The 60,948-nt window shown below is 52.8% G+C and overlaps 1 protein-coding gene across 1 annotated transcript; it reads left to right on the top strand.

Annotated features, from left to right (window-relative positions):
• The first annotated feature begins 16,057 nt into the window (after positions 1 to 16,057).
• EDN3 (endothelin 3) lies at positions 16,058 to 36,214 on the top strand. The gene is made up of 5 exons (XM_008160526.3): positions 16,058 to 16,421; positions 17,040 to 17,286; positions 32,643 to 32,816; positions 33,020 to 33,100; positions 35,283 to 36,214. The coding sequence occupies exons 1-5, from the start codon at positions 16,370 to 16,372 to the stop codon at positions 35,317 to 35,319; spliced, it is 591 nt and encodes a 196-aa protein (XP_008158748.2). The 5' UTR covers positions 16,058 to 16,369; the 3' UTR covers positions 35,320 to 36,214.
• The last annotated feature ends 24,734 nt before the right edge of the window (positions 36,215 to 60,948 follow it).

Below are 60,948 nucleotides of genomic sequence, written 5' to 3'. Positions count from 1 at the left end.
GACCACTTTTTTTTTTTTCACTTGCAACTTTTATTATCTTTAAAACTCCTACCTCTGCCCCCCTGAAACAGCTTTTGGAAAAACGGCAGCTAACCAGCGCTTCCTGAGCACAGTCCAGGTGCCTCGCTCTGTGCTGGGTGTCACGCGGGAGCACTACAGGGGCCGCAGGACGAGGATCACACGTCAGGGGCCACTCGTGGGGCACACGCTTGGCTCCCCCCTCCGCCCCCCGTTTCAGGAGTGGGTGGGAGAAGGACCCAGAGTGGGTCCCTGCAGGACAGCTCTGCTCTGAGAGGAGCTAACAGAAGAAGGAAAGACTTGTCTCATTGACTTTTGCAAAGGCTGGCGGGTTTGCTCATCTTCCCGTCTGACCTGGGATTGAAGTGCTCTGAAAAGCCAGCTCACTGGCCACTATTGCCACAGTAACTTTTTTTTGGGGGGGGACAGGGACTTATTTTTCCTGTTTTTTATTTTAATTTATTTTTTAAAACTGTGGTAAAATAACATAAACTGTACCATTGTAACCATTTTTTAAAATATATTTTATTAATTTTTTACAGAGAGGAAGGGAGAGGGACAGAGAGTCAGAAACATCGATGAGAGAGAAACATTGATCAGATGCCTCATGCACACCTCCTACTGGGGATGTGCCCGAAACCAAGGTACACGCCCTTGACCGGAATCGAACCTGGGACCTTTCAGTCCGCAGGCTGATGCTCTATCCACTGAGCCAAACCAGCCAGGGCCATTGTAACCATTTTTAAGCGTATAGTTCAGTGGTGTGAAGCGCATTCATATTGCTGTGTGGCCATCACCACCATCCATCTCTGGAACTTTTTTCATCTTTCAAAACGGAAACTCTGTCACTGTAAACACTACTTTGCCATTCCTCTGGCCCTAGCCCCTGGCAGCCACTATTTTACTTTCTATCTCTAGAAACTTAGCTGCTCTAAGTACTTCATATGAATGGAATCATGCAGGGGTTTGTCCTTCTGTGGCTGGCTGATTTCACTAGCACAATGTCCTCCAGGTTCATGCATGTTGTAGCAGGTGTCAGAATTTCTCTCCTTCTTGAGGCTGAGTACTATTTCACTGTATGGATGGACCATGTTACGTATCCACCCATCCATCCATCCATCCATCCATCCATCCATCCATTCATTCATGCTCATTGAGTGGCTTCCACCTATTGGTTATTGTGAATAGTGCTGCTATGAACGAGAGTGTGCAAACATCTCTTTAAGGCCCTGCTTTCAATTCTTATTTTCTGTTTTTTTTGTTTGTTTGTTTTTTTAGTAGCCATCCTACTGGGTGTGATTTGGTATCTCATGGTTTTGATTTGCACTTCCCTAATGATCAGTGTTGAGCATTTTTTTTTAATGGACTTATTGATCATTTGTATATTTTCTTTGGAGAAATGTCTATTTAAGTCCTTTGCCACTTTTGAGTGTTTGTCTTTTTGTTGTGTTTAGGATTCTGTATATAATTTGAATATTAATCCCTTATCAGATGTATAATTTGCAAGTATTACTCACATTCTGTGTTGCCTTTTTACTCTATTGATCGTGTCCTTTGACACACAAAGTTTTTAATTTTGATGAAACCCTAATAGCCCTTTTTCTTTTGTTGCCTATGACTTTGGTGTCATTATCCAAGAAGTCATTGCCAAGACCACCCACGTCATGAAGCTTTCCCCCTATGTTTTCTACATTTTCACCCCAGCATTTCTCTATGAAAAACATGCTTTGAGTTTAAAGTAGAGATGAGAGTTGGAATAGGAGAGAGAAACTGGTTTTGGACTAGAGGGGAGGTCTTTGGGACATGACCTTCTAATTTTGGGAGTGAAACTGGGGGCTGCTCACCCTCTAGTTTTGGCTGCTGAAAGGGCGTGAAGGGTTCCCTTCACTCAGACAGAACTTCATCATATATTTCAAAACACTTCCATGTCCGTACCAAGTGCCAGGCTCAAATCCTAGAAGGCACTGAGTCTTTTCCAACACCCTCTTCCTGCCTCCCGGGTTTTGTATGTGGCCATTCGGAGGGTGGACGGCACTGCTCTTTTGTGCTCCTGCTCAGTATGGCTGGTGGGGCGGTGGGGGGGGGAATGGGGGGAGAGGCTGCTCCAGAGAGGCCCTGGGGGAGCAGGCAGCGTTCAGTTCATGGCTTTAAGATGGCCTGTCTCTGGAGCTGTCTCCCCACTGTCTCCTGCAGGACCCCTAGGTCTCCTTCAAGCAGCCATGACACATCAAAGTTGTCAATTTTGTATGCAACTCCTACCATTCACCAAAGGTGTGACTCCGGGGCTACTTCAGAGCAGATGTCTGGGAGCACCTGGCCTAAGGTCTGTTGCTGGGAGAAGCAAGGTTCACTGGGTGATGGGGATGGAGGGGTGTTGGTAGCATTTCACCAAGGCAACCGGGGTCACCACCCAGGCAGCCCTTTGGAATGAATGCAAGGCAGGCCTGCCTGGCCACACCCTCACTGATGATCAACCAGAGCCCGCCAGGGTGAGGCCAGCCTGGCCGTGGTCCAGAGGGACACTGTGGAAATCCCCAGGATTGATGTGGAGACATGCAGCAGCCAGGTGCTTGGAGCTGTTCTTCCATTGGCTACCCAGACCCACTAATTTGCATGGCAGGATGATCCCTTTACAGGGTCTTCTCTCTCTTTCAGGTCTCAGCACCAAGGGCCTTCTCCAATGCCCCAGCCAAGGATGCATTGTCCTGTTCTATCACCTTGGGCTCATTCTGGCAGCCATTGTCACAGTTGTCATTGTAAACAAAGCTCAACTGCACTCCACCCACAGGTGGGCTGTGGGTCTCCAGGGTTATCTTTCTCATTATTGTCATTACAACAAAAATAATGACAGATTATATTTGCTGAATTATGGTATGTATATCATTGTACATAAGTCATTTCACTTAAAATCCTCCCAACAACACTGAGCCAGCCAGGTGTCATTATTGTCACCATTTCCCAAGGAGGACACCGAGATTTGAGGAGTTAAGCATGTTGAGTGGCCCTGGGCCTGGGCTGTGATGCGAGTGCCCTCACCCATTGCCAGCCTGCAGGCATCCTTCGTGGGGTACGTGAGATGCACAGGCCCATGACGCCAACGCAGATAGAATAAGGACCAGGCCACTCCCTAGCTCTGTTTCAATCCCCATTGCCTCCAGGACAGTCTTTCTCTGCCAATAGCATATCTCGAACACCTCCCTAATGCCTGTGCACCTCCTTTTTTGCATAAAGAGAGGACCAGCCAAAAGCTGAGAGTCTGATGCACAATTCTACCTGGTTGAACATTTGATCCTTATGTTCTTGGCTTTCCTTATATTTAATTTTATAGTTACTTTTTCTGTATGGCACATGAGACTGGTTTCCATTTGTGTAACTGACCTCGGCTCTTTCTAAAGCAAAGAAATTGAGGAAAAAATTACAGGATAAAGGGAAGATATTAAGTGAATAATGGTAGGGAAGCACCCAGCTATGGCAAGAATCCTTTGGGTGGTGGGGTGTGTGACAGGCTCTCCAGACTTACGGCTGCTCCCCAGACTTAGCCTTGCCCGTTACCCATGCAGGCCCCAGGACACCCCAGGACACCGCTTAGACCTAATTGCATCTGTCTTGCATTGTGCTCTGCTCTGACAATTCCTTTATCTCCCTGGCAAATCTCAGGCTCTTAAGGAGCAAAAGCTCTGTCACACTTCTGCATGCCCCTGGACACCAACACAATGGACTCATCTCTTTCGGCTTATCTGCTATCATGTGACTGTATCTGACTTGAACATTTGGCACAAAATAATCATTTATCCAGGGTATTGAGGAAAAGGCAGATGTGGCTCAGAGTTTTCTTATTATAAGCATCTCTAGGCATCTTATTCCTTCTTGGGATATGTGACCACAGGAAAGAGGGGATGGCTGGTCTACCACGGGGAACTTTGAGCAGCTGAGAAGGTTGGAGAACATAGAAAGGGATGCAACCCATGGTGACCTTTCTAGAAAACTTGGTGTGTAACTAGGTCTGGATAAAATATATGCATATTTACTAGTATATCATAGTTTATTTCATAAAACAACAGCCCCTGTAATGATGGTGATGACTCTTGCCAGCAGGTTGAATCAATTAGAAAATATTGATGTTGCAAGTAAAAGACAGACTCACTCTGCCTTAGAACATAAAGACTGGTTGCTCAGATGCAGGTCTGATGGGGCGGGGGGTGGGCCTGGATCCCATGCCTCAAATGGCATCACCGTGGACCTGATTCTCTGTCTCTCTCTGTCTCTCCATTCTGTCTTCCATCGTGTGGCCTTCTCCTTAGGATCAACAGTGGGGAGATGGCTTCAGGAGTGGAGTGTGCTTGTTGGGTGTTGGAGCCAAACAGGCCCAGATTTAAATCCTGACCATCCTCCCCGCCCCCCATCACAGCTGTGTGACCTTTGGCAAGTCACTTCCCTTCTTTGTCTCAGTTTCCTCATCTGTGAAATGGGAATAATGGCAGTACCCACTTGGCAAGGTTACTGTGAGGATTAGATGGGAGGAAGCAAGAAGGCCTGGAATGTGTTTGCAGAGCATTTGCTAAGTGTCAGACCCTGATACAGGTACTGAAGCCACAGTGGTGAACACGAGGACATGGTCTGTGCCTTCTAGCAGCATTGTAGGGGAAAGCAGACAGCCACCAGGTCACCAGTAGAAATCAGAAGAAATAGGCATTTAGCCACAACTCTGAAGAACGCTCTATGGGAGAATTCAGGTGTTCCTAGGGTTAACGTGAGAAACATTCAAACTTGTAAAGAATTTTTTTGTGAGTTTATTTGAGCCAAACTGTCCACAATTGCCAAGAAGCAGAATCTCAACACATTGAGATAATGCTCTGGAGAATGGCGGTTTCATCTTGTTTTATACATTACAATCAAAGGAGGAGACTTAAGTGGGTTACAGGAAATCCATTGGTGATAGATTAGAGAGGTGGAAGAAAGCAAAGCGGGGAAACCTCTGGGATTCAATAAAAAGTAAAATGACAGACACATGCTTCTTTTACTGAGGTGGGTGTAGGACAGTTAATAGTCCACAATTAACAGATAACAATAATAATGAGGGAATCTGTGGTCTGTGCCCCGTGGCACCATTTGTTGTGCTACGAGGGGTCCGGAAAAAGGGAAGTTACAAGTTACCCTGACATTCCACAGGATGCAAGAAGACAATAGGCTCAGTAAAGATCGAGGTTGACCTTTGTCAGGGAAGATATTGGCCTAAGACAGGACTACCCACTATAAACTGCTTTCTAATTAAAAGGTTTTAATTTCAGACCTTCTTTTGTGGTTACTTTAGGTCTCTGACTTTGCGAGGTCGCCATGCAAGGCTTCCCTGAGCTGGTCAGGCTAGCATGTGGAGACCCTGGTGGCATTATTGTCAGATGATGCTGTGAAGAGTAACTCATAGACTGATCTTATCACCCTTCCCGGGAGATGCCAAGTTCTTCCCGCCTCGCAGTCCCCTCCATCTGGGATGCTCTCCCACATCTTTGTGTGGCTTAGCTCTGTCCTTCAGTTCTTTAGGTCTCTGCTCATATGGCATGTCCATCCACTCCATTCAACACAGGGCCCTCTCCCTGCTGCTTTATCACTCTACACTCCTTCCCTTCCTTCTTCATAGTGCTCGTCCCCACCCAAATCATGTTAATTCATGGTGTGTGTTTGTATTGTTCACTGTTGGCATCATGGAGGCCTCTGTCTTGTTCAAGGTCCTCATGTCAGCACTAGACTAGTTCTGGCTCCTGACAGGTGCTGGAATAGTTGTTGAATGAATAAAGGAACAAACTTAGAACCCCTTTAAGTGTAGGTTCATTGTGATACTAGTTGACATCTCTGGAAACTGAGAGTTTAATCCTAAGGTTAAAATAAAAGTACCACATATATCTATGCCCTCCCCTAACCCATCACTGCGTTTGGCAGGAGACTTTGCGACAGCTCAGAGCTCCATGTGTCTGAGAAGGTATTAGATCCAACCCCGCCCTCTCTGGATTTCTGAACTGGAGTTATGGCTCACAGATTCTACTGGATTGCTCTTTTGTTCCATGGGTGTCCTGCTGAGGTGGCTTCTCTTGTCTTTTAGAAGGAAATTGTTTTCACACGACAAAATGTGGAGCTCATTAAGAACTTGATTGCAAAATTTCTTTCAGAAGAAAACGCATCTGTGCCATAACTTGGCAAGCTCTGCGGAGTGCCTTCCCTATTCTAACTTTGGAAGTTCCAGAATCAAGCAGCCTCACTTAGCTTTCTGTCCTGCGTTCCCCTTCCCGGCCCCCCCAAAACTTCTCCTGCTCCATCCCTTTTGTTTTCATGTCTCTCATCCCTCATCTCCTTACTTCTCCTTGAAGTGTGGGTAGTTCCCCAGGTGTGAGGGAGACCCAGATGAGGAGAAAAGGTGGGCAACACTTAGGCAAATGCAACATATATTTTCTCTCTGACCCTGGGAACAAAAGTTTAAAATTTCCATGTAAGGAAATACAACTAGCTATTTTTTTTGGGGGGGAAACATGCAACCTCAATAACAATGAATCACTTGTACTCCATAAATTCCTCTATTTTTAATCTTTGATTCTGATATTTGCCATGTTGGCAACTTAGGTTTGGAGCCCAGATTTGTGTTCAACTCACCTAACATTTACAGATGTCTCAGGATGAAGACATCATTTTGGACAGGTTGTAGGACTGAAGTTCCTCCCTGTGGTAGATTCCAAATGAGCCTAATTCTTCACGCCTCCCTAACCACGCCCTTGACCATGTAGCCTTGTTGGGCCTTCCTGAGTCACAAGGGCTTGGCCATGGGAGTTGCTTTGGCCAATGGTATGTTCAACAGGAAACGGGCTATTCACTGGTCTTCTCTCTTTGGAGCCCTGTCCATTGCCATGAGGAGGACATGCCTGGGCTTGCCTGCTAGAGGATGAGGAACACACAGAGTAGGGCTGAGTCACATCTGTTGTCCTGGCCAAGGTCAACCTGGATCCTCCCATAGCCAGTTAATCCTTGGCTATATGAGTGAGCCCAGCAAGAACACAGAGCTGCCTAGCCAATACATGCTTTGTTGACCATTGTTCTGGTTTGGGGGATGTTTGTTAGTGTGGCAATAAATGATGGAAACACCACCCTCAAAGGTCTTCCATCTATTGGGAGAGATCATTCTTACAACTACTACCACTGGTGGATAACACTATTAAATGCTTATTCATTTTGTGCCAGGCCTATAGTCAACACATTCCTTACATTCTCTTATTTAATCCATAGAGTAACCCTACTAGGCAATTGCAACTATTATCCCCATTTCAAAGATGAGGAAATTGAGACTCAGAGAGTTGAAATGATTTGGCCAAGATCACACAGTTAAGCAAGATTAGGGGAAGTTGGGTTTCAATCCAAGTCTGTTTGAGTCCAATGCCCACAAGTGTCACTATCATGCTTTACCTCAAGTCTAAATGTTTTAGCAGCTATAAGAGGGTCAGAAGTTATTTCCTTTAAATAAGCAAATTAGATAGAACTTTCTAGAAAAGGCAGCAGTTGGGCTTTGAAGTGGCTCTGGGCAGGATCCATGCAATGAGGTGAAGGCATTGGAGAAGTGCTTTTGTGAATATCTTTGCTCTGCAAACAGATTAAAGCATTCGACAGCTGCTGGCATCGAGTTTCCCAAACCCAGCGACTGGTTGCAATGGGACACATGAACGATCCAGTTGGCAAAAAATTCCTCTGATAAAAGTCAAGGCTACTTCAAGGTGGGTGAAGCGGGCAGGTGTGTTTGTGGCATGTTGACTTAACTTGCTCAAAAGTATCTCCCCCATTAATCCGCCAGGATGCCTGAAATTCCCACCTTTGGGTAAGGCATTGACGGCGCCAGTCAGCACGCACACGTGTTGTTGGAGATAAGTTGAGAGGGTGTGTGTATGAGAGTGGTCTGGGCGGGGGCCCTGGGAGGGGATGGGGAAGGTATGAGTTGGAGGCATTGCTGAGGAAAACAGGCAGAGAAATGTGAGGCAGAGATTTTCAAACAAAGTTGGCTTCTGCGAGGGCAGATGCTGTTGAAGATGCTGCCCTGGGCCCTGCTGTCAGGAGGCAACCCATCTATGCCAGGCAGCATGAGGCTCTGGGCGGCATGGCATTGATGTTTGTATAACATGCTGCCTCAGGTTTGGATAGCCCCCTCTTCTGCTTTCTCTGTGTTGGCTCCATTCTTAAACAGACTTTTCTCCTCCTGGTGACAAGATGGCTGCCAACACCTGCAAGCTTTCATCTGACCTCTCAGCAACTCCTTGGAAAACCAGAAGGGCCTCACATATCCCATTGGCATGGGTAGGGCTGGGCTCAGCTTACAGGCCTGTCCCTGAACCCGTCACTGTATTCAAAGTTGTGCTCATTTTCTCCAGCTGCTGTAACAAATTACCACAAACTTCTCAGCTTAAAACAACACTAATGTGTTGTTTTATAATCCTGGTCTGCCTATCTCATTGGGCATGCAATGCTCTGATTGGTTAATCCAGAGACACAATCCTGGAAAGGCTCTTCCCCAGGGCAACAGGATGCTGAAGGGCCAACAGCAGCCAAAGTCCACAACGGATACCATGGAGCTCTCAAACAATGCTTGCTAGACTCACTGTCAGATTTCTTTTTAGAACTGGCCAATTTCTTTGAGCCCCAAGCACATGTAACTGGCAGGGCTGAAGTGTGGGATGCATTGTGATCATTTTATTTCATTGGGAACTTTATATATGGTTTATGCTGCTTTTATTTTTATTTTTTAATATATATATATTTATTGATTTCAGAGATGAAGGGAGAGAGAGAGAGAGAGAGAGAGAGAGAGAGAGAGAGAGAGAGAAACATCAATGATGACAGAGAATCATTGATTAATCAGCTGCCTCCTGCACGCCCCTCACTGGGGATTAAGCCTGCAATGCGGGCATATGCCCTGACCCTGAATGGAACCATGATCTCCTGGGTCATAGGTCAACACTCAACTCTGAGCCACACAGGCTGGGCTACGTTGCTTTTAAAGCCATGAATTTGGAGCCTGGTCCCTCCTTCAGGTGCGTCTTACAATGAACCACGTGACAATGGGGAGGCACACAGCTAAGACCTGGAAAACATGGAAAAACACTTAATTTTCTGGTTTCTGAGTTGGTTCCGGGTTTCCACTGGGTATGTTAGGCAGGAGGAAGAAACTCCAGGATAATGGAAAACTACATACTGTATTATGTTACTCTCACTTAAATCCCCTAAATTTTAAGGAAAACAATCTTCAAAGGAGTCATAAAGCACATTGAGAGCCACTTGAGGAGATGCTTACCCAAATACATCTCTGTGTTCTTAAGGGCTGGATTTTGAATCAAAGTTGGAGCGAGAGGTACCGTCTCAAAGATACAGCTGCACATCTGCCAGCTTGGAAAAAGTTGATGAAAAATAAACAGAATGACCTAGCCATGCACTTGGCTAAGGCCCAGAGTGTCTTGATCTGTGGCTTCTCTTAGGGGCACGGTTGATGACAGAGAGAGTGAAGAGCCATTAAGAGTGTTGGCCTACTTTAGAAGAGGAAGGAGAAGGACCATTCATTAGTGTCCTCTGCACAGAAAGCACTGGGCCATCGTTCCTCCACATGACCTTTCATCAGAGATTACGTGACTAACGAAACTAGACCAGTGGAGAGGAATGACTTGTCACTGATACACAGAAAAAGCCAAGTGTGATTATAAACCCAGGGTACCAGCTCAAGAACCAGAGCTGGCTAATGGCTGTGAACTCTGACCCTGGAATTGGATAGGACTGAATTTGAATCCTGACTTTGTCACTTACTAGCTGCTGACCATAGGCCAGTCACTTGAACCTCGTGAATCTCATTGGGGTTTTTCTTCATCTATAAAATGGGGATAATGATAGTTTGAATTTTGTTGAGTAGCCATGAGGGCAAAACAGTCATTAAAACCCTCACTACCAGCCTGTCCTTGAATCAAGTGAATTGTATGTTTCTTTTGCACACTGCTTAGCCTGGAGCCCAGGAGGACTGGGATTGTTCACTTGAAAGTGATAGAATCCCATATATGCTCACACAAAAGAGAAATGATGAGCTATTACAAACGAAAAGTATATGGATAGTGTGGATTTCAGGCCCAGCTGAATCCAGGGGCTAAATCAGGACATCAACCCAGTCTCCTGACCCCATTTTCTTCTGTGTTGAGTCCATGTTTAGGCTGGTCTTGCTTCATAGTGGGATGGTGGCACATTTCCCTTCTTCTCTACAATTCCAGTGAACAGGGAACTTCTTTCTCAAGTTCCAGCAAAAGTCCTGAGGTTGACTCTGATCTCATCCAACCTGCCCCTGCCTGAACCAATAGTGTGGCCAAGTGGCGTGGATCTACCGATTGGCTGGATCTCAGTCACAGACCTACCTTGGAGTACCACCCACCTGACCACATGGGCCAAGGGTGGGTGAGTCCCCAAAGAAGAATCAAAGTGCTCTGACCAGAAGGCAGAGAGCAGGTGCTGGGTGGGCAAAAATAGCCAGCGTCTTTGACAGCGGCCTTAAGGTTACCGAATCAATCAATGTGGCATTAAGTGGACAAATGGGTGCTGACGATATTGACTCCCAGTGTGATTCCCCCAATCCCCCCTTCCTCCCACATCCAACCAGGTGGCTCCAATTGCAAGAGGACAGAACCAAGCCCTGGGGTTCCCAGTGCCAACGGCGTGGAGAGGTGTCCTCCTGTCTGTTGGCCCTTTTCTCCACGACAGTAAGTTATCAGAAATCATCACTGATTTGGATATTTGAAGTTCCTCTGTACCTTCGACTTGCCCAAATATATAGTATGTTTTATTAATTTCCACAGATTCTTTCCAAAAGCTCTTTTCAAGAATGATGAGCACTCTCTGGTGCTGTCCACTGTCCTCTGCCTTAGGGACCTATAATCAAAATGCTCTGCTCCTCATCCTCCTTCCCGTGTCCTCCCTCTATCTCCCTCCTCTCTCTCTCTCATCCCCTTCTCCTTTCCCCTCCCCCTCCTCCTTACCTAGTTTCTTTTACATCCGAGCTTTCCAGATTTCGGTTGTGGGCAAACCAGCTTTGTGATTTTTGCCAAGTTTCCACACCACCTTTACAATGACTACTTCATATTTCAATTCAGGTTACTTTTACTTTACTTCAATAAACCCATGTGATTTATTTTATTTAACACACATGAAAAACCAGCATCACTTGTCACAAATGAAAGGTAAATATAAAGGTAAGCAGAATGAAAATAAACAATGTTACAGAAGTAGAACAACAACAAAAAACAACTCTATTCAACAATGGTCAAGGGGCTTGAATAGACATTTCTCCAATGGCCAATGACAAGATGTTCAACATCACTGGTCATCAGGGATCTGCAAACCAAAGCTACAATTAGATATCACCTCACATCTGTTAGGATGACTACTACCAAAAAAACCTTCAAAATAACAAGTGTAGTGAGGATGTGGAGAAATTGAAACCCTGATACACTGTTGGTGGGAATGTAAAATGGTGCAGCCTCTATGAAAAACAGTATAGGGTTTCTAAAAGAAATTAAAAATAGAATTATCGTATGATTCAGCTATTCCACTTATGAGTACGTACCCAAAAGATTTAAGCGCAGAGTGTCAAAGAGATAGTTACACACTTATGTTGATAGCAACATTCACACTAGCTAAAGTGTGGAAGCAACCCAAGTGCCCATCAGTGGATGAATGGATAAATAAATGTGGTCTATTCATACAATGGAATATTATTCAGCCCTAAAAAGGAGGGGCATTCTGACACATGCTACAGCATGGATGAACCTTGAGGACATTAGCTAAGTGAAATAAGCCAGACACAAAAAGACAAATACTAGATGATTCCACATATATGAAGTAGTTAGAGTAGTCAAAATTATAGAGACTGATGCAAAGTAGAATGGTTCCAAGGAGCTGGGAGGAGGGGAGAATGGGGAGTCACTGTGTAACAACTGTTCCTTTAGGTACAGTTTCAGTTGTACAAAATGAAAATATAAGGAAATGGATGGCGGTGATGGTTTAACAACATTATGAATGTATTTAAAACTGCTGAACACTTAAAATGGCTAAGATGGTCAATTTTATGTTTCAGGTATTTTGCCACAATAAAATAAAATGGGGGACAGAAGTTTAGCTAGATTCTGTGGTCTGCCCAAGGCTCTAAGCCTGTGGCCTGTTCTCTCTTAGCACAAAAAGGGATTCTGTGGGAGGTTGTTAAAGACACAGCCAGCCGAGGTGTCCTCCTGGGCACAGTCAGAAGGAATGGACAGGAGAGAAGGAAAGAACTTTGTCACTGTGCGTGGGTGTTGGTGACTGTCATGGCGGGCGCCACCTCCAAGCATGGCACTCAGGTTGCTGTGAGGACCGATGAAAAGTCTGCCTCCTTGGACGATCTCGTGGACCATGTTCTCTTCTCTGGACTTCCTGCTCTCAACTGGGTTAGAAGACTCTGAGGAAATGGATGGTGGTGATGGTTTAACAAGGCCAGCGCCATCCCGACCCTGCAGCCACCTGCCTCCCAGGCTCATTCAAGGGGCATCAGTGTCAGTTCAAGCTGCTGGAGGCAGTGGACACAGCGCGTGGCCTAGCAGCTCTGACATCTCACGGTCTGAACACACCAGGAAATGTCTTCTAGCCATTTCCCCCTTTTAGCTGATTAGTGTATTTTCTCTTTTTCCAGCCATCCTCCAATCTAATACTATTTTATACTGTGTGTGATGGATATTTTAATTCCAAAGAAATCCTACCTAATAATAGACAAATATGCAAATTGACCATACCTCTGACACACCCAAAAGCCACGCCCACAAGCCACGCCCACCATCTAATCAGAGCGAGCATGCAAATTAACCCAAACCAAGATGGCTACAGCCACAGAGAGCAAGGTTTCCTAGGTAACAGAGGAAGCCAAGCTTTCCGCCTGCCCTTGCCAGGCCTAAGCCTCCACTCAAGCTACAAAGTTTCAATTATAGAAGATAAACAAATTCAAACAAATGGCGGCAGAATGGAGCTTGAGAGAGCAGGCCAGGGTTGCTGCCGGCAACAGGGGAAGCAAAGCTTTCCACACACCCTGGCAGGGCCCACCCGCTTAAGGCAACAAAGTTTCAATTATAACCCCAACAGAAATGGCTGCCGGCCTCAGAGGGAGCCCCAGGCTTGGCTCCTCTCCAGGCTACAAAGTTTCAATTGTAGAAGGAAAATAAATTCCAGATACCAGGGCCTCCCCTTGGGTTTCCAGGGGGCGTGGCCGGCCTGCAAACCATCACAGGCCCCTCGCTCAGGCTGCCCCACACCCCAAGGGAACCCCCACCCTGATCTGGGACACCCTTCAGGGCAAACCAGCTGGCCCCCACCCCTGTACCAGGCCTCTATCCTATCTAATAAAAGAGTAATATACAGATTGATCATCACTGCAACACACAATATAGCTGCCCCCATGTGGTCAAAGATCCTGCCCCCATGTGGACACAGGATGGCCACCACAAGATGTCCAGCAGGAGAGGGCAGTTGGGAGGCACCCAGCCTGCAAGGGAGGGCAGTTGAGAAGGACCAGGCCTGCAAGGGAGGGCAGTTGGAGGTGACCAACCCTGCAGGAGAGGGCAGTTAGGGGTGACCAGGCTGGCAGAGGAGGGAAGTTGGGGGCAAACAGGCTGGCAGCAGAGTGGTTAGGGGGTGATCAGGCTGGCAGGCAGAAGCCGTTAGGGGCAATCAGGAAAGCAGGCAGGCAAGCAGTTGGGAGCCAGCAGTCCTGGATTGTGAGAGGGATGTCTGACTGCCCGTTTAGGCCCGATCAGATCGGGCCTAAACGGGCAGTCGGACATCCCTTGAGGGGTCCCAGATTGGAGAGGGTACAGGCTGGGCTGAGGGACAGGCTGAATTTCATGCACCGGGCCTCTAGTCTATATAATAAAAACCTAAGCGACCGTTACAGCAGAACTACCAGAACGACCGTTCGCTATGATGCACACTGACCACCAAAGGGCAGATGCTCAGCAGGGGGAGCGCCGCTCAGCCAGAAGCTGGGCTCATGGTTGGTGAGCACAGCACCGGTTGGGGTAGCCTCTTCCACCTCTGTGGCAGCTCTAAGGAGCCGCAGGCCGAGCAGTAAGGAGCAGTGAGTAGGCGTGCAGTAAGGAGCAAGGGATCCTGGAATTCGAGAGGGTGCAGGCCGGGCTGAGGGACCCCCCCACCCCCAGTGCATGAATTTCGTGTACCCAGGCCTCTAGTAGATAATAATGAAGTGATCCAAATCCTAGCTCAGTGGAGCAGAAGTTACTCCTAGAAGAAACACTTTTGTGTTTTTCTAATTTTCAAAATATGGAGCACAGAAAATAAAGCAGAAGCCCCTACAGAGCCCTGTCCTTGTGGGCAGCAAGTGACCCTCAAAGAGGTGTCTATCACTCTCCACTCCTTGACTTGGACTCAAGGACTGGAAGATTGGGAGGGGCCTGGGCAGGGGACCGAGCTGATGCTTGACTACTATTTTAGTTACAATGGCTCTGCAACAAGTCACCCAAAATTGAGCAGTCCAAAACAACCATTCATCATGCCCATGGGTTTTGTGGGACAGAATTCAGACAGGGCACGGTTGGGGCAGCTAGTCCTCAGTTGGAAGCTTTGAAGGCTGGGGCCTCCAGTCATCTGAGGCTCATTCATTTACATATTAGTGGTTGGCGTTGGCTGTTGGCTGGGAGACCTCAGTGTCTCTCCCTGTAGGTTTCTCCATCTCCATGTGAATGCTCCACGTGCAGGCTTGTTTGAGCTTCCTCCCAGCATGGTGGCTGAATCCAGAGGACAAATGTCCCAAGAGAGAGAGCCAGGTGAAAACTGTAGCACCTTTTATGACATTCGCCCAGAAGTCATTCTTATCACTTTCGTTGCACTGTTGTTTAGAAGTGGGTCATTCAAGCTAAAGAGGATGGGGGTGGTATTCAACACCACATTTTATGGGAGGAGTGTCAAAGGATTTCAGACATGTTTGGAGTCGAAAATGGCCTGAGACAGGACGAGCAACTGCAGGGCCTCAGACCTGCTTCTCTTCCTCCCCGTGGCCCGTGACTCCCTGCTGTGTCCTGGGTTCCCCCGGGAGGCCCCCTCCAATCCAATCCAAGCAGATAGGGTAGGCAGTGGCGGGGAGGGAACTGCCCGATGACATTGGGAGCGCTGCCCCTCCTTATGGTCCTTCCCTCTGGTCAGGGAACGCTGCTAAGGAGGGACTCTAAGGGCTTCTTGGTGTCCTCAGGAGTCAGCATCCAGGGCCTCATCCATGGGAAGCATTCATTCATCCATTCACCCACAAATCTTTCGTGACTACTTGCTGCGTGCCCAGGGACAGGTCTCAGCACAGAAGGCCTTGGTAAAGAACAAAATAGACCAGCCCTCCTGTTCTGGGCACGCTTCATGCCGAAGACAGGTCCCGGGTGGGCTGAGAGAGCAGCCAGCACAGGACTCCGAAGGAGGGGACTTGCCCCTCTCCGAAGCCACCCCTCTGTGCAGGGTCCATAAGCAAGTCCAGGCCACCCTGGACCGCTAACCCTGCCTGGTTGACTTTGCTCCCAGCCAGTGCCCACACCCACTGGCTCTGAGCTCCTGGGAGAGGCAGGGAGACAAGCCAGTGCCCTGAGTCACGAGTGTAAAGTACGGCCAGGGCCTTGGCAGGCAGGCCTTGTGCAAGGACGGTAAGGTGTCATTAGGTGACAGTGAGACAAGTCGCTTTCCCTTAGCCCCTGCGGTGAACGATAGCGGCCTTTCTGCGCACCCTTCTGTCTTGCCTATTCCTTCGGGGTGGGAGCTGCAAGTCCTGGGGCAGCAGAGCAGCGAGCAGAGGCAGTGTGAATGCGAGTGTGTGCCCGTGTCTGTGTGTCTGTGTGTGAGTGTGTGTGTGTGTGTTCGCGTGGCCTCCCAGCAGCTGTCCCGGCCCACACCCCACTGCACCCGCCTGCGCACCGCCCCCATCCCTTGCCGGGCTGGGTGCGCTGCGGGGCTGCTGTGCTCGGCGCTTCCTCAGCGCTAGGAGACCCCCGGAGCGCCCGGGTTCAAAGGCCCCGCGCGCAGCTCCAGCCCTCTGGGGGGCGGGGAGGCGAGGGGGTGGTGCGGGAGCCAGAAAAGCCTGAGCCCACAGCCGGCCGCCCTGCGCAGGGATGGGCAGCGTGCTCTGAAGTTTGTGACCGCTGCAGCCAGCTCCTGGTGGGAGCGGGGACCAGCAAGTGAGAGGCCCTCCTCAAACCCCACAGCTGGAGGGTGAGGCCCGAGAGCCCTTCTGGGGCCACAGGAGTGCGTCCTCCAGGCCCGGTGCTCCCGCGCCTGATCGGGGTTCATGGAGCTGGAGCTGTGGCTACTCTTCGGGCTCACAGTGACCTCCGCTGCAGGTAAAAGCGGGGCGGGGCGGGGCGCCTCTTCTGGCGCGAGCGCACACAAAAGGACGCTGGGGCTGGGGGGCGCGGGGAAGGGTGCATTGCGGGGAGCAGCCTTTTGCCTGGGCTCGCCATCCCTGGAAGCTCCTGGGGGGAGGTTGGGGGCAGAAGCGGGAGCACAGACTACCCCAGGGGCTCTGGAGGTTGCATGTAGCCCATGCACAGACTGGAGACCGGTGGCCTGATCCGCCTCCACCAGTTTTTCATTAAATTGGAACTTTTCAAACAGTTTGCAATCCCTTCAGAAACTGCAAAATGATTGCAAAGTTTTGAGAAAGCGTGCAAAATGCTTGCAAGTTTCCAGTGGGTGCAAATAGCTTGCAGACTTTGCAGAAAGTGAAAATAGCTTGCAAGCTGGAGTACACACATAGTTTGAGAACTTTTCGGAAACTGGGCACATAGTTTGCAAACTTTTCAGAACATTTGGCATTGCTTGGAGACTTTCTGGAAAGTGCAACTAGCTTGCAAACTTTGCAGACAATTTGGGGGTCTTCCCCAGCCAGGATTTTGGAAGCGGAGGCAGGGGGGCATCACTCGCAGGAGCTCAGGGGCCCCTCAATCTGCCTCTTTCAGGATTGGTGCCTGGCGCCCAGCCTGCAGCCAGATCGGAGGGGGGCATCGAGACTGTGGCCAGGACTGCAGCGCAGGGCCCAAGTCCCCGGAGCCCTGGGCGGGAGCAGGGACCAGGTTGGTTTGGGGAGCAGGTGGCCAAGGGGGGCCCTGCACGCCGCCGAGCCAGACGCTGCACGTGTTTCACCTACAAGGACAAGGAGTGCGTCTACTATTGCCACCTGGACATCATCTGGATCAACACCCCTGAGTGAGTGAGCCCTGGGGGTGGCGACGTGCCTGCGGGGGTAAGGGGGGCTTTCCTGTGCCAAGCCACAGCTTCACATCCCAGAGGACCTGGTCCCACCCCGGCCCCGTCAGCCCAGAGACTCTTGCTGGGTCTCCTGCCAGCCCAGTCCCATCTGTGGGTCAGGGTGTGACCCGCATCCCCTGGGAGGGCCTGGCCCGGGAGAAACCCAACCCCAGAGTTTCTGCTCCAGTGGGAGGGGAGCCCCCTCCCAGTGACATGAGCCAGCCAGAGGGATTGGATACCTGAGAAGTCCCTCTGAGGCGAGGAAGCCCCGAAAGTATCTCCTGCCCCAGGGGCTGCGGGGCCATCCCCCCTCCTGACCCTGTTGGGCTCCAAGGAGTTTCACATTCCTTGAGAGCAGCCTGTCCTCAGGGAACAGGGAACTGGGGGAGGGGAGTGAGGGGTGGGGGGCTGAGGGGTGGAGGGTGTTGGCAGGGTTGGCAGGGCCTGTGGAACCTGCCGTTCAGGGTGAGATTCCCCAGGTTCCTTTCCTCTTAGGGGTGGAGGGCGGAGGGGCCCTCCCACGGGCTGCCTCCTGGGGCCCACTGCACCCACTGCTGCAGACTGCCTCCCTGCTCCCCTCCAGGCCCGAAGGACTCTCTGGGTCCTGGGTCTGCCCTCCGTGAAGCGGACCCTCGCCCAGGCCATGGGCAGTGCTCTGCTGGGAGGGGATGCTGGCTTCCCGCTCGCTCCCTCAGGGCAGAGGACCTGGTTTCTCCCGGGCCAGGCCCTCCCAGGGGATGCGGGTCACACCCTGACCTACAGACGGGACTGGGCTGGCAGGAGACCCAGCAAGAGCTGAAGCTTCGTCCTGCAGCGGAGAGGGCTGGGCCTTGCCTTCCTGGTCTCTTAAATCTGGTGCGTTTCATACCCTGCGTGGTCTTGGGATCTCTCAGGACTCCCAGCACCCTGCTAGGGCTTCTTCTAGTAGCTGCTGTGAACGGGAACCCTGGGCCGAAAGGCAGCACGGTTTCCTCCATCCCAAGCCAATTCACCTCTGAGCAACCGGGCGACACCTCGAATGGGCTTACTTGCCACCTTGCTCCGTGGACTCCTGGAGAAAGAAGTGCAGAGCAGGGTGAGCCCAGGGATCGGCTGTCTTTCAAACCAGGCGGCTTTACAGCGAGCCCTCTCACGGCATCTGGGATAGACATGGAAGTCACCCGTTATGCCAGAATGGCAGACAGGGCAGCTCACCCAGCACCTGGGCTCAGGCACAGGTTCCGGGGCACAGAAGGATCCACCCTCGGTTTGATGCTCTCTTGTTGTCGTCTTGAACTTCTTAATTCTTTCTGAACCAGAGGGTCCATGCTTGCATTTCATCCTGGGCCCCGCAAGTCACATAGCCCTTCCTGATGCTGAATGGGCTTGCCGGGCTGCGTGTGCTCAGGCTCCTACACACAGGCAGTCCGCAGCAGGGAGGATGGCAGCCACCCTGTTAGCTTCCCTTTGAGGGGCTCCTAGACCAGGCTGCCATCGATTGCCTTCTGCCCTCGGAGAGTGGTCAGGGTCACCTTTTCTTATAGCCCCATCGCCCTGACACTTGCCATGCTTCTGATCCTCCTGGCATTGCGATCTGACCAAATGAGCGTCTCAGAACCCAGCACTCAGGGCAGTCAACCGAGGGGCTGAGTCTTGCCTTGGCAAGTATCCCAAGCTGTGGATTCATCTAGAAGGAGAAAGAAGGAAGCCCCCTGAGTTAGGGGCAGGGGGCCTGGGGTAAAGGGGAGCAGGAGGGAGGAGGAGAGAATTCGGAGACCACATGGGTCCTCTGTCTGTTCCCAAGCCCCCAGCTGATTGCTGACATGCATCGGAGGCTCGGCCACCCCCTGCCCTCTGTGGGAACCCTGGCCCTTCGTTTCGAGTGGCTTGCATGCTGAGGCGAAGCCTGGATCTCTGACTTTCCCCAGGACAGCCAACGTGCTGACTTTCCCTCGCAGTGTGATTTACACCTTCCTCTCCCCTGACCCGGCCCGTTTTAAACACTAGGAGAGGGATTAAATACGGTGTTTGGGCATCCGTCCCGTGAACTACTCGAGTAACAAAAATGACAATAGCCAGACTTGAGCAGTTTGAAGTTAGATCAGCAAAATTATCTTTATAAGGAAGATTTTTCCAGATGGTCTTTCTCTTTTCCTCCTTTCTTTCTTTCCTGCTTTCCTCCCTCCCTCCTTTATTCTTCCTTCCTTCCCCAAACTATTCCTCGATATGTAGATCGGTCCATTTGTTATCTTTAAACCCGGGATGGGAACCTTTTTCCTGCCAAGGGCCATTTGGGTATTTATGACTATCATTCGAGGGCCATACAAAATTATCAACTTAAAAATTAGCCTGCTCGATTTGGCCAAAGATTTAATGAACTCACCCCTATGCTCTGGCAGGCCCAGACCAAGTGATTTCAGGGCCTTGTGTGGCCGGTGGTCCGGATGCTCCCCACTCTGCCTTAAATTATCTGACGAGTTGCAATGTGTGGAAACGGGCTGTAGGGACAGGGAACGTGGGTTTGGAGAAATGAATCGGAAAAGTCACTCAGTCACACTGAAGGAGCAGCAGTGACACAGCGAGGTCTTCTCCAGGCCTCTGCCATCACAGCCCCACGTCTCACTCTTGGCTGCCACCCCCTCTTCTTTATCAGACCCTCCTGGTGTCTCAGAACTCCTCCAGGGTGTGATTTCCTCCCTGTCCCAGCTTCTGGCTGCTCCAAGAACCCAGAGCATCTTGATCCTCATGCTTAAGTAAGAGTCTTGAACTTGTGATTCTCAGCTTTGGCTGTCTTTCCTCTTACCGCTCATTCAGTTGGCAGCAGAGATGGATCAGCCATCTCCTTTATTCAGGAAGGAAGTCTGCAGGGGTGCAGGCTTGCTGTGAGTGTAGTCCTCCACGCCACAGTTAAGGACCTAAACGCCTACTTAGCAGGAGGATGCTGGGGTTTGTGCTGAGATCTGCTCTGCATCTTGTGTGGAGAGCTGACGTCCGGTTCAGGCCTGAGAGACCCGTTACTCCCTGACTATCTTCTGGGTGTAAGATCCGAGGTTCTCTGGTTCTCCCAGGTTTTCCCACACACTCAGCTCTTCCGGACCTCACTGGGTCAGCCCTCTCCGCCAGCACGCGGCCCACACGAGAGCTCCGGCCAAGTCCTGCTGGTGCTTCCCTGGCTTTGCTGTCGCTGAGTTTCTGGTGTGCACGGCTTTCTCCCAGAAATAAGGCTTCTTGCTCCAGGGGCATGGATGCTCCCCACACGCCCGCACCTCCCTGCGGACCGGTGTGGGAGTAGGGATTTTCCCAGTGATGGTGCGCCTAGCTTCCATCGTATCCTTCAGAAGGTCCGTGGCCCCCAAAGAGGAACCCAGGTTGTCCGGCATCTGCCCTTCTTGTCCCTGTTGGAGGCAGCTGAGATGGTCTGATTTTCATGACTTTCCTTGGCCACTCACCCAGCTGGAGAGTGGAGCTAGCCCATCGAATGGCTGATGGAGCTTCAGGACACCCAGCAGGATCCACTGTGTTCCTCCCCACTTTGTTCCCAAGAATGGAGGGGACCTGCCATCTGTTAATCCCTCCTAGGACACAATGAGGGGAGCATCGCAATGCTACAACAGTGACTGGGGTTTTCAAAGCTCCAAGCCACATGGGCAGGCGAGTAGGAATGAATTTATAAAAAGAGCAGAGCAGAGTGGTATAAGTCATGACTGTGCTGGACAACTGGGGATGCACAGACCCTCAGGGGAGGCCCCAGCCCCCGGAGCTCTGACTCACACGTGGCCTGGGGGTGCTACCCTCTCGCTGCAGCCCCTGGGGGGTGCAGACACCAGTTGGGCTCTAGGATAGGCCACCTCAGCTGCTCCAAAGCCTGCCATGCTGACTCAGCCCAACAGGAATGGCCTTCGTTTGGGGGTCTTTTTCTTCCCAAAGAAGTAGAGTAAAAAAGAATAATCGTAATAAGTAACAATTCAACAGATTCACCTGTGCCCCTGTGTTGTCTAAGAAGTGTGTCAACATGTTCCCAAGAAGGGACCTTCCAAACTGTAGGCCATCCCGGTGGAATGGAAGGACCTGGAACCCCAGCCTCCTGCTGACATGAGGTCAGCCGTGCACCCACTGTGTGATTTCAGGGACCCAGTAACAGTCACCCCACGGTGAGCCAGGACAGGATACTGTTGCTGGAGATATCAGAGGGACAGTGTTTCTGGCCGTCGTGATAATCACGGCAATGCAGATGGTGATGGTGGCAGCGTCGACGTTGACTGTGATGCCTACGAGGAAAGGTGCGTGAGGATGGCATGAGAAAGTCCCTGGGACAGGCTCAGACAGTGTCTGGAATGTAGTGAGCACTCAGCACCTGGAAGATATGACTATACAACCTCTGTGCCGGGCCCGGGGCCAGCCTGCCAGATCCCACTCTGGTTGGAGGACGCCAGTGAGTAGAAAGTTCTTTCTCAAGTACCACTGAGGTTGGCCTCCTTGGACCATCCAACCATGGTCTTGCCCAGCCTCCTAGAGGGCTCAGTGGGAGGCCTGTTAGCATCCGATTTGCATACAGAGCCTGGGAAAGGCGTGCCAGGCTGCTGAACTGATAAGCAGCTTGATAGGGATGCTGGTGGCCAAAGGTTGTTCCGGGCTCGCTGAGATCTGGTCCCACCCTGTGTGTCCCTCCTTCCTTGTTTTCTGTTGCTTCCTGCTCACCTGGGGACATACTGGAGTGTTTGTGGAAGGAGACCTGGTGTTCTCTGAAGCCACGGGCCTGGGTTCCCCCTGCTAATGGGGAGGCGGGCAGTGACTGGGGTCTGGCATTGCAGGCAAATTTGAATGACCTGTTGAGAGCCCTTTTGCTAAAGCCTTGCACTGAGATCTTGGTCGGGTCTGTCTGCATTCTTATGCTCCCAGCTGGCTAGTCCAGCAGAGCAAACGTGATGCCTTGTGATATGCTGACTGAGGACCTCATGGCCCTGAGGCCCTCGTTTCCAGGGTCACCAGCACTGCCCAGGACCTGAAGTGTGGGCCACCAGGAAGCGGTCCCACGGAATACTATGGGCATCTGTTTGTGAAAAATGATAAATAAATAAGGATGCGTAAGAGAAGATGATGCCGGCCAGGCTGAGAATGATCTTGAACTCATGCCTGACTGATGGTGGTTTTATTTTATACGTTTTTCCCTCCCATTCCTTCGTTTCTGTCTCCTCCTTGGAAATCTAGTACATATTTAGATCCTGATTTTGAGTTCGAGTAGTATATCTCTTAGAACATTTTGTGGCAAAACCTGTCTTTAAAATGTGAGGGCCTTGGGGCTACATTTCAGAGTTTGCTACGGAGGTCCGCTCACACCATGACCTTTCTGCTGGGGTCACTCAGCCTGAAAGCCCCCTTTTCTGCCCCAGAGGTGTCTCAGTAGGTGAGGGGCTGTGCAGGTGCGAAGCCAGGCTTAGTTGAAAGGTAGCTGATCCCTGCTCGATAAGAAAGAGTGGCTCGAGGCTGAGCTGTTTCATTTGCACTCAGAAAACGTGGTACAAAGAGGTTGTGACCCTGCGTGACCCCAGAGGGCAATTTAGATTTCTGTGAGATGAAAGGGACGTGCAGCTCAGAACTTGGACTTAAATCTGGAGGCAGATGAAAGGCTGTGGCATCTCTGGTGGGTTTATTCCTGCAAGAATTTAAAACAAAGGACCCAGGGAGGCAAACAGTGCTTTCCTGGAGGAGGCCCCGCGGCTGTGCAGGTTATCCCTGCGGCTGTGCGGGTCTGTGCGGGTTATCCCTCTGGCTCTGGGTCCTGCACTGGACAGGAGCACCTCAGCGCATCCCGGAGCCTGGAGCGGCCCCTCCCTCCTGCAGGTGCCCGGGAACCACCGCTCAGCTTCTGAGCACCGGAGGCTGCTTCATACGAGGCAATGACCTGCTGTCCTTCTGTGTCATGCTTCGTATGCAAATGGAGTTCTTTAAAATGAGGCGCACACACACACACAGACACGCAGGCACACACACTTTCTCACTATTTTGAATAGGATCCAATTTTATTTTAGAAACTAAATCCAGGTAGTGGCTGCAATCTGGATGAGCGGCTGGCCCAGACAGTGCCTGGGGTGCTGCCAGCTCCTGCTCATCTATGAAGCGCCCCGGAATGGACAAGCAGGATGGGGTGTCCAGTTGCCAAGAGCTCTTGGAGAACTCGGCCGTGGGAGGCCCGGAGGCCCAGACCTCGGGCTTTGCTGGCCTCGGGGCCGACGCAGCAGCGGCCTGGATGAACAGGAGCTCTCGAGCAGGGCGGCGGGGCCCTGGGCCCTGGCCAGTCATTTCAAAAGCGGAAACATCCATTTCAGGAGGAAGGTGCGGAGGCCGGTGCCGTGGGGGCCGGGTTCTGTCTCAGCGATGGCACCAACGGCCACAATGGACAGCCTCGCCCTCGCCTGGGCAGCGTGAGCAGCTCTGCTGCAGGTCAGAAGCGAGCCAGGGAGCAGGCGGCGTGTGCGTGCCTTTTCGGGAGTTTTACAGCTCTGCTTTCCATGGGTTTCTTGCGGGGTTGAGAACAGGGTGAGGCGAGGGACTCTCTCTCGCTCTCTCTCAGGAGCAAACTAAGAAGATGCCAAAAAGTCAGCCGCAAAGAAATAAAAGTTACTGTATTGATTAGAAGAAAAAATCAAAATTAGTGCAGAACTTTCATGATAGATAAAATATCAACATTTTTCATAGCGGCAGCATCTGCGCTTTCCCGGCTTCCCTTAGCCGCCCCACCCTAATCCCGGTCCTGGCTCTTGTTTGGAGCTAAAGCGTGTGTCTCGTCAGGGACTCAAGTCTTAGTTGGAGACAGATGACCACTGGCTCAGCTACCAAAAGGACGTGACACCAACCGCGAGCTATTCCCCTGGGAGGACAGTGAGTGTCTGTGTCACCCTTGGTTGCGAGTGTTCCTAGGACTCGTATCTTCAGGGGAATCGCCTGGAAATGAGCAAGGGTGTCGGCTCACGCTTCCTGTGCATTACTGAAAGGGATGTGTGCGTTTTTGAAAAACCCCTCTGCAAACACCCCCGCCTTACAAACAATACCTGCTCCTTCTTTTACCCCGTCTGTTTCCACGGCTGGGAACTATTTCGGGCCCCATCTGTCTGCAGCTTTGCATAAAGTTATAATGAGGCCGTGCCAGACAGACGTGCCGTCTCATGCCTACACTGGACCTGGAATTCCTCAGGGTCACTGGGCCTGGGGGTGGAACTCCAGCCTGACTCGGGGGACACATTTGGGTTGTACCAGCGGGAGGGACCCCAGCTAATCTGGAGGGTTCTGTAGACATTGTCATTTCCCCAGGGATCAGAGCAGTTTGTGGCTTTAAATTTTTTTTGATCTGTAACACTTCAAAGTCCCACACTGCACAACAAACTCAGAAGGGTTTTTCCTTCGACCTCTATGCTTCCATTAACCGTCCCTCCGTGTGTGTGCCCCGCATTCGGGAAGACTGTGTCTGTGTCCCGGTGAGCGATGGATGATGCAGTCTGTGGCTTTGGGGTTATTGTTCAGCTCAGCTATATGGTAACAGGAGATGGAAGCTTTCTAAATACAGTTGTGGGGGTCCTGGGGACCTCTCATCTTGACGGGGACAGACACCCCACACTCGGTTATGGCTTTATTGAGGGGAGGAAGGGCGGGGCCAGCTCCGTGGTGGCGCTGTTGTGGAGGATGCTTAAGTGACAGTGAGGGCCTTTGAGAGTTTGGAGCTGGACGTCCTTTCCAGGGATCCAGCCCTTTCATCCCTCCAGCCCGTCGGAAGACGCTCACCCAGGGACTCTCAGGGAGCTGGTCTTCCATTTGGACCAGAAACCTGGGTCTGCGGGCCTGGTGAAGCCTCTGGTTTTGCCTCTGATGCCTCACTTGTCTGTGCAAACTGTTACTCCAGGCCCTGATGTGGCCTGAGGGGTGTCAAAAAGACACAGCTCCTCTGCTTCGCTTAACCTAGAGACCGTATTCTCTCCAGGAAAACCCTCGAAGATGGGCCAGGTGAGGACAGCAATAGTGGAACGCCAATAAATGAACCAAGAATTCTATAACTTGGGAGATTGGGCGTGGCCTAGAAGTCATGGGTAATTCAGACCTCATTCCTTCCTTCTTCCCATCCTTCCTTCCCTTTTTCTCCCTTCCTCTCCCTTCATCCCCTCCTTCCTTCCCTCCCTCGCCCCTTTTTCCCTTCCTTTCTTCCTTTCCTTTTCCTCCCTCCCTCCTTTCCTTCCATTCTTCCTTCCTTCCCTTCCCTTTCCTCCCTCCACCAGCTGTCCTGGATGCAGAGGTGAACAAGGTAGAAATGGTCTGTGATTCTGGGTGGACAGGGTCCAGCTGTGTCCATCCTGGGGACAAGAAGGAAGCCACCCCTGCGGTACAGGTACAGAAATGACCCCTGTTCTGGGTCTGTTGGTGGGGGTCAGTGCCCACTTTGAACATGGATATGATTCCGGTAAAATTCCCAAACAGTTAAGTCCAGCATAAACCCAAAAGTTGTTGTTGGTTGTTTTTTGTTTGTTTGTTTTGGGGGGATCCTTAAAAAAGTTAACCACTAACTCACAGCACATTGTTCACTATTTTGATATTTTCCGATATTTTTGGCTTTTTCAAGGGCTGAGTGGGGGTTGGATGAGTAGTCTGCCTTGAGGTCTTCCAACCTAAAAATTCTAGAATTTTCTGCAATGGAAGTAAAGCTACAAATGGCCAGTTCACTCTGTAGTGTCTGTGGGCAGAAAGCTTGGGTTATGTTATTCAGAAGCAGAGAGTGAGCATGTGTGTTGTCTGTTTGTGAAGCGAGGTCACGGAGGAGCTGTGTGTGCCGGCCTGCTTTCCTTTCCTGGTGGCTGGAAGGGTGCCGAATGGCTGTCTGGCATGAGGCCTAGCCCCAGCAGACTTCCACAGCCTCTGATGAGTGGACAATAAACACATTTGCTGGAGAATAAGACTTCGATGGTCAACCAAGTGTTGGGGGCCGGGTAGTATGCTTGCTTCCACCTGCGTAAAAGGCAGCCCGATCCAAACCAAACATTTCACAGTGGGCACACCTGGGAAGGAAGGACTCCAGCCAGCTGAGGGTGCTGAGCTTTGTTCTGATTCTGAACCACGTTGTGTGTGTGTTTTGTTGCAATGAAGGAAATCTCTTCTTGTCCCTGGCACCTGGGGAGAGCCTGGGTTTTGCTATTAAACCTAAGAGATGCTGGTTGCATCAATCTCAAGAAAGTGAGTTTCAGGCCAGCTAGAGGTCACTGGTCACAAGCAACAGAAACCTGGTCCAGCTAACACAGCTTAAAAGAAGTTGTTGGAAAGATGCCTGTCACCCACAGATGGGCGGAGAAGCAGCCCCAGGCTCAGAAGGGAGAGGTACCAGGACAGGACTGGGGGGTCCAGGGATGCAACTGAACAGCACTGAGTACTTTCTGATCTTGAGTTGCTCTCTACTCACTCGTCTTGGGAGAGAGAGGGTCCAATTGCCCCAAAAGGGTCACCTGGTGAGTTTTCAGGCAGGCAAAGGTTAGGCACAATGATTGACAGTCTCACCAAGACCTCACACAAAATGGAGGGGTAATTCCTGATGACAAAGAGAAGAGAAGAGGTTGTGACAGAAACAACCAAAGTCGGCCCCAGGCTGTAAAGAATCCTGGGCTTTTAAGTCCTTTGAGATGGGACTCCTATCTCGGAGCTTGTGTTGTCCTGTCTCCATGCAACTAAGCCCACTAGATGCTGGTTGAAGGGAATGGATGCTTCTATAGGCTGCTGACTGTTCAGCCACTTCCGATAGTGACTCTGTCTTGTCTTACTTTAGAACAAAATTCTTAGCCAGCTGTTCTTTCTGGTTAAGGTTAAATGATAGCAAACGAAGGCAATCCATACCTCCTTGCCCAGGAAGATATTGCTAAGCTCAAAGAGCAGGTAAGGGGTGCCTGCCAAGGAAGGAATTTAATAAAACCTGAAATTCAGGTGTAGTTAGAAAGTGCACTGGAGTCTGGAAGTTGTTACTCTGGGGATTGGTGAGAAGCGGTAATGACCGCTGGTGCCCAGCAGCTGTAGCTGCCTCCTGCCTGCCTGCCTCTCTGCCACCAGAAAACAGGCCACAGGACTACCGGCCCACAGCATCCTTCCTCCTGGGCAATATGTCCCCTGGACCCAAAGGAAAGGCTGCCTTTACTTCCCCTTTTCAGGAGGAAAAGTGACTGAAGGAGGTATTGGTCACCTTGACACTCTGCGTGTGATGTAAAAATGTTCTATATGTTGAGGAGAACTTGGAGTTTTTAAAATTGAAAACAACTCTATTTTTACAAATAGTACCAAGTGCTCATTTTGTCACTGTGTCATATGACTGTCTGGCTTTGCTTTACGGGACATCCCACTAGACGAGGGATTGAAAACTCAGATGTCCATGAGGGCCAGACACAAAAGTGAGCAAAGAAGGACAAGTGTAAAGCTACTGGGAGTGGTGGGGACTGGGGAAAAAATGGAGTGATAGAGTTCCAGATGATTGCCACATGTTGGAGTGGGGGGTTGGTGTTAGCATAACTTCAAGTCAATCAATTGAAGCTAGAAGTTGGGATGTTCATGTGAAATTTTCAGATTGAAGAACCCCTCTGCCAATTGAATGAAGCCCATAAAAATGCCAATTTACTGACCTCTGTACTAATTTAAGACTGTGTGGCCCTGCCCGGTTGTTCAGTGGTTAGAGCATTGGCACAAGGACCAAAGGGTCACAGGTTCAAGTCCCAGTCAAGGGCACATACCTGAGTTGCATGTTTGATCCCCAGCTCAGGTTGGGGTGCATGCAGGAGGCAACCAATCCATGTGTCTCTCTCACATTGATCTCTCTCTCTCTCTCTCTCTCTCTCTCTCTTCCCCTCCCTCCTTCCCTTCCACTCCCTCTAAAAACCAATAGAAAAGAATCATCCTCAGGTGAAGATAACAAAACAAAGACTTTGTGTGTACAAGGCCACTTGTCTGTCTTGTTCTCAGATATTCACTCAGAGTCTAGCCAGGGCCTGCTTATCAAAAGACACTTGGCAGTGACTTGTTGAATGCCATTCAGTATGAGGCTGAAAAGTGGGTTTTTGAGGGAGTGACAGTTTGATGACTTCCCTGAGACTTTGGAATTTGGCTAGTGAAGCTCCTTGTGTTGCCTCTGTGACTATCGGTATCTTTCCTTTAAAATTCTGATCAGAAAGATGGAGATCATTAATTCATTTATGAAAAGACAGCACTGAATTTAAAAACAGAATCTTAAAAAAATAAAGGAAGTCAGCTTCCCTTATTTAAAAAGTTCTTGCAGGGAGAAAGAAAATGTTTTCAGTATGATGCGGCAGATAAAGAATGAATACGGGAGATTTCGAAGGTTAATATTTAATAACGTTTATATGTGACATTTGGGGAAAAGTGGCGAAGAAGGAGCACGGTGATAAATAAGACTCCGACATCACCATCACCGAGCAAATAACGAATGTTCTGACTATGTACGTTGGGGGGCGATTTATCACATAAAGACACCGCAGGAGACATTGCATCTGCAAGTGTGCTGGAGGGCTGTCTTGTTTTGTCTAAGAGCATCTGGGTTCATCTCATCCGCTTGTCTTTAGTATGGAGCTCTGAGTTATCACCGAAACACTCACAGATTGAAGAGCTGCCTACCTTGATTAAGAACTGCATTCTCCAAACCAATTGGGCTAAAACAATTGGGCAGAGAGTAAAAAGTCAAAGGTTCTCAGCCGTGTTAACTGCATTTTCCTGGTTCCACCATTAGGTCTTTCCAATTCACCGTTCAAAAACCAGCAAACGCCAAAGAGCGGCCAGACAACTGAATACAAGTGCTTATCAGACAGGCCGTGTGGGATGATGGGCCAGCCAAGAGGAAGGGTGGCAAAGAATGGCAGCGCTGTGCCAAATGGCTCTCCAGTTCTTTGCTACCCTTACCTCTCTTTACTGCTTAGTCACATACCTCAAATGCAGGCTTGGCAGAGGGGATATTTCTGCCTGATGCAACTGACTTGAATTCACAGACCAATAAGCAACAAGAGTAGCTAACACTGCCTTACTGGTAACTCCTGGTAAGTATTTCCCACGCAGTGACAGGTCTCAGCCAATGTGTCCCACAACCCTTTTGTAGATCAGGAAACTGTGGACAGGGTGGAGTGACCATCATGTAAGTGTTTTACAACATAATGATGGAGTTAACAGATAACCTTTCTCTGCACTCTGTGTACCTTGCACATACCTGTGTGTGCTGGCTTGTAATGTTTCCTTCACCTGCTTTCACGCTCCAGTAGCATGTGAACTCCTGAAGGCACAGACATGCATATGCCTTTCTATATCTCAAAAACACTTAGAATGATACTGGGTATTTCTCTCCCTCCCTCCCTCCCTCCCTCCCTCCCTCCCTCCCTATATATATATAATGCTTGGTTAATGTTGGAGTTCTTTGTAGTGGAATTTTGTAGTTATTGAACATTTTAGGTTGGAAAGAATCTTGAGTTGTTGGACTAGATTATCTCACAATTAGTTACCAGCTGCTCAACCAGGGGCCTCCGTTTGTCCAACCTGGTGCTAAGTTGATGGAAGATACAAAAGAAGAAGACCTGCCTCCTACTTGTGAGGAGCTGGCGATCCACTCTTAGAGCTGGTCGAGCATGACCCTGCCCTGGTCCCTACGGGCTCGAGGGCTGCCTCTGCCCCTACTCTGGCCATGTCTGCACCCCCCCTGCAAGGAGTCTGTGGGACTAAAGCTCACATACTGTCCCTTCTAGACCATGTCCCATATTCAGGATCCTGGATTCTCCTACCCAAATATCCCCAGGTCCACCTCCAGGATTCGACCCCCAGGGACAGAACAGGGCTCTGGGTTATATCCCGAGGCCTACAGAGTGGCCAAGGGGCATCGGCTGGCAAGGTGAGGGGTAGCTGGAGCTTGGGGTGCATCCCATGGGGGTGGATGAGCCCCCTGGCGGTGGGATGGAGCAGCATGAAGAGAAGGTGCTGAATCTCCTTAGTCTGCCATCTTTCAACACAAACTCCAAGGACCCTTGGAGCTCTAAATTCAAGACTGATCTTGCTAGGCGTTTTGGGGCCATATTTGTTCAGGTACAAGGAGACAACAGTCTTATTTAAGAGCTTATCAGATGGATTTACAACCAGTCAGTTTTGTACCTGTGGGAGGCAGGCTCCATGGAACTGGAACTCCCATTAGGGTGGGTCCCAGGTCGGCCAGCAGAGCGCACACATCAAACACCTGTGCTGGGAGCAGGTTCCGCCTCTCCCTGTGGGAAAGGACGGAGTCCTGCCCTAACCCTTTGCATGCTAGCTCTTTGCCCTTGGCGGCTGGTAGAGCGCCTAGCGTCTCTCTATTAACAAAGACCGCATTGCCCGCTTCTTACCGGAAACACCCAGAGTTTTCAAGGAGGTTGTGGCGCTCCACACACGGAAAGGCATGATCGGCTGAGGGCAATTCCGGAACAGAGGTCTTGCTGTCGATGGGAAAGTGGGAGCTTTGTTTTTCCTTGTGTGTGACTTTCACCAGGAAAGGGGGACTGGGCTTAATGTCAGCACCGGGAGATTTAATGTGGCCCCATGACTGGAAAAATGCACCTCGAACCAAACCCTGCCTCACAACAGTGTCTGCATTGTCTGGCCCCCCCCGCCCCCCCCCCATTTCCCATTCCTCAAGAAAAATATTGTGTTTTTCTTGCAAAGGTGACGCTCAGAACAGGACCGGACCCCGCCTGCTTTCTCCAGCCGGTGAGCTCAGACTGCTCCGCGCTGGGCCAGCCTCGGTCGGAGGGAAAGCCGCCACGGGGGACAGATAATACTTGGTGGCGCTCCGCAGCCTAGCCCAGCGGGGAGGAAGTGGGGTCCAGGCGTCAGGTCACGATGGGCCACCCCTCACTTTGCCTCACCATCCCAACAAGGCTCCATGGCATGTGTTTCAAATTAAAGTAAATTCAATTCGATTTGACTTGGACAGTGGGGAGAGGACGTCAGATGCCCCTTTGAGGTGGATGATTGGTGAGACTCTGGGGGGGTCTCAGAAACCAAGGCGGTTCGTGTTGGGGACTGGCAGGAAAACTGAGACTTATTGGAAAAGTGACTTTGGCCACATAAGTTTCCTCTCCTTATTGGTAGTTTATCCTCTGAATCTTGTTCAATGGCCCTAATGAGTCCCGAAGGGTATGGGACATGGTCTAGAAGGGACAGTATGTGAGCTTTAGTCCCACAGACTCCTTTGAACATCCCCCGGCGCTGCCTGAGCCCGGCCTGCCCTGCAGCGGACACGGTGGAGGCGCTCGCTCGAGCGTACGCGGTCTAACCCTTATTGTTCTGAATGGCACGGGTACCTCCTCCCGCTCCAACCGTAACCGAAACTGGTAAACAGTTTCAGGCTTTTTCTTCTTGGGCCTTTTCCCAAGGCGGGTCCTGTCATCGCCGCCCTCACAGGCACGAAGGGGCCTCTGAAGTTTGTCTCTTGAGGCAGCGACGTTCGAGGCCAGGATGCATCTCTACGGCCATATTTGCATGGTTGTTGTCCGGTCAGTGCCGGCTGCAAGGCTGGCGTGGGCACTGAAGAAACTCGAGGACAGCCCTAGCCGGTTTGGCTCGGTGGATAGAGCGTCAGCCTGCAGACCAAAGGGTCCCGGGTTCGATTCTGGTCAAGGGCATGGACCCTCGTCGGGGCTCGTGCAGGAGGCAACCAATCAATGTGTTTCTCTCACATCGATATTTTTCTCTGTCTCTCCCTCTCTCTTCCACTCTCTCTAAAAATCAATGGAAAAATCTTCGGGTGAGGAATGAATGAATGGATGGATGGATGAATAAATAAATAGATAGATGATAGATAGATAGATAGATAGATAGATAGATAGATAGATAGATTCCAGGACAGGCGGGTGGTGCCAGGCTGCGGGTTAGGAAAGTGTCACTTTGGGATCATTGGGCCCAGCATGCGGGTCAATGGGAAGGTCTGTGCTGGGGTTTGGGTGGGGAAGGAAACTAGAACTACCCAGCAAAGGCGGTGACTAGGAAAGACCGAAGGGTCCATGTGCTAACTAACACGAGGCATCTGCTCCCCCCTACTGCCCCTCCCCCCAGCCTGGCTGCAGGAGGGTGTGGAGATGTCCTCCTCTAGCTCCCTGGCCCTGCTCACCTCTCCATCCGGGGCCCCAGCACACTTTCTGGGGGCTGAGCGGTAATAAGGGGTGAACAGTCCATTCAGAAGCATCCTCAGACCCAAAGGGCAGGGGCCGGGTGTGGACCCTGGGCCCCGGGACATCGCCAGGCCGCACGGCTCGTGCGTCCCGCCGGGACCCGGACCCGGACTGCTCTGTGCTTTGCAGACAGACTGTGCCCTATGGACTGTCCAGCTACCGAGGACACGCCCGCGGCAGGAGGTCCACAGCGCCGTTTCCGCAGAGCCCACAGCCCTCGAAGTGGACGCTGCGCTGTGCTTGTGCGGCGAGCCACGACCCCGCCTGTGAGCGTTTCTGCACCGGAACCCTGGCTGTCAGCAGGTACGGCACCCCGTCTAGTTGAACCATTCCCAGGTGTCAGTGGTCCTGGGGCAGGTGAGGCCGGGTCACCTGGCTGGAGTGCAGGGGGTGGGCGTGCCCTGACTGCGGTCCGCCTGCTGGGAAGAGGAAGTTATAACTTGACTCTGAAAAACCAGCCACAAGGAAATGCAGGTGGCTTCATTAAACCAGCTCTCTCCCCACAGGAACTCAGGGGCCGAAGAAGAACTGGACCAAGGAGAGGCAGTGCTGGCCGGCGGGGTGGACAGAGGCCCGCATCCGAGGAGGTGACGCTGCTTTCCCAGGCGTCGCACCTTCGAGGGCACATGGAGGGGGGGTGGCATCTGGCCTGCGAGGCGGCCAGTGGGAACCTCACTGCACATGGGGTGCCCCATATCAGGCAGGCAGGGTGCCTTTGGTAAGTCGTCTCTGGGGACAGAGCAGGCCAGGGCTGTGGACAGCCACTCCTTGCCCTGCCCCTGGCCAGCCTGCCCTGCACCTTAGAAGCTGACCCCTGGCATCCCTTGTGGCATCAACACAGTGATGTCCAGCCCTGGAGCTCACTGGACCCGGCAAAGCAAGCCGACCGCTGCCTCTCGGAGCCCTTGCCCATCTCCCCGGGCCCACACAACCCAAGGTCTCACAGAAAAACACAAACAAAACATTTATATATATATTGCTTTTAGAGAGGAAAGGAGGAGAGAGATGGAAACATCACTGATGAGAGAGAATCATTGATCGGCTGCCTCCTGCATGCCCCACACTGGAGATGGAGCTCGCAACCCGGGCATGTGCCCTGATCGGGAATCAAACCATGACCTCCTGGTTCATAGGTCAATGCTCAGCCACTGAGCCATGCCAGCTGGGCAAAACAAAACATTTCATACTTTTCAGCCACTGCCTCAGGATAGAGGTGAAGTACGTGGTTCCCCAAATTCCTTTTATTTTATTATATTTTGTACCCCCTCGTCTTTTTCATCTGAGATCCTCAGGGTTTCCTGCAGCCAAACTGGATGTATGTGTCAATCTGCCAGATGACCCACCCACACGGCTGCAATGGGTGGTAATTCATGTTCCTGGGAACAGCCTGGAGGTGGCTTGGGTTCCTACAGGGACTGATCAAGGGGAGATTAAACCATGCTCGGTATCCAGGAGGCTTTCCAAATTGGTGGCAGATCGCTCCTCGTGGCCCAGAGAGGGATCTGTCAGCATTCATAATGAAAGTGGAGAGGGAGGCGGGGGGCCGAGGCAGCAGAGAGAGGTCCCTGGGGAGCATGAGTCAGGCCCCAGCTGGTCCTGTTTTGCCTCTTTATTCTTTCTTCTCTTCTCTTCCTCGCTCCAGACCCAAACTCCTCTTGGCAAGGGAGGGATGTGATTAAAGCCATCCATCCATTGCATCATTTATACATCCCCTCACGCATTTGCTCAGCAAAGAATTGTTGAGCACCTGCGACACCCCGGGCACTGTTCTTGATGCTGGGGACACAGCAGGGAACAAGGCAAAGAGTCTGCCTTCATGGAGCTTAAATAGTGGGGAAAGCAGACGGCAAACAAATACGTAAAGTACTGAGTGAGATGCGTGCAGGAGACCCGGGGACCAGGACGGGGAGAGGAAGTGTGGGGGCAGGTAGCCATTTGGGTTGTGTAGACAAGGGCACTGGCACGAAGACCTGAAGGAAAAGAGGGGGTGAACCAGAGGGATGAGCGAGGGAGGGGATTTCAGGCAGGGAACAATAAGTGCAAAGGTCCTGGGGTAGGAATGTGTGGGTGTGTTCAAGGACACACAGGACCCTGCACAGGAAAAGCATGGCTTTGCCTTTGCTGCTTTGTGGCACGGTATCCACCAAGGTCTGGAAAGCTCCTGGAAGAAGCTTCACTGGGGCAGAAAAAGTCTTTCCTTATAAACCAGGGCCCCTGCTTTCTTGTAAGACTTGAGTTAGTAGCCGAAACCGGTTTGGCTCAGTGGATAGAGCGTCGGCCTGTGGACTCAAGAGTCCCAGGTTCGATTCTGGTCAAGGGCATGTACCTTGGTTGCGGGCACATCCCCAGTAGGGGGTGTGCAGGAGGCAGCTGATCGGATGTTTCTCTCTCATTGATGTTTCTAACTATCCCTCTCTCTTCCTCTCTGTAAAAAATCAATAAAATATATTTAAAAAAAAACAAAAACTTGAGTTAGTAATCCCCAGATTCACATTGTCAGAGGGGAGGCTGCGCTGTCCTGCGCTTGTGCTAATCAAAGAGGGAACTAGGCTGGGAGAGCTGCTGGCAGCAGTGCCTGCTGGTGTGAAAGTCACACCTTCCTCCGTGTGTGGCAGGCTCTGAAATTGCCGAGAAGCACTGGCGAGGAGGATCGGTTCAAAACGGGGAAACAGCTAGACCTGGGGTGGGGAGAAGTTGCCTTTTTTTAGCCAGTAAAGAGACCTTCTGTAACACTCTTCCTTTTTCTTTTGCCCCCTTTCTCCAAGATAGGTTGAAGTCCAGGACAGACAGACAGAGCCGTCTTTAGACCTCCGCCATCACAGGCTAGCCCGGCGTGGGCCCTGCCTCCGCCTGCCACTCTGCCTGCTGCCTCTGGAGCCCTCCCAGGAGGCCTGCCCAGCCTGTGTTAGGAAGCCTCAGTTCCTGCCCCCCCATGGTTCACATTTCTGCCTCTTTGAGGACAAAGAATGAGTTCTGCCTGGGGGAGAAAACCCACCCAGAGGGTCCTCACCTAAACAGTACACCCTTCCCCAAGAATCCCCCATCCAACAGCCCAGTTTCCCTCCTGGGGACAGTGATCCCAGATGTGCCCGGGGCCGGCACCCTCCGTGGCCTTCCTGCTGGAGAGGGTTTGGAGAGGTCTGGCACATTGGAAAGCTTTCGACTTGACTCCTCTTGGCGAGTCAGTAACTCCAAGGTAACCCTTCGCAGGTAAACACATGTCCATCTCGTAGCTGCTGCCGCACACTTGGATCCCAATGTAGAGCAGGGTGGTAGCTGTGCGCCGGCCCCAGGAGGGGCTGCTGTAGATGCAGTCCTAGCTGCACAGGACTCGAGGAGTTAGAGGCTTATAAGACTTAGGCAGACATGTTCAGCTGTGCTTGAAGAAGAAGAAGGAAATGAAGAAGGAAAAGAAAACAGGAGCCTTGATGTTTGTGACAAGGAGAGACTGGTTAGCTGGGAGGTGCGGCCTCGGGAGGAGCAGCAGTGTGCGCCATGAACTTGTTTGCAGGAAGCTGCTGGAAGAGCTGCCCCGGGTCAAGGCCGTTAAGTGAATCCCGTATTTGCTTTCATGAATGAATGTGGGTCTTGAGGAAATGGCTTCAAAATAAGCCCCGAACACAAACTATTTGTAAATTATGTAAATTCCTATTTATCTGTATGATTGGGAACAACTAGGAATTGTGACGTGCCCCCCTCACTCCCCAAGGTCCCCCCCGCCCCCCCCCCCCCGGTCTTGTTCAGCTGCGTGGTCCCAGCCAGGCTGAAGTGACTGCGTCTGAGCCTGTGATAGGGGGTGAGCTCATCCGGGGGCCAGGCCACCTGCTTCCCCTCCACGGCAGACTGGCATTGGGGTGTGTGCTGAGGTCTCGACATGGGGGAGTTTAGGGTGATGAATGACAGTGTTGGCCTTGACCAGATGTTAATTCTCTCTGAGCGCCCTAAGTTCTGACAGGTGTGAAGGTGAATGTCTATCCCCAGGAAATGGAGGACGGTGTGCTGGCAGGCTCCCGGATAGTCTAGAGAAGCAATTATTTATTGTGAAGCTCTTCTCTCCTCCGAGTGCTTTATGCGGCTGTTCAAAAGGAAGCTGCTCTACATAGAGAGATTTTACATTGTGTTCTGAACCCAAGCTCATGTTCCTTGGAGTTTGAATTACATTTTTAAAATGCATACTCACTGTTTGGCTCGGTGGCAAGACTATCTCGGCGAGAATTCCATGCATTGTGCTAAACTCACGAAATACCGCCGAATGCATAATAAAAAGGTCTCAATGTTTCCTCAGATTTGTGGGTTTTTCTCGCTGGTGTTACATGCCGGCTGTGCATCAGCGTTCCCTGGACCCGGGGAGGACGGAGGCTGTTAGCGTTCAGGAAGTAGACTCCATCTAAAATCAAATTTGGAGCCAGAAGAGCGAGGGGCTGCTTGACTCCTAAGGCAGGAGAAGGGTTAGGGGACCAGCCGAGGGAAATAGGCTTTCCAGGTGGCCGGGGGGAGACAGTGTGGGGAAAGAGCCGGCTGCTCCCCCTGGCACCGCCGTTCACCTCATAGGATGCGGGGCCTCTGTCCTGGGCCCATGCGGACCGGCAGGTCCAGGACAGGCCCCAGAGCAAACAGCCGCGGCCAGCAGCCCGGGGCCGACCCCTTCCCCTTTCAGGGGCATTTTGTTGCGCTCTGCTGCTCACAGTTCTTGAGGATTAGTAGCCAGGAGTGACCACATTTTACCTGATCTTCTCTACCAATTGCAATGTTCTTAAGCCTTCAAGACTTAGAAGACATCTCTGGGAGTTGGGAGTGTCAGGAAAGAGGGGGTTTTCGTCATTTTAGCCTGTCCCCCCCCCTTCTCCTTCCCCCCTCCCTCCCTCTTTCTCTTTTTCCTTTCTTTTCAGTCAACAACCAGAGACCATCAGAGGCAGGGAACTGGACAAAGAGGCCCAGCTAAAGAGCAGAGAGGAATGCAGTATTCTGAGTGGGTTTCATCACATTGAATCTGAGAAAACCCAAGAGCCTCTTGGTTTAATTGAACTCATTTTAGGGGAGTTTGACTTTGATGAACTGATGGAGATGGGCACTAATTTCTTCTGCAGGAGGTGAAGCTGCACAAGGAGCTGCCCGTGTTTACCGAAGGCCTGGTCAGGGCCTGGGACCCTGGAGCCTACAGACCCCACAGACCCCGAGGCAAGGGAGGGAGCTAGCTGGGCAGGAATCTGGTCCCAGACGTGCTGGCGTTTCTGGGATCTGGGTGGAGGCCAGAGGGGAGTCCATGGAGCTGCGAGCAGGACCGGCAACAGGATTTGCAGGGCTCCGTGCAGAAAGCAAACGCAGGGCTCCTGGCTCAAAAGTACTGAGGATTTCAAGATGGTGACAGCACAGCACTGAACCAAACATGGGCCCGCTGAGCACGAGGCCCTCACCTGCCCAGGCTGCACCCTGAGAGCCCCAGCAGAAGGGGCTGTTGAGTCTAGAGACCTGGCTTTGCCACCAAATCCCTGAGGGGAACAGGCCTTCAACTGAGCCTCAATGTCACCACTTACAAAAAGGCGGGGTAAGACCGCCTTGCCTACCCCACAGCTCCGTCCAGAGGTCAAATGGAAAGAAACGATGGGACCCAGCAAACGTGTTAAAACCCTGAAGGCAGAGGCACAGCCTTCCACTCTGCAAAGTTTGCCTCGAAGTAGTCACCAGCTCCTATTGTTACTAAAAGTTTTGCATGGAAGCACATCTTTGAACTTAGAATGTTCCTCAAAGTAATAGAATTTGATTTATCAAAATTGTCAGGATAATTACTTTTTACCCCAGAAGACAGGTATTCTCTAAATCCCAAAATTCTTTTATATGACTCTTAAGTATCTCAACGCTTAAGAGAGATCAAGTCACCTGTTATTCAGACCATTATAAACCCACGGGCCCTGCAGTCACTGAATATGCAATTCCTTTATTCTTTGCTGGCAGGAGCGCTCAGAATTGTCGGGATCTGAGTGGTTTTCAGTGCAGGGAAATTGTGAGAACCAGGAACTGTCAGGGACCCGAATGAATGAAGGCAGCGCCCTGTGCGAGGCACGCCTCATTCATCCTTCCAGAACAATGCAGCACTGAGCGAGTGACAAGAGGTGGGGGGATAAATGGGAGAGGCAGAGGCATTAAAACTTCATGTCAGAGAGAAAGCATCTCATGGGACAGAGGAGGTGTTTAATGAACATGAAATTGCCGCCTCCACTCTGTTCCTTCCTCTTTCTCTTCTCCTTCCTCCCCTTCCCCGTTTCTTCCCCCGTCTCCACCAAAGTGAAGCTGCTTCATGTCTATTCCTATGGAGGTACATGGTTGTCAAGGGCCGGCAGGGCCGAGTCGGGCTCCCGGTGTTGGCAGGCCTTGCGCCTCCGTAAGAGCACAGATCCTTCTCAGGGCTCCTGCTGTGCTGGGGGGCACAGTGCTCCTCCTCCTGGGGGGCACTCACCTCGTTGTCTCCCTTTCTCCCTCCCTGTGACCCTCAAGACAAATGTCCCCTTTGGTTACCCTGGCATTGGGTGTGCACAGCCCAGAAAGAGGATGGAGGTGGTACGCTTGCCTGATTCAAGATGAAAGCTACAAGCACCTTAGACCGAGGGAAGTCCTACCCCTCCTTGCCTCTGCCCACCCTGCTCCAGGTCATCATATTATTGCTTCCTGGTCTATCCTCCCACTGTCTCATCGTGAAAACACAGGGACATACAAACACGCAGTCCTGCTCCTCGAGTTCTCATGCAGAGGCCGGCATACTGCACCGCGCGATCGTTTCCGGTGCCGCTTTTACTAGCGCACCAAATGTGCATTTGGTTTCCTGAGCAACAAATATATGCCATTTTTCTACACCCATTCTCTGACACCGGCCAGGTGGCCAACGACTCAATGCAGTTTGGGCTCCACCCGGTGAGCCTCAGATCCACCAGTGAAGGGCTCCATCCCACAGGACTGCCCCTCTGCTGACGCCAGCCCATCGGCCCGGCTGACTGCAAATGTATCAGTTCCCCCAACCCTTGCCCCTGATCAGGTTGGATAACTCGCTGGAATGACTCACAGACCTCAGGAAAGTTCTCTTGTTTCTGATTTTAGCTTTATTATAAAGGCCACAGCTCAGGAACAGCCAAGTGGAAGAGAAGCAGAGAGCAGGTTACTGGGGGAGGGGGCGTCAAAGTGGCCAGACCTTCCATGCCCTCTCCAAGCCCACCGCCTGCTCAGCACATTAATCTACTCACCAATCTAGAAATTCCCAAGCCCCATTAGGGGTTTTTATCAAGATTTCATTACAAACATCATTGATTAAACAGCTGGCTACTGGTGATTGATGTGTAAGGGCCCCAGACTCAGTCATCTTATTAGCATACAAAAGACAATCAATTCTGAAGGTTTTAGGTTCTTTGGGCCAAGAATTGGGGCCAAAGACCCACTATTGATTTTTTATTACACCATAAACCCACACTTTTTTGTGTCTCGCTTTTTAAAAAAATTTCTTTACTAGATCTGGGAGATGAGTGTGGCGTGGTGTACGCATCTTGGCCCACTGATGGCAATTGGATGGCTTTCAATATTTTGTTGTGACAAAGAAGATGAAGAATAACCTCACAATTGCCAATTCATATGTGTGTGGGTCTATCTGTAGGATAGATCCCTAGTGAGATTGCTGTGTTAAAGGGTAAATACTTCCCTATTTTGGGTAGATATTATCAAACTTCAGGAATGTATTCTTATTACCCCATCTTTAGATAAGTAACCTAGTTGAGGCTCGAAAGATGAAGCAATTTTCACAAAGTGACCCAGCCAATGAGGTAAAAATGACCACGACTGATTTAGGAGACAGGAGGAGTGATGGACGGGAACGGGAAGTGCTGGGGTAGCGCAGGTGAGGAAGCTCAGCAGCTGGACCACCGTACCAAACAGCAAGTGGAGTGAGGGCCGGTTTGGAGGGAGTGGGAGCCACTGAGGGCTGTGGATCATCTCCCCCTGCCCACGTGCTCCTGGAGGGGAGTGACCCCTTGTCGGAACTGTGACGTCATTGGGAAGGAGCGTGGAGCGTTCAGACCAGCCCCTTTTTCTTTTTGCTCACCGTGGAGTGCGTCCCGCACAGGACTCGGTCAGAGCGGACCACGTGCTTGCTCATCGGATGACCCCCATCTCCCAAAAATCGCCTTTGCATCTTTTTACCAAGAGGAGAATCTTACCTCAGTGAGAATGCAAAGACAAGCTCCATGTGCGTGTGTGCCAGTATTTGGGGTTGTCTATAAAGCCCATTCTTTGAAAATAGCCCCCCACCCCAGGGTAGATCTCCGGGGCCAAGTGTATAGCATAGGACCCCACTGCTCTGGTCAGATCGGCTGGACCAGGGCTGGGTGCCTCAGCAAGCTGTCGCCAGGAGTGAGAAGTGGGTGGTGCGAGTGAGGTGATCGAGCTGGAGGTTTTGTGCCTTGTCCCTGGAGCGTTGCGGAAAGCGGCCTTGAACAGAGGGACAAGGAAGCTCACCCCTTGTGAGCTCACCTCTCTTCCTTGGGAGAGAGACAAGACAGCAAGCAGCCTCGTTCTTGGTGACGTTTTGTCTCTGGTTTAACTTCTGAGGACTGGCTTACGTTAAACTTGGATTTCATGCAATAATGCATTTTCCTCTCCAATAATGCAAAATCCCCCCAGTTCCTGAGCTCATGTAACGGGGTAAAAATTCTCATGGGAACACCCTCCTCTAACTTACCAAAGAGAATCCAGTCATGACCAGCTTTTATTGCCTCAAGTCCAAGGAGAAAGAAAGAGCTTTGTCCTCAGCTGCTCCTGTACAAGTCCTGGCTCCATTGTGATTGGGCCGACCTGGGTCACATGTCCATCCCCAAACCAACCACTGGGCTGGAGGATACAGTGCAAGGACCGGCCTGGGCTCTGATGCTCACTCAGCTCTTGGACCGAAGGAAGTTTCCACGATCTTTCCAGAAGAAGGGAAACTGGGTGAGGGGCTAATAAACCCACAAGGGCCTATTGCAGGTGCCTGGGAACCCAAGGCCCCGACGAAGACACCAGACCTGTCTTGAATGAAGTGATGTAAGTGCTCCTTCCAAGAGAAACCATGATTTCCGTCAGTTTCCAGCCTGTCACTCCGAAACGCATCTCGACAGGCTTATTCAGCGCCTTCTCGTCAAGCACACCTCTCCCCAGCATCGCTCATGGAAGGGCCTGGGACATCGCCCTCTCCATGCCCTGTGGCCCATGACACAGTCTAACACTATGAGCCGGGGAACATGCATTCTTCCCAGCATGTGCTGGGGAGACTGCCTCCCAAGCTGCAATGCGACTCTAAGTCTGAGGCCAGGGGGTGTGTGTGAAACCTGATGACAGCGACGCCCAGGAAACCGTCACCCACAAGCATCGCGGTCATACCCAGGCCAGAGCATCTGAAGTTTCAACGCTGAACCTTCAACAACCAGGGGAAACGATTTTGTAGCTATTGATTGATTCACTTGGGATCAAGGAGCCCTAATTATAGTATAAGTTAGCAGTAAGGAAACACCAGTGCACATTAGACTTGCTGTTGAATCTTCTCCAAAACTATTTATTAACAGAGGTACTTCCTTCTGGCGCAGGCAGTTTAAATATGACTCTCGCTTAGAGCTCTGGTGGCAAAGGGTGAGGGAATATTACTGGCGAGGTGGAAGCCCCTCTGCTGAGGGACAGTTGCTGCTGGAAGGCAGGTGGGCGTGACTGTTGCCCGAGGTGGGGGGCCTGGTGGGGCAGGAAACATGTTCTCAGGGAAGGAAGGGGCTGTGAGCAGGGTTAACATTTGAAACCAGACGCTGGCTCATGAGGAAGCTCTGGGCATGGGAATCCCTGAACCCAGATGGTGGGAAAATTCTCAGAAATCTTCGGGATTTGGGTCTCTGCAGCTGAGCAGCAGCTGTGGGCCTGGAATTGGAGCCAACCACAGGTGGTGCCACCTGGTGCAGTGACCACATTTTTCTCAGCCTCGGCAGGGAGGCCCAGGCGTCTCCCCCTTCAGTCTCCAGGACCATGGAAGATGCTGGAACGAGATCCTTTGTTGAAAGGATTAGGGAGATGGGCCTGCAGCCCAGAAGCCTCCCAGAGGCTTGGGGTGAATTACCAAAAAGGCCTGGAACAGCAGAATCTGTGCTGCTTTCAGGGATGCCTCAATTCAATCAGCCTCTGACGTCACATTTCCCGCACCTGCAGAGCTGTGTGCTCAGTGCTGGTAGTGTGGACTCCATAAATCTAGAGTTTGTAATTGTTCTGACAGGGCATGGATTGCATCTTCTCTTCGAATTAAGAGCGTAACCCTGATTGCATGGGACATGCCTGGCCGATTTACGGGAACAAGCTCCGTGGCCCTGCGGAACATCTGTTACCAAGTCCTAAAGTAACAAGGTAATTCCCAGCGCCTTTTCCTGGCCTGCCCGGTCCTGCCGGGGACAGTCCCCGGGTGTTTCTTGTGCCTGAAGTCATATGTTAGGCCACACAGAGCAGCATTCAAAGTAGCTAATGACAGCGGTTCCCTCGACGATGCGTGTGGAGGACATCTTCGCCCACAGCAAAGCGTGAAGGAGCGAAGAGCTCGCGTCTGGAGCCAGGCGGCCTGGGTCCCAGCCCCAGCTCCTCCACTTGCTGCCCTGGTTGGTTCCTTCATCTCTCTGAGCTTCGAAGTTTCTGCCTGTAAAATGGGATGATAGCAGTACCCACGGCTTTCTGCCGACACTCAGCACCGTGTGCCAGGTGTGTGAGCGGATCACCCGGAGGTGGGCCCCCGCCCCTGCAAGCCTTCCGAGGACTGCAGCCTGGATGCCAGACCCCAGGCTCGAACCCCAGCTAGCCACACCCGAGCCCCTGACTCACAGCAGCTTTTCAGATAGTCAGTGCTCCTTGTGGTAAGTAAAAGAATGCCACCACTAGCAGCGTGGGTCCTTCTGAGGATGAGCCGAGAGGACGCAGAGAAGACGCTTGGCATGGCCTGGTGTCCAGCGAGTGCTCGTGGGCATGGAGGCACACGGCCTGCTCTGACGTGTGAAAGGGAAGCGCGTGAAGTGTGAATGCTGACGAAGGGCTGGCCCACCAGCAAGCCGATTACAGAAAGCCCAGTTCTACCTGCGTTTCAGATAAACAGTAAATAAAAGTTTGGTCTGTGTGTGTTCCATGCGACCGTTCAGACATATGACCCTGGAAAATTATTCATTGTTTATCTGAAAATCAAATTTCGCTGTGTGTCCTGTGTTTTACCTGGTGAGCCTAAAAAGAGGGGATTTAGTCCCTCAAATTCTCACAGCTGTCTGTCTCTGGTGCGGTTCATCCTTCATCCCCTAATTGGAAAACAACAACTGATTTTAGCAATTACCAAACCTGACACGACACCGAGGGGCCGCCATCCCGGGCCATCCTGTTGGCGGTGTCAGCTGACGGAGCCTCCTGGAAACTGTGTCAAAACAGTTGAAGGACTTGAAACTGTATCCTGAGCCTTGGAGTGGAGCAGAGACAAGAGGGGACAGGAGGCTGCCCATGCAGAGCCGCGGAGGACAAGGAGGCCTGGGGAGGAGCCCTGGCTGGTTTCAAAGCAATTGGGGGGTGGAGAGGAGGGAGGTGACAATTAAGTTCTCATTTTTAAAGTTGTTTTATTTGATTTTAGAGAGAGGAAGGGAGAGAGAGAAACCTCGATGTGAAACATGCGCCCCAACCTGGAATTGAACCGGCCACCTTTTGGTTTACGGGATGACACTCCCACCAACCAAGCCACACCGGCCAGGGCTAGGTTCTCATTTTAGAAAGAGCACTTGGGTCACCCACTGGAGGTGCAGGGGGGTCAGACAGAGCCCTGGAGAGCCTGAGGCCCTGGATCAGCAGCCCAGCCAGGCAAGCAGTGCCGAAGGTTGGAGTTGCTGCCGCCCAGTGGCCCCCAACGCCGCCCACACGCTCGCTCGCAGGAGAATCTGCTCAGGAGAGATTTATGGCTGGTGACGTCTCTCTCCAGTACTTTCCTTTGTAGGGGGAATTGGCCGCCAAACTTGGGTAAACATGGAATGCAGACTCTTTCCCAGAAAGCTCTGGAGCCTCAGCTGAGCTGAGTGGCTGGGCAGCACCCCGAGTTCCTTTGTCACGGAGAGTGTCGTGGGACAGCTGTGATGACAGCCGACTGTTATCTGTCTGGACACCCCTCAGATGGCCCGGAGCTCTGTCCACAGTGCCGTCATCGGGCTGGTCATGGTCACGCCCCGGCAGATGGGTGCGCCACGCAGAAAGAAAATGAGGACGGGGTGCTTTGGGGCTCATAGGCGGTGGCAGCGGTGAGCCCGCTTTGTGTTGGGCCCTCTTGCTGCTGGGCCAGCCGTGAGCCGCTCGGACACTTGGGTGTGGGCTTGGGGACAGCTTGGTGATGCAGGTCATCGCGCACCGGCGTGCTATGTCAGGTCAGGCTGAGATCTCGGCCGCCGTCCCACGGACTCTCCCTGCACTCGTGGGGACCGTCCTGGGCTTCATCCTGCAGAAGAGGAAGCGAGGAAGGGCCGGGCACCCGGACGAAGGGGTGGAGGCTGCTCCTGAGCTTCGGGCCTTTGAGCCCACAGGCTTAGCGTCATCATCACCTCCTTGGACCAGGGCTCCCGGCCTGGGCACCGCTGCGATCCTGGCCTGCGTCCCTCTGCGTCGTGGGGCCGCCCTGTGTGTGGCAGGATGCTCAGCAGCCCCATCGGTGACAGCCAGAGGTGTCTCTGGACATGGCCAGATGTGCCCCGGGGTACAAAATCGGCCCTGGGTGACCCAGAGCCCCTGCTTCAGGGAGAGGCTGGGTGACCTCAAAGTGCGGCCAGCTGCCCCTTCCCCCCACCCAGCCGGGCCCAGGCCTGTCTGCGGGCGGAGCTGCTGAAATCGTACCTGATCCCCCGGCCCAGGTGGCATTATCAGATTTTCTAGCCTGAAGTTACTCTTTGTTTTTCTCTCTCCTTCCCACCGTGTCTGCTCTGGAAGGAACCCGCGGGGCCAGGCCCACACGGAAGGGCGGGCTCCACGTCCTCGAGGCGGGACACGCCAGCCGTGTGGCATTCTTCTCCGTGGACATCTGTCTCTCCTCCCCGAGTGATTGATTTACTCAGTCATCCACTTCGTCAGTGTGGCCCCAGGGATGTTTATTTTTAGTTCGGCCTGTAATTCAATACCACATTGTCCAGTTTGTCCCCACATGGCTCCAGCTCTGACCACTGGGCGTCTTCCGTTGGCTCCTGTTGTCTTCCTTTGCCATAACCCGTCACTGCGGCTGGTTATTATTACTGCTGTTGTTGTTCGGTATTATTATTAAGCAGGCCCTCCTTTCTGCACTGTTAGGTGCCCCAGGTTCCTGCATATTCCTGTCCAGAATAAGCGACGGGTCCCAGGAGCCGGGCCTCTCACTGGGGGGAGGGTTGGAGCCCAGGCCTGGGTGCTGTGTGCTCGCTGCTCGGGGTGCTGCTGCTCTCGCTCTCAGCTGCAGAGGAAGGAGAGGGAGGCCAGTAAGCCAACCTGGACACGTGGCTGCAGATACTGCGTGTGTGACTGCCCGTATCTGCATCCACTTCAGCAGGGGTTCGTGTCCACTCTGACGGAGAGACTCCTGCGGCTCCGGAGCGTCTGCGTCCTGTCTGTACCCCCGGGATCAGAGGAAGAGAGGGTCACCCAGCACTGACACCCCAGGACACCAAGGTCAAGCAAGCACAGAGAGCAGTGCGCTCAGTCAGCCCCGTCTTCCCCGTGCGCACTGCGGGCTCCTCCCACTGGGCCCTGACACACCCTGGAAGGGCCGTTTACCTTCCTCAGGGACTATATTGGCGTCTGAACGGAGACAAGAAAACAGCAAAAAAACAGACATTTCATGGGTCACGTGGTCCTGGTCCCCCTGGTGTGTCCCAGGCCTGGCTGCTGGTCACTGTCCCTGTGCTCGTCTCCTCCCCAAAGATCTTTGGCCGAACAGGCCCCTTTAACCGGGGAGCGTTTCGGTCCCAGGGAAGCTCTGGGCCTGTGCTCAGCAGGCCACCCGCAGGACACCCAGCTCTTCAAGATGTCAGCGCGGACGGGCACTCAGAGGGCAACTGCGAGCTGCCCTCAGTTCTCTCGCAGGAGTGCCCCCTCCCCCCAGGCTGCCCTTTCAAGGGCTGCTGCTGCTGCTGAATTCGCTGGGCGAGGTCGCCCTGCTACAGCTCTCTGAGTAACCCGGGCCGCTCAGAGCCCATATCATCGTGAAGGTGGAAACCTGAACCTCTCTGTCCTCCCCCTGAACATGGAGCCCCTCTCTAGCCTGCATTGCCTCCTGGGCTGCTCCTACCCTCCCCAGGGGAAGGCAGAGGACAAAGCAGCCGTGTGCTGGGGCCTTTGGCGCCCATCTCCTCACCACCTCGTCTTGAGCAGCACGAGACAGGGACTGGGAGCAGGTGGACTCTGGGTGCAGGTCACCTCTGGGAACCTGGGTCATTTTTTACCTCACTCTGCTAAGCCTCAGCCTTCTCATCTGAACACTGGAGAGAATGATGGCCCCCAATTCAGAGGTATGATTACTGTTTTCATTTTAGAGAGGAGGAACCTGCACACTAAAATGGGAGAGGCACTGGTTTAATTATTGATTGACAAATCATCTCTCCTCTTTTCCCCTCTCTACCTCCAACATATTTCTATCTATCATCCATCCATTCATCCATCCACCGAGCAAACACTGAGTACCTCTGGGATGTGAATCCCTTAGGAATACAACAGTGATCCTTCTAGAAGTCCTTAGTGAATCATGGTGGGAAAAGTTAATCAAATAAGTAGCTACATTTCAGCCCAGTCAGACTCACGATGGTTACAGAGGCGATGGGGGCCTTGGGAATCCAGGGCCCCTTCACCTGTGGTGGGTGGGAGAAGCACTTTGGGGTGGTGCTTGTGTGCCAGCCTGTTGAGTTTGAAGGGAACTCTAGCGCAGGCCTTGCCAAGTGAAGGTAAATTCTAAGAGCAGAAAAGGAACAAAGGAAAAACGACTCCCACTCCCTCTGAAGCAGTGGCAGCCTCACAGTCCTGGGGCCTGGAATGTTCTGCGTTTGCTTCACCTGATGGAGCACGGCCACGACATGGCCACACTTTTTGGAAATCTTTCATCTGAACAGAGGCAGACGCCTTCCCCTCCAGCGGGAGCTGTGACATCAACGCTGTGTCATCAAAGGACTCCGGGGCTGGTCGCCCTGCACTAATCTGGGAATTGATCATTTGTTCCCAGGGGGAGATGGAGAGCTCATAGGGTCTCCGTCCGTGATGGCGAGACTTCTCCATCGCCCTCCAAGAGCACAGGTCCTCCTGCACCTCCCTCTGACCCACGGGATTCTGATGGTTCAGAGATTCTGGGCTCTCCTTGGGTCCCCCCCTCCTTTGTAGCTGGCCATTTCTTTAGTCACTTGAGCTGGTTTTCCTTATAATTTATCTCCCCCACCCCATTTCTAGCAGCTCGCTGGGCCCGTTGCCTTCCTTGCCTCCTGGCAGGTGTGTATTGCACACGCCCAGGTAAAGTCACCGCTGGAGGTCTCCCCCCTTGTAAAACAAAACCCACTGTGAACTGGAATTCACTGGTTTCACACAAAACCCGGGATCCTCGCTTCTCTTGGGGAACCAGCTAATCTGGACTTCCCTGTTCATCAACAACGGCCTGGGGGCCAGCTGCCTCCTCTGTGGGGCAGGCTCCGCCTGCCTGCGTGAAGCTGCATGAAGGACAGGGACCGTCTCCTCCCTGGTCTCCACCCATGCTGCACCCATGGCATCCCAGGTCTCGCTGACGGGGAGGCAGAGATGAGCAGTTTGAAATGCTCTCAGGGTCCTGACCCAACCTCAGGCATTGGCCAAACTAGAGCTGGTGTCCTGGATGAGTTGGAGAGAGGGGCAGGGCAATTTGGTGGAGATAGGGAGCCAGGACGGGCCAGAGAAGGAAGGTAGGGAGCTCATGGGGGTCACCAGCCCGATCTCGTGGGCTGGGACAGTGGGCTTCTTTGTGGGTGAGGGATCTTCTCTACACTTGGAGCCTGTGGAGACCTGAGCACAGCCCTGGGAGCCCACAGTGCCCTTCAGCTGGCAGAATAGGCACCCGGCAGTGAATTTTGGTGATGGCAAGAATAAGGAACAGGCCTGTTTCCTGCCTCTCTGACTTGTGGCCTGAGATTCTCACTGGCTACATGGTCCTAGAGCCCTGGGAGCAGAAAGACCTTTTCTCCTGCTCTGTGTGGCCCACGGGCTCTGGCGTGGGTTGGCCTGGGCTGGCAGCCACCGCCTGGGGGCGGTAGCAATTTTCTTGTCTGGCTGACCCCTTCCCCTGGGACTGATGGAGGCACTGGGTCTCAGAGCCTTGCCCCAGGTCACGTGGACTGGGATTGGACCCCAGGGTGGGCCAGGCCTGAGCTCACCTGCTCCTCGTCAGCAGCTGCTATGGTGCATCTGTTCCGTTCTGTCTGTAAGGGGCAGAGATGGGAGGTGCGTGGGTCCTGGTCCCCGTGGGAGATTTGCACCTGCTCCCCTCTGCCCGGACTGCTCCTCCCTCCCCTCCCCTGGCCAGCTCCTTCCTGTCTCAGCCTAGACACCCACCCTTAGGCCTCTTGTTTTGCTTTTTAAATGAATGGAATTTTTAAATTTAAAAAGCAAAATCAGACCTATGTCTTTTGTGATAAAAAACCATTTCCCCCTCAATTAAGTGTAATTACACAAAGGCATTGTCTTTCCTGACAAGGCTGAGATTGGCCGTAAACAGTCTGGGTTTTGGCTTCCGTAACTTCCTCGCGCTGCCCCTCGTGGGCCTGGGGTTCCTGTTTTAAGTGAGTCCCCAGAGCCTGGGAGGCGGGCCTCTTGGATGAGCCTGCGGGAGAGGACAGCCCCTCCACCACGTGTCTAGCCCTTGGGTGCTCACGTGTCTGCTGCGGTTGGGTCTCCTTTCGGGGGCTGCCACCCCGAGAGTTGAGACACCCCCAGCATTCCTTGTGCCTCGGAGGAGCTGAATGAGTGAAGCACATGAACTAGGGCAGGGAACCCCACGGTGTGAGTCATGGGCTTCCCAGCGCGGCCCTCCAGCCCTGGGCCGCTGGCAGCCGACCTCGGGCGGCGGGCCCTGAACTCCCGGAGCCTCGGTGATTCTCGCATCTGAAGAGTGGATGGAACCACGCCGCCTCTCCCACGGGGCTGACGTGAGCATTCGCTGGGACAAGGCCCATGCCCAGGGCATGGCAAGAGCTCAGGAAGCGACTATTTTTAATTTCCTCAGTGTTATTATTATTCGTAGTGCATGTGAGGAAGAAGGAAGAAGGCCTCCGGGGGACCCCCATTGTCATGGTTTATCTCCGGGCCGCAGGGCCTGGGGGATGGCCCCCCGAGAACCGTGGGGACATCTGCCAAATGGCTCCTGGGATCCAGGAAAGCAGAAGGGAAATGCTGCCTCAGGCTGTTTGACCTCTGGGAGGGGGGGGTGGACCCGCTCCTGCCGTGGAAGGTGGGGTGGGGGCTGCGGACTCCAGGCCACGCTTCCTCTGCCCGCTGCCCATTGTCTCTGGGACAGATGCGACTGTGTCCCTCTCCGTCCCTCTCCCTCTGTCCCTCTCTGTCCTCACCTGCTCACAGGGCAGGGCTGCCCTCTGAGGAGCACGAGGCTACGAGGAAACACCGCAGTTTCCTCCCGAGGTGGGCTGACCCTGCATCCTCCGGGGAGGCCCCGCCGTGTGTGGGCTGGCGGCTGCTCTGGGAAAATCCAGGGAACCTGGTGTCTGGGTTCCGATGTGGCACAGCCTCGGTGCTCCAGAGGGGACCCCTTCTGGGCGCTCCCCCAAGGCCACATCCCGGATATGGCTGGAGCTGGGTGAGGTCACCGTAGTGTGTTGCATGCTGACTGGGCGAAGGCAGGCATGTCCCTGCTGGGCCTCAGAGGGAAGGAAGGAAGCAGTCATGAGCCTGGCTGTGCCAAGCCCTGGCTTTCACACATGGGGCCCAGCACATCCTCATCCCGCCCGTCCTGAGAGGAAGCGGGATGGTCAAGGGCATCGGCGTGCAAGTGGACACGGTCGGAATCAAATCCCACCGTGTCTGAATCTTAGCAGCTGCGTGGCCTGGCTGTTCCCAGACCTCCCTGAGCCTCAGTGCCCTCGGCGGGGTGGTGGGGACAACCTGTGGCTGGCTGGGATGACCATCAGGGACAAAGCCTGGCCACACGATGCTCACGCCATTCCATCCTCCCTGTAGAAATAGAAGAGGCCCAGAGGTCCACAGAGAAGGAAGGCCTGGGTCGGAGGCTGGAGCTCCCCGGCTACAAGGGACAGGGACACAGCACTGAGCTCCGGGCTCTGCAGTCCGGACCTGAGAAGCTGGTGAAAATTGGCAGGCTCCTTGGCAGTCTTCCCTGGCCTTCACCTCGCGCTGCTCCCTTGTGCTGGTGCCATTGTGTGTCCAGCACCGTCGGAGGGGGCCCCTTGAGGGGACTGCCTGCCCCTTTCCTGCCAATGGGTGGCGTCACTGAGCTGAGCCGTGTTGGCAGGCTCAGGCGCCGTACAGGTTGATGGATGAATGAATGAATGAATGAATGAAGATCACACGTCAGGGCCACTCTGTCCTTCCCTCAGGGTGTGAGCCTCATGGGAGCAGAAGAGGTTAGGTCACTGGGGAAGGAAGACATCCCGGAGTCTTGGCCGGGTTCGGGCGTTTCCTACGTCCAGTGGGTGTCGCTCCTGGAGCCACGCCCACCTGGGCACAAGCAGTTAGAAAGTCACCTGCATCTTGCTGCCTCTCAGCCAGGGTCTGGGCAGCGGGGCCATCACTGGGATGGCAGGTCTCCACCCTGCCTCCAGCCCAAATCAGGGCGAGGGACGTTCTCTTTATCCCCTCGCTGACGCCCAGCTTTAGGTTGGACGGCGAGGAGCAGAAGCGTGGGCTCCCAGCGCGGCCGCGGGAAGGCCACTGCAGGTGCGCTTTGTCACGGCCACAGATCAGCGGGTGCCCATTTCTTGCGGGTGAGCATCATTGGCATGAAGACAGCAGCCGCCATTGCACACGCAGTCGGGCAGTTCAAGGCCTGGGCGAGCGCAGCCTTGCTCTTGGCCTCGGACCCGGGCTGGGTGTGGTCCGCGGGCCCGGGATGCGGCCGTTCCGGGAGCAATGAGGACTCTCACCTCATCCGCTCACCTCACCGCTGGGGTGGAAGTTTGAAATTCAAACTTTCGTTACAATTATAAAATAGTCTGTTTACGACAGTGCGAAACAAAGGGATCGTGGCAGAGGACATGCAATGAAAAGGCAGTGTTCCCATCCTTGACCCCGACGGGCCCTCTCCTGGGAGTTTCCCCTGTGTCGCCACAGGTGTGGGGGCGACTGCAGTGGGTGCTCTTGTGTGCGGGTCAGGTCAGCACCCGCCCATCTGCGGGTGCTCCCTCGGTGGCTTCGTGAGGGGCGAGGGCCCGTTGATCCCGGTCGCTGCCTCCGTCGCTGGCGCCTCGTGGACCCCAAGGAGAAGCTGTATTGCAGGAAGGAACGGGGAGGGTCCTCAGCCCGCCGCAGCGTTCTCCCGGTGGGCACCTCCGCTCATGTCGGGGCCCCTCGGAGCCCCGGTGTGGGTGGCTGTGACGGTCCTGCTACTAAATGCCCTTCAGCTCAGACACAGGGCCATCTGGGAGGGAACATTCCTAGGAGCGCAGTCCCTGAGTCCAGGGTACGAGTCGTTAATGCTGCTGATGTCGGATTGCTGACCTGTCGGGGGGAGCGGGTCCTTGACGCTTGGCGTGGTTTGGGTTGCATGTTCTTTCCCTCCAACCCTTTCAGGCCCCGACCCGGCTGCTCCTCCGGTGGCACTGACTGTGCCTCTGGCTCCACATCTGGTCACGGGGCTATTGACTTGGAGCCACAGGCCAAGGAGAGAGAGAAGGGAGCACAGGCCCTGGGGTCAAGGCAAAAAATCACCCAAACAGCATCCCCTCCCAGCACCAGGGTGCCCGAATGCTCGTTGGAGCCAGCGGTTCCGAGGGCTCTTCGTTAGGGACGGCGAAGGGAAGTGAGTTGCAATCTTGGGATGTGAGTTTATAGATTCTGGAGGCCTGGTGGTTATGCCCGGGCTGGCATCCCCCCAGATTTGCTGAGGGGTGCTGGGGCGGATCTGCTGCTGAGCAGGGCCACCCCTCTGACGGTTCACTCCCCTTTGAGGCAGTTTCAAGTCCCAGGGATGAGGTGGTTTGTTCAATTACAGGCAGACAAATGGGGCCCAGAGAGGCAAAGCAACTTGCCCAAGGTCACACAGCTTGTCCAAGTCCCAGAGGGAGCCCCACCACTTCAGCTCTTGGCTTTAAAGTCAACACGTGCTTGTTTCTTTTTACATAAAATAAGAACCTCGTTGTGGCTCCGGACCCAGACAGCCTGGGTTCAAATCCTCCCCTGCTGATCACTGACGTCCGGGGAGTAGCTTCACTTGTGTACGCCCGCAGAATTCACAGACAGAGGGCTGGTGGGGTTGGCTGCTCCTAGCGCCCATGAAAGGGAAGATGCTGCTTGTGCATCCATGGCCGGGGTCTCGCGGGGTGCGGGCTGCGTGGGGTCTCGCCGGGTACAGCTGCCGGCCGATACACAGGTGGGAAGGGGGCTGACCCTCCACCTTTGCTGGAGCTACAGGCAAATCCAGGCCCCGACGATGGGCTCATTGCAAAGGCCCCCGAGTTGAGCAATGTTATCATCGTCTTGTAACTCATCCACTATGTCTGACCTTTGGATTCAAAGAATAACTAATGGGGCACTTTGGACGGTGGTTGGAGTGTCAGCTTTTAATGAATACACTGGACTGAATATATTTAGCTGGACCATTCTGCCCGGTCCATCCAATTACCCACACTCACTATGCAACTCGATTGCGTTTTCCATTACAGAGTGACTTTGCTAAATGGGCGGCCATGCTGCAGACAGGCAGCCGGTGCCAATATTGACCAGAGGACGGTTTATTGCCGCATGGAGGCGATGCTCGGGGCCGTGAATCTGGGGCTGGGCCTGGCTTCCCTGCAGCCTCCAGGTGGGGGACGGAATTGTGTTTGGATGAAGCATCTCAGTCATCAGCCCTCCTTCCAGACTTGCCAGTGTTCTGCCTTTTGTTAAGTGGAAGTGCCTCTCCCTGGCCAAGGCTCCCCTGTGCTCAGGGCCCCTCTGGCTTTAATAGTGGAAATGGAGGCGAGGTGTTGGTCAGCTTCCCCGGGTTTGGGTGCCAGAATGACGCAGAGCGCTGTGCCTGCCAGGGAGCCTCCGGGTGGTCCGCCAGAGGAGGCTGCGAGCCCCCTTCATCCTCGCAGCCTGAGAGCGGGGCCTGTGCCAGTCCCGCCGACTCCTGCCTCGAATGGCCCAGGGGACCAGGGGGCCGCAAGCCCTCAGTGTGACAGCGACGCGGCCGGAGTGCAGCCCGCAGTCCCGGGAACTTGTTTTAGAGTCTGGAATTGTAATTCAGGAGCCGCCCCGCCCCCATGGTATCAGGAGTATTCCTTCATACACGACAACCTTCCTCAGCTTCCATCACTCCTCGGAGCTGGATCCGTGTTTCCCTGATCTGAGACACAGAGGGGAGGGAGGGAGGGGGGTGAACAGAAAAAGGTGAAGCTACAGTTGGGCCGTTTCCTTCTACATAAAGGCCAGGGAACACCAAGTACATGGCAGGCCCACACATCCGTCATCTCCCGTCCTCAGACGACCTAGGGAGTCGGTGTTGTGGTATATGCTTTGCTTTTTGTTTTTTTAGAGATTTTTTAATTGCTTTTTTAGAGAGAGAGAAAGGAAGAGAGAGAAACATCAGTGTGAGAGAGAAACACCGACTGGCTGCCTCCTGCACCCGCCTCGTTTCAGGGATTGAGCGTGAAACCCGGGCATGTGCCCTGACCAGGATCAAACCGGCAACCTTCCAGTGCATGGGGAGATGCCCAACCAACCGAGCCACCCCGGCCAGGGCTACTTTTTACTTTTAGATAACCTCAGACCTACAGAAGAATGGCAAAAATAGTAGAGAGGGCTCCTGGAGAGCCCTCCCCCCGCTTCCCCTCGTGTTAACATTGAAGAAAGTGTTTTGATCGGCAGTCTTAACGGAAAGCTGAGGCCGGAGAGGCTGAGAAAGCTGCACCAAGTCCCAGAGCAATAGTGGGATTTGAACCTGGATCTGGGCGTGGTTGTGCCTGTGAGCATCCCGCCCTCCCACCTGTCCAAGGTCTTCCAAGGAGGAGCAGGTGCACGTCACGCAGCCTCCGACTCAGGAGCGATTGGGCTCTGCAGCGGGGGCGCCTGTGCCTGAGAGCCGAGGGGAAGCCAGACTTCATTATGTCCGAGAGGAGGCCTGGCTGTGTAAGGTACGAGCGGACACAAGATGGCTCTGGCGCCCGGCCGACCAGCAGCCCCGGCCCCCCTCCCTTGTTTAGACTTTACTAGTCTTGTCTTCTGGGCCCCAAACTGGACCAGGCAGGCCTGCATCCAGCCCACGTGGCTGGAGCCCATGAACAACCAGCACATCGAACTGGGCTTGTGCAACAATTCTGTTGGCGAACCAATGTGCAATTATCAACAATTAACCTTACAAATAAATGAGCCATCACAAAAGAGGACATTTTGCTTTTGCCAAGTTCAACAGACAGCCTTTCAACAAACACCATTTGATTTTCTGAGCGCTCCAACGAGGAGAGGAGCATAGGTGGTTTAAAGACATAGACAGACAGGTGAAGAATACGTCCCGCCATTAAACACACCTATGCCAGGCTTGGCGCTCAGCACTCAACGTGGATCAGCTCTCTGGATCCCCTTGAAAATCTGGTGAAATAGGCAGTTACATCCTTAAGAGAAACAACTTTTTAATTTTGAAATAACTGTGGGCTCACGAGTTGCAAAGATAGTACGTAGAGGACTGAGCTACCCTTCCCCCAGGTTCCCCCGAGTGACTGGTATGTGGCTGTAGCGTGAGATTGAAGCAGGACATTTGAGCTGATCCATCTGCAGCCCTTATTCAGGTATCACCGGTTTTGCATGCACCATGTGTGAGTGTCTGTGTGTGTGCAGCTAGTGGAAAAATGTCTCCTTGCTAAGTTATCTCCTCTAACGATGCTGTACAAAGGGCAAAGCTTACCGCCCCCCCCCCCCAAAAAAAAAAAAAAAAGTATGGCTCAAAGTATCATCCTGTCCGTGCGTGGCCTTGATGTGACTGCGAGGTGGGAGGCCACTAAGTGGAGGCTGCTTTATGCTGTGTAGCCGGGATGTGTGGACAGAAGCACGGGGAGGCCTGAGCCGGGAAACCCACCTCCCCACAGCACGGGGCCTCACGCACTCCAAAGAGGAGGCGGCTGCTCACACCCCAGGGCTGCGAATTAATAACAAATTGCAAAGCCTATGCACCCGGGGGCTTGCCTTTGTTCTTGGCGCCGTTAGGAATGTAAAAGGTCACCGCGCGGTAATAAATAATGGGGCGTGCCTGTTTTGTGCAGGGAGATAAGGAGAGGTGGTGGGCGGCATTTCAGCAGCTCTGAGGAGGAGGTTTGAAATCATCCCCCCCCCCCCTCCCCTTCGCTCTGGGTGGCAGAGGGGGTGAGAACTTCCTGCAAGTTAAATTAAAAATAAAATCAATAGCATTTCAAGTGCTTGTGAATTAGGGGTTATTTGCTGAGGCGTAAGGGGATTAAGGTTCAAACCTAAAGATGATCAATGGGCAATTACTGCCCAGGTGGAGGTGGGAGGTGGAGGGGGGGTGAACACTCGCAGGCAAGAGGGGCAGGAAGGGAGAAGGCACCCCTCCCAACATCAAAAGTATGTGGTCTGTCTGCATGTGTCAGACGCCAGGAAGCATGGCTCAAACGCATTAGGGAAGCCATGGCGGGGTCACCTGTCCCGTGAAGACCCAGGCCCTTTGCCCTCCCTCCTGACCTCCCCGGAGCCGCCCTACCCACAAGGGAGGACAGGAGAGCGGCTCCGATTCAGACCTCAGCAGACAAAGACCGAGGTGCGACCGAGGCCGCCTCCACGCCAATCAATCCTGGGGCCATAATAACTACAATTTTCTGATTTGAAGGCAAAACCAAATAACCCAGAGGAGCAATTCAGGCCACATGCGGGCCTCTTCCTGAGAAGGAGCACAAATTGACTTTTCTTTTCTAAGCCCAATTTTATGCTGCTCATCGACCCCCTCTGTCCCTCTGAGCTCCCCTTTCTTCCTTTCTGCTTGGAAAGTTTCTGCTTCCAATTAATGGAAGCTCAGAAACTTTCTCGCTTCCGGTCTCTCTGTGTTGTTGGTGCAGCTTCACTTTGGCTCGGAGGCCGAGGGGAGGCGCCGGCGGCCCGGGCTGGCCTTGGGAGGGAGCGTCTTGACCTTTGGGAGTCTCGGTGTCTTGACACCAGCTCTTGACCAAAGTGCACCTCCACCTCGTTCTGAACGAACCTGGAATTGGGACTGTGACCACCGGGTCCTCCCTCCTTGTCTCAGCCCGCACACCCAGGTCACTCTTTTCTCCTTACCTGCTCGCCACGCTGGCTTCTTCCAGGTGGTGGGACTCTCCAAGTTGGTTCCCGCCCCAGGGCCTTTGCCCGTGCTGTTTCCCTGCCTGGCATGCTCTGATCTGCCCATGGCCAACCCCACCATGTTCCTCCATCCTTAGCTCAGCTCTCACCACCCCTTCTTACAACATCACCCCACTTTTGTATCTTCGTGGCCCTCATCCTGGTCTGGAATTTTGTCCTTTTTGTTTGTTACCTGCTTTGGATGCCCCTGTCCCACCAGGACATGCTCTTTCACCCCAGCCCCTTGTCTGGCCCATAGGGTGTCCAAGTATGTCAGCTGAGTGAAGGAGTGATTGCGTTCTGTGATCGGACGAGTCGCGGAGGCCCTGGAGCAGAGCGGACGCTCATTACAGGCCTTTCCAGCTGCGACGTTTTCTGAGCCGGCTCATCTCGCTCAGGCTCCTCATTTTACACACGAGGAAGCAGAGGCCGGGGGTGGGGGGTGGATCCTGCTGAGGTGGCTGCTCCTGCGGCCGTAGCAGGGTCCCCAGGGTGTCCCCTCTCCACACGGGGCACCTCCAGGTGGCTTTGGATTTCAAAAGAAGGTAGCTGGTGCCTCGTGGCCTCTAAGTTCAGAAGAAGGGCCCTTGGGGGCAGATGGGACCCTTGTTGGTGACTTGTCCCCCGCCCCTCAAAGGGGGGAGTTGAAACTGGTGCTAGGAGCTGGTTTCCTCCAGTGAGAGCCCTTCCAGATAGACAAGCTATTCAGAGGCCTGGAGGTGGGCCTGGTGCGTCCCAGGCTCTCAGCCTGCCCCTCACTCCTTCATTAAGAGCTGCCGTCAGCTCATCCCTGCACATTTAAAATGTGTTAGAATCACTTCTCCCCTCTGGCGAGCTGCACTCAGGAGACTGAGCCCAGCAGCCCCCTCCTCCAGGGTGGTGGGGGGCGGGAGGGAGGGAGGAGGGTCCGCCAGGGCCTCCGGATTTCAGATTCCAGCCACTGGTGGTGTTTACTTCCAGTCAAAGCCAGGCCTGCTCGACTTCAATGCACAGCACCCACTTGAGACAATCCGTGGCCGGGGCGGAGGGGTGGGGTGGGGGATCCTAGTACTCCCCTTTCCTTCCCTCTCCCTGACCAACTGACCACCCTTCAGGGCCTGAGCTGGGCCCTTCCCCTGCCATCGGCCCCCGGCCCTGCCCCCACCACCAGGAGAGAGGAGATGCTAGTCGTGGGTGTTGACACGATGATTTATGTGCTTGTTTCTTTGTGCTGCAAACTTTTCCCTTTGTTTGCTGCAGAAGTGACCACTGGCCAGGTGCTCCCACTTAGGGTCCAGGAACACGTTCTGTAAACTTCCAGTCAGCCCTAAGCTTGCCCCCTCCCCACAAGTGGGGACAGCCCCCCCCCCCCCGGCCCCTCACCTGCCACAGGAGCCAGCAAACAGGTACTGCCATGGAATCAGAGACCACACAGTGCCCAGCTCTGGGCGGGCGTGTGGGGCCACCCATTAGTTGTCATGGAAACTCATTACTCCAGGAGTTCATTCTGCTGAAAATATAAACAATTTTCCAAAAGGTTTTAGCAAAATTCATGGGTAACAGCCTAATGGCATTATTAAGAGGGAGTAGGACATGGCAGCCTGAAGGCCTAGGCCCAGCCGCCTCCGGTCAGGTGGGGACCCGCTCGCCCACATGTTCCTGCAGCCTCCCACCCGCAGCGTGAGGCCAGGCACACGGCCGTCCTCATGAGTCGGGGCCACACTCTCCTCTCAGATGTTGATCTGTAGGGATGGACGTGTCAGGGGTGGTCGCCTCTTCTAGGCTTGCTGAGCGAATTCCTGCTATTAAGCTGGGCATAGAAAAACATCGCATAATGAATGATGGTAAATTATGACAGTCATAATAGCTATGTGCTGATAATACATCACTGAGCATTCATTACTATTATTGCATTGTATTATTTAACTACATTATTAATGACCAATTGTTATTAACCTTAATTAATAACAGTCACATAGGGTCCCATTCTGTGCCAGGCCACTGATGTGTGAGAGCTATATTTCTAATCACAACCCTGTGGGGAGGCACTGTTATCATCCCCATTTTACAGATGGACAAACTGTTGTGCCTTCTAATAGCCCTTCATTCCATTAAAAATATGGCTGGGACCCTGTGCCAAGCAGGACTATTAAGTTCCCCCAAAGCACCATCTTTCTCTCTCACTTTCATCCATCAAGTACATATTGAGCTCCCACTGTGTGCTACATATTGTTCTGGACAGTGGAGAGGCAGGGCACACACCATGCTTGAGTTGTTTTCTCCTTGGCTCCCTCCCACTCACCTTCCAGAACCATTATGCTTCCTTTCTCCCATGAAGCCTTTTCTGAACTTGCCAGTGTAGTCAGGGGCCTCCTTGATGCCGCCTAGACTCTGTACCTCCTCTATCCCAACACTTAGCAGTCCTGGCAGCTGCTTGTCTTGCATCTGCCTCTCCCTCCGGAGCTGAGGCTACATCTTTGTCTTTGTGTTTCCAAGGTCAGGCACAAAAGAGACAGCCACTAGATGTTGGTTGGATGTTATCGCTTGGAAATAGGCTCCAGCAGGGCTGGGTCTGTGTTGCTCATCACCACATCCCCTAGAACAGTGTGAGGGCAGAGTGGGTGTGAAATACATGTTTGTAGGAAGGATGGGTAGATGCATGAATGGATGGATGGACAATGGATGGGTGGGTAGATGGGTGGATAACTGAATGGATGTGTGGATGAGTGGATGGGTGGATGGGTAGATGGATGGGTGGGTGGGTGGGTGGATGGATGTGTAGAAGGGTGGATGGGTGCATGGGTATATGTTTGAATGTATAGTTGGATGTTAGATGAGTAGAAGGATGAAGAAAAGGCAAACAGATAGACAGATGGATGGAGGGTCAGATAATTAAATGGATGAATGTCTGGATAATTAAGTAAATGGATAAAAGAATGTTGGTTATTAGAATAGAGGGTTGGATGATTAAATGGTTGGTTAAAAATCTAAGCATTGGTGAACAAAATGCTTCCCCTTAGCTTGCTTTTGACAGAAAAAGAAAGAGAGGTGGGTGGGTGAGGAAAAGAAAGAACCCACCTCCCCACCTACAACTCCATCTTTGTTCCTCTCTCGTTGACCTCTCTCGTGTTCGGTTCCAGTTCGAATGTTGAAAAACCAAACCATGAGAAAGTGGTGCCTATTGGCTCCAGTCCCGGGGTGTGGAGCTCTTCCCTCCTGTGTGTGCAGACAGCTGAACAATCAAAGTTTGACTTCTGCCTGGATTTCCTCAGCTCGCTGGACATGAACTTGTTCTTGGAGCTATGAAACTTGACATACGTTATCCTGAGACTTTCAACTCCCAAGTTTGCTTGGCCAAAACAAGCACCTGTGTTTAATCTGTGGGGCTCTCTCCCGTGGGAAGGCTGCTGCATCTGTGGCCATTTCTAGAGGCCCCGTGTCACAGCACTTCCCCCAGCACCACCACTGCCTCTTCCTGCCCCGATGGGGAGTACATCTCATGCCATTCCAGTCACATTTTTAGGAACTGGAGATAGATGATGGTGGACGAAGGGTTCACCGAGAGTTGAGGGACCCCACCTGGGTGCCCTTAGAGGCTCACAATTTCCTCAGTAGAAACCTAACAGCCTTGACCTTGGCAGCCTGGTGGGGCAGTGGCTGAGACGTTGCTGCCTTTGCACATGTCCTCAGCAGAGCTGGCCAGTGTCCTCTTCCAGGGCAATGCCACTCAGTGTGGCTGCCGCCGGGCTTCTGCAGGGTGTGGTGAGGGTGCTCATGTCCAGTGAGGTCAGGAAGGGCAGCCAGAGATTCTCAAAGTGCAAACATGAGCAGTGGGCCCTCTAAACCTGCAGCTTCCAGAAGCGACAGGGTCCAGAGTGGTGGATAGGAAGTGTGCCCCGTTATGTTAGTGGTATGGACAATGAGACGGATGGTCATTCATTCA

This window comes from Eptesicus fuscus, chromosome 12, assembly GCF_027574615.1.
Source record: "Eptesicus fuscus isolate TK198812 chromosome 12, DD_ASM_mEF_20220401, whole genome shotgun sequence".
Lineage (NCBI taxonomy): Eukaryota > Metazoa > Chordata > Mammalia > Chiroptera > Vespertilionidae > Eptesicus > Eptesicus fuscus.
This window is presented reverse-complemented; position numbering and strand designations above follow the sequence as displayed.

Bases quoted from the DNA above. Each gene is read 5' to 3' on its own strand.
- EDN3 (XM_008160526.3), top strand. From the start codon at position 16,370: ATGGAGCTGGAGCTGTGGCTACTCTTCGGGCTCACAGTGACCTCCGCT. The intron at 32,817-33,019 runs GTACGGCACCCC...CTCTCCCCACAG, and splicing joins GGAACCCTGGCTGTCAGCAG to GAACTCAGGGGCCGAAGAAG. The intron at 33,101-35,282 runs GTGACGCTGCTT...TCTCCAAGATAG, and splicing joins AGAGGCCCGCATCCGAGGAG to GTTGAAGTCCAGGACAGACA.